The sequence below is a fragment of the Dama dama genome, chromosome 16, assembly GCF_033118175.1.
Source record: "Dama dama isolate Ldn47 chromosome 16, ASM3311817v1, whole genome shotgun sequence".
Classification (NCBI taxonomy): domain Eukaryota; kingdom Metazoa; phylum Chordata; class Mammalia; order Artiodactyla; family Cervidae; genus Dama; species Dama dama.
The window spans coordinates 3,765,634-3,837,722 of NC_083696.1; positions in this window are offsets into that span (position 1 = coordinate 3,765,634).

Consider the following 72,089-nt stretch of genomic DNA (forward strand, 5'->3'; position numbering starts at 1 on the left):
TCAGCTCTAGGTCTTGCTTTTACTTCCATAATACCACCTCTCTAAAAGCCAGTCCTCCTCCTGAAGTGGAAAGAAAGCAAATGAATCATGTGGGCAGCTCATGTGATGACATCTGACAGATGGTTCCAGATTCCTGAATGTCTGTGGTCTCCAGGTCCCCAAACCAGGGCTGGGTAAGCATCAGTTCTGGGAAAGGCAGTGGCCCAGACTCTAGGAACGGCTTCATCCTGACTCCAGGAGATAAGCTGGCTTGCTGACACCTCAAATACACCTTTGTGATATCCTTCATTGTGGGCAGTAATATCTTTGTTATGGTACTTTCATGAGTAGTAAATGACACAATGTCTGTAAAGCAAAAGCTCATCACAGTGCCTGGCACTTAACAATTAATGGGACCCCAATGAGCAAAATTAGTTAGTGCAGAGAAGTGACTGTGTTCTTGGTCTAAATAATGCTGACTTGCTGCGGAGGAATGATTTTGCTCCAAAACCTCCATAAATTCCCCACAAAGTAGAAAGCATGATCTTCCCTCCCCAGGTAAAGAATTTAGGAGCTGGTGTATGTAGGGTACCAAACCTGATGCTCTTATCAGTTTAATCAAGTGACTGAATCTCAGTCTGAAGTCATAGGAAGAGATGTCAGTCTTGAAGAGAAATGGATCATGGCTTTCTCTGAGTGGTCTCCCCCTACCCAAGGCATAACTCTGGAGTCGAGTGGGATTTCACCCTGAAGCTGAGGAGCTTCTATTTCAGGGTTCCTTGAGGCCCAACATGGTACTTCAGGATTCCTGCATGACCCTTCCAGGGCCCAGAATTCTGTATTTACACCTTGGCTTAGTTTTGTTAAATGGGGCTCCCTCTCCAGCTGAACAAGCTTCAGTCCCCACCGCTGGCTGGGGCAAGGATCCTTGATGGGAACATTGGCTCACAGCCGGAGTCCAGGTGAAGCTCAAGAGTTAGTCCAAGCATAAATTTCTTCCCAGGCTCACCGTGCATTCTTTCAGATCTTCTCTTCTTCCATCTATCTTTTCTCTCCTCCCTGCCCCCCTCCCATAACAGAGATGCAGATTGTTCAAATGTAGAAGCATCAAGTTTTACCACCTGCTCACTGGAAGAAAGGAAGGAATTTGCTCAGTGGCTTAGTTAAGCTAGAAATTAGGTTTCCTGTCTTCCAGTTTAAAGCTTTTTCTCATACTGTACCCTTTCTTCGTTCTTTCATCCCTCCTTCCCTCTCTTCCTCTTCCTAGAAATAAAGGAGTTCATCTTTTCTCTAAAAGGAAGTCACTTCGTGAAAGTAACCAACAAGGGGCAAAGAATGTCTGACTTTTTTATTCTTGTTTTGCGTCCAGTTCTGGGATTCAATTGTTTTCACTGGCCTTTTGTACTATTAGTTTATAAAAAAAAATCAATAGTTTAATATAGAAAAGAAGTCCCCTGGCTGTCTATTTAGAGCTGTATTACCTTCATTGCATGGCTCTGGTGCTGCCCGCCTGCCTGCCAGGAGTCCCTAACTCAAATTGTTTAGTTTAACACCAGCCCAGCTCTCTAGAGCTGGTCCACCAGATGCAGGATGATGCTTGTAGTAACATCATTAACAGGACTCAGACGTGTCTAGGGCGGAACACTTCTCAGAGATGTTTATGTATGATGACAATGGTATACATTGTTGATGTTGTCCAGTTGCTAAGTCATGTCCAACTCTTTGTGGCCCCCACGCTAAGTCCACAGGGTTGCAAAGAGTTGGTCATGACTTGGTGACCGAACAACGATGGACTGTATCATGCCAGGCTTCTCTGTCCTCTACTGTCTCCTGGAATTTGCTCAGATTCATGTCCATTGAGTTGGTGATGCTATCTAATCACCTTATCCTCTGCTGCCCCCTTCTCCTTTTGCCTTCAATCTTTCCCAGCATCAGGATCTTTTCCAGTGAGTTTGCTCTTCACATCAGTTGGCCAAAGTATTGGAGTTTCAGCAACAGTCCTTCCAAAGAATGTTCAGGGTTAATTTCTTTTAGAATTGACTGGTTTGATCTCCTTGCTGTCCAAGGGACTCTCAAGAGTCTTCTCTAGCACCACAATTTGAAAGCATCAATTCTTCAGAGCTCAGCCTTCTTTATGGGCCAACTCTCACATCTGTACATGACTATTGGAAAAACCATAGATTTGACTATATGAGCCTTTGCTGGCAAAGGGATGTCTTTACTTTTTAATATGCTGTCTAGGTTTGTCATAGCCTTCTTTTCAAGGAGCAAGCATATTTTAATTTCATGGCTGCAGTCACCATTCACACTGATTTTGGATTGACAATATAAGTGTTTAACCAAACTGATTCAAATTAATAATTGCAATATTCAAATAGGTAGGTTAGGCAGCATTATTTTTACAATGGTAAGGGAAGCAACTATACATTAACTCATATCTCCTCTTCAGCATATTCACATAAGGAAGCAAGTATCCCCATTGTATAGATGAAGAATCTAAAGGCTAGGAGCTCACATGACTTGCCGAGGGTGCTGAGGCAGAGCACAACTGGATAATAGCATCTTCTTCATCTTGATAAGAGCTCCATTAGTGGCTCAGATGGTAAAAAAAAAAAAATCTGCCTGCAATGTGGGAGACCTGGGTTCAGTCCCTGGGTGAGGAAGATTCCCTGGAGAAGGAAATGGCAACCCACTCCAGCATTCTTGCCTGGAGAATCCCATGGACAGATGAGCCTGGTGGGCTACAGTTCATGGGGTCACAGTCAGACATGACTGAGCAGCTAATGCTTTCATCTTGATAGAACCCATAATTTCTGTACTTGACCTTAGGGCCTCTTGGAATGTGGGAAAGTACAATCCAGACAGACTATGTGATGATCTCCCAAACATCCTCATCTTGGCCTTAACCTTCTTCCTTGTTTTTTCACCAACACTAGACAACAGAAGATTGGGGTAAGCCAGGTGGACCCTTGAATGAAAAGCAACACATTCTTAGCTTCACAGTAACCCATGACTCATGCTCTGACTCAAGATGAGGTGGGCCAACTGTACTCTTTCCTTAGAACCTAAAACTTGAGAAGCTCAGAGGGTTAGCCAGTTGGTAGTGATTTCTGGTGTTGGAACGTCTTGCGGATACTGTGGTGGGTGGAGCGCTTATGGGTTATGCTCAAGATGAGACAGCAGATAGTTCACAGGAAATTCTCCCACGGTGCAGTCTGTGGAAAATACTCAAGAAGGGACAAATATAGTCATTGTATTGATTTCCTAGGAGTGCTGTAACAAATTATCCCAAACCAGCTGGCTTAAAACAACAGAAATGGATTATGTTGCAGTTCTGGAGGCTGTGTTCCCGTCCAGGCTCTAGGGGAGAATTGTTCCTTGATTTCTTCCTCGCTTCAAGTGGTCACCGGCAGTCTTTGGTGTTCTTTGGCTTGTAGATCCATCACTTCTGTGTCTGACTGTCTTCACGTAGTGTTTTCTCTTTGTGTTTCTCATTTCATGGAGTATTCTTTTCTCTGTGTGTGTGTCCAGATTTCTGTCTTCTTATAAGGGTACCAGGAATTGGGTTTTGTCTCACCGTAATCCTGTATGGCTTCGTCTTAACTTCATTACTTCTGGAAGATTCATTTTTGCAATGAGATCTGAGATAAGATTCCGAGATTCTAGGGGCTCATGAACCATGGGGAAGAGCGGTATTCAGCCTCGTGCAGTTACTGTCACCATCATCATTGTCGTCACTGTGTAAGAAGTGCAAGGTGCCCGGGAAGATTCTGGTACAGAGTAAGTGCTCAGTAAACGGTAGCCTTAAATGATAATGCCCACAGCACCAGCAATCACAATGGCGCTAATAAATAAGACGTGCTGGTCTGTGCTTAACTCCTCAGTCGTGTCTGACTCTTTGCAACCCCAACGACTGTAGCCCGCCAGGCTTCTCTGTCTATGGGAATTCTCCAGGCAAGAGTACTGGAGTGGGTTGCCATGCCCTCTTCCAGGGGATCTTCCCAACCCAGGGATCTTTACAGGCAGATTATTTACCAGCTGATCCACCAGGGAAGCCCAAGAATCCTGGAGTGGGTAGCCTGTCCCTTCGCCAGGGGATCTTCCTGATCCAGGAATCGAACCGGGGTCTTCTGCATTGCAGGCAGATTCTTTACCAGCTGAGCTACCAGGGAAGGCCCATAAATAAATAAGATGATACGTCTAAAATATCTAGTATCATACTTAGCATATAATGGGACCATTTATTCCCTTCTTCCCCACAGCACCAGCACACAGAGGTACACACAGCGGGGTGCTCAATAAATATTAGTTGAAAAAACAGCACATTTCAGTTTCTTAGAAAAAAACCCACCGTTTATCTCCAAGAAATTGACATCAGACGCAGGATGGAGCAGCCAGTGGGGCTGTCACCTGAGAGGGGGAGGTGTGAGTGGATGACAGGCCAGCTCTCGGCTGCGGGCGCCGGTGGCCACTCCTAATGAGACAGAGTGAGAAATGAGCTCAGTCTGCGAAGCTGTAGTTTAATTCTTCCCGAGCCCGAGGGGCCCAGGACAGAGGCACCCGCTGATTTCAGATTCCTTTCTGGAAAAGGCACACGCTGGTTTTGGTTTAATGGCGCAAAGGTGATCTTCAGGACCCCTCTAACTCTCAGCACAGTTTCCAGCTCCACCTGGCAGAGAGGGGAATGGATGGACTTGGAGTCCAAGCCTGACTCTGCCCTAGGGATCCAAGTGGTTATGGGCTGGTTCTTTGCTTTCCATGATTCCCAGTCTCCTCATCTGGAAAGTGGACATGATATTCTCACCACTGGGCTCTCTTGAGGATTAATGAGATGGTGGGTCTAAAGAGAACTTAGTAACCTGAAAAGAAATGCAAGCATGTTACCTGTCTAGCAGTCCCACTCTACCAGATGGAAACTTCTCCTCCCACCAAACACCTCTGATATGGATTGCTTGTTTTCTATTCATCAAGCCACATACTTAGGAAAACATTTGAGACTGACTTGAATCCTGATATTCATGAGTAATGACAACTTCAAATGTTACTTCCCTAGGAATTTCTTCCCAATAAGGAGCAATACTTTAAGCTATATGAATTTATTTATTAATTCATTCATCCATTTATTCATTCCCCTATGCATTTATTCATTTGTCCTTAGATCCATCATCCACTTGACTGTGATTTATTGAGCGTTTGCTCCATGCCCGTTGTTTCTGAGGTATGAAGATGAATCCAGCAAGAACTGTGGTTTCATGGCACTTGCAGACTCAGAAGGGAAATATTAATATATGAACGCAAATAACTGAGGCAAGGTCATGACTTATGATTAGGGCTTTCCTTCTCTTGGGACCTGAGTTTCCTAGCTATAAAGTTGGACAGCCGGACCAATTGTTCTTAATTCACCCCCTAACAGTCTGAGAAATGACTGTATTATTGGAAGGAACACTGAACTGGGGCTCAGGACGTTCCAGGATTTGGGTCCTAACTCAGAAAGATATGAAGCTCTTTCACCCTGTGCAGCTCAGCCTCCCAGTGTGTGTGTGTGTATGTGCATGATGGGCTAGGGTGCAGTAATCCCTAAGAGCCTTTTACAGCTTTTCACTTTATAAAATCAGTCCACGCCTTGACCGGGGCGGTCTGGGTGGAGTCAGGGGGTGGGCAGTGAGTGACACATCAGTAGTAGCTGAGCAAAGATTCAGAGGAAGACACCAAAAAGAAGGCCAAGAATGGAGCTCCTGGAAGCTTCCGTTGACTGCCAGCAGGTGTTTTCCTGGGATTCTGGCATCCTGTCATGACTGGTCATCTCTGTCTTCTGCTTTATCAGCTGAGCATGGAAATGTCAGGTGCAGAAAACAGACACCCGCTTTTCCTCATTGAGGCCATCTTGCCATAACATGTCTGTATCCTAGCCCAGGTAGTATGATCTCATGGGGCAATGCTGGGACCTCAGCATGGACAGGGCAAGGTCCGGCTGAATCAGCCTTTCAGGAGAAGAGCTTTTATGGCCACCAGCTGCCATTGATTTATGTTTTGTTCTGGCAACTCTTGGTAGCCCTGGGGGCCCAGTCTCAGAGGTGGGGCAGGAGGCTGTGCCGTGGTGGGGGCTGCGAGAGCATCAGCAGACACACAGCTGCCAATAAGCTGGGCTAGAACAGCTCTTCAGCCAGTGGCTGAGAACTTCTGGGATGCAGTTTTAAAGAATTTCAGAGATTCTGTGTGTTCTCCCTGGACTACTGACCCTCTGAGATATTCGGCACACTTGAATTCTGCCTCTCCCACTTCCCTGCTCTGCGCCTTGGGCAGATTTCTTTACCTCTCCCTGCCGAAGTATCCTCATCTGCAAAAATTACAGGAAGTGATTGAAGTTGTGAAGGTCATTAAGTGAGTTGATGCTTAAAAAGCACTTAGAGTGGTGTCTGGTGCTCAGTGAACAACAAGAAAGTGTCATTTCTGTATAAAGTGGAGAGAGAAAATAACAATACGAATACCAACACCGCACCAGCAACAGTAATACCAACTTGCTCTCGGAGCGCCTCAGGGCATAGCAGCCTGGCCAGGGTTTTGGGAAGTGGTCTCACAACACGCAAACTTGATTCACTTTCTTTAAATGAGAGATGCCGATAGCCCCTACCTCATAGGGATTTGTGGGAGTTAAGTAGAATTACAGATGGGTGCACTCTGCATAGATTCTGACACGCAGTTAGTGATCAGTGAAACATAGCAGACGTTGTTGTTGAATTCCTGTCCAAGTGAGGGTTAAAACAGCAGTTGCCTGTGACTTTGGAAGGTGATTTATGGAAGCCAATGGTTCTTTTCAGCAGGCAAGAGAAGGATATCAATCGGTGAAAGTAAGCCGTAAGTGAAAATTGAAACTGTCAGATGGCGTGGACTTCCTGCTCAGTCTCTGGCAGTTTTTTCTCTCTTCTTTTAATTAAAAGTTTTTGTCTTCTGATGTAGAAGTGAAATAAATCACTTCTGACCTTAGCATGTTCAGCGCCTCCCTGGAACGGAAGCCTGTGCCATACGCACAGATGTCTTCCTTCTGGGAAATCCAGTGCTGGGACCTGCTCCTGAAATTCACTCAGTAGCAGCTCAACCAGCCCGATGCTCACAGTGGCTTTGGATCCTGACCTGAGTTTAAAATCCAACCCTGTGACTTCCTAGATATCGGATTTTGGCAAGTTATTCTAAAACACATTTCTATTTTTGTTTAGTGAAATGGTGTTAATAATAATGCCTGTTTTAAAAGTTTTTTTTTTTTTTTCAAGAATTAAATCAGAAAAAGTATTTCTAGCACAGTGACTATACACAGAATCTCCTTGATAAATATGAGTCCTTTTCCCCTTTTCCCTTCGTCTCTCTGGGCTTTGATGCCTTGTTCTCTAGAAACATGTGACTTCCCCAACTCAATTAACCAGCATTCTCCATCTATGGGAACAGTATGGACTCCATGATTAAGAGAGCAGACTCTGGGATCGTACCACCTGGAATCGAGACTTGGTTCCAATGTCTACTGTGTGACCTTGGTCAAAAGTTAACCTTTCCGTTCAGGTTATCTGTTAACATTTTTTTAGAAAAAAAAATCTCTAAACTTAGTGGTTTGTGATAACCATTATATTTTGATAACAATTTAGTGGATTAAGATTCGGGGCTCAGCTGGGCAGTTCATCTTGGATCTATGTGGCATTATCTGAAGGCTCCACTTCTAGAGGGTTTGCTTCACTCCCGTGCTGCATGACGTCCACCCATGGCTTGTGCCTCTCATAACTTAGTTCTCATAGAACCTTCTCACAGGTTCTCAGGGTTGTTGGACTTTTTACAGTTTCTCAGGGCTCTGAGAGAGAGAGAGCATTACAAGAAAAGCTTCTTAGGACCAAGCTTCAGAAGGTTCAGCACATCATTTCTGCTGCGTTCACCTGGTTGAGTGAGTTATTGAGACAGTTTGGATTCAAAGAAAGGGAATTCGACTCTGTTTCTCAGTGGGAAAGTACTACAGCCATTTTTAACACAGTCCATCCTAGGAGCCTCCCCTTTCCACCTCTAGGGGCTTGTGGAGAGTTAAATGAGATAGTGAGCAGATGATTTAGCACAGCACCTGACATACAACAATCACTCAATATAAAGTTAGCTCTTATGACTAGTTGTCTGTTTTCCATCCAGGCCTTCTTCCTCACCACTTTCCTCTTGCATGAGTGCATACACACACACACACACATACACACATCAGTTTTTCCCACTTTGAAAATAAATATGAAGGATGTATTTTTAGGGAGAAATGGGAGAGCCCTGGGGAACCAAATTATGCCCAGGCTTATAATTCAAGCCTGGACTGTGGTAGCAGTGGAGGGTATAGAAAAAATGGGCAAGTTCAACAGCTATTCAGGAGGTGCACTGATCAAAGATCTCAGTGACTGATTAATTCATTACTTGATGGAATGGTATGTAAGGAGAAAGGAGATGACTTGAGGGTTGCACAGGTTGCTGACCAGAGGGACTGATTGGGTGATGTTTTCGTGGATGGCAAACACGACGTTGAGGTTCCGCGGCTGTCTCCTCTTTTACTTACGCACTTGTCTTTCTCACATCTGGGCCTTGTGCAGACATCCTGGGACTTTAGACGTTGCTCTTTCAGCAACAGGGAGCTCTGGAAGCTTGTCGATCAGAGGAGTGACATGAAACAAGTTGTTCCTTAGGCAGATTACATGATTCATAGCAAAGCAAGACAGATAACTACCTTGTATCCATTTTGGTCTGGTCCTTTTTAAGACTTTTCACTGTCTTAACATGGCCTCATCTTTTGCATAGAGAATGGCAGTCCTCTGGTGTAAAGTTGTAACTGTAGAGAAAGTGCAAAAACAAACAAAGCTTCTTTGTTGGCTTCCAACTTAATGAGAACGTAGGCTACTCAGACTCCCCAGGGGAGGGTACTTGTCGTTTGATTATGATTCAGAGCCCCTATCCCTTGTGTCTCCATCAGCCTGAGGCGGCGTCCCACGTGCGTCTGTCCATTGCTGAGCCTCCACACTTCCTCCAGCTTGATCTTTCTTCAGGGTCTTTGGCTGAAGTCACAGCTCACAGCTCTGTGCACAGTTCTGGGCTTCTCCAAATACCGTCTGGCCAGGGAGGGCTCTTCTGTGATATCTCATCTACCTTGTGACTCCAACTGGTGTCAAACAGGTTAGGTTTCTCCCCAGAGAAAGTGCACTGCAGGGAAGCCCTATTAAAAACAAAAGTAAACGTATATCGTGATGACATACCAGGTATCACGTTATATCAAATATAACGTTGTGTCAGAGATAACGTGTGTGTGTGCAGTTGTGAGGATTATGTCCCCACTTTTGCAACCCCATGGACTGTGACTCACCAGACTCCTCTGTCCATGGGATTCTCCAGGTAAGAATACTGGAGTGGGTTGCCATTTCCTCCTCCAGGGGATCTTTCCTGACCCAGGGATCGAACCCATATCTCTTGCACTCCTGTGTTGACAGGCAGAGTTTTTCACTACCCTTCTTCGTAGTAGCCTTACATTGGTTTTCCCTTAAACTCTGCAGTCCTGTGATTCTACACTGTACACAGTTGCATTTTTTGACCCTGTCTGCAGCGTTGTCATGGAGTATCACTGCTGTAACGGTAACAGCGACAATGAAAACCGCGATGAAACTGGAAACAATAACGATTAGAGTAACAACTAGAGCCAGTTCTAACGTATGCTTATTACATCAAGGCGTTGCTCTAAGCGCACCGCACGTATGCTTATCTCATTTAGTCACCGTGAAGCTCCTGTGTCTTGGATGGTTTTTTATGTTCATACTACAGAGAAAATTGTGAGAGGTCCAGTAGTTTGCCCAGACAGGTAACAGGTAGTGAAGCGGACGCTCAGACCTGGGCTCCCTGGTGATCGGGGGTCGTCACGCTACACAGCCCAGGCACGTTTCTCGGATGTTTAGGGTGTGACCTGAGCTTTGTCTTAACGAAGGGGTTGCAGTCTGGCTTCCTTTCCTGAGTGCCGTACAGAGGGCCCTGACATCCTGCTGGATGGAAGACGGTAGAGACATATTAGGCAATCAAAATGCAAACGTTTCCACTTAAAGAACAAACTGTGGAGCACGCAGGGGACTTGAGATCCATCACGTTGGAATTCAGCAGCAAGGGTGAAAGATCCAGGGTATGGTAATAAGTTGCAGAGCAAGAGGATGTCTGAGGAGTGGTGATTTAATTAAAGATACCAGGATAGGGTTCATCCCCACCCCCCCCCCCCCCCCACTGCTGCCAACACAGGCAAGTAGCCAGGGCTCTGGAGGACAGGTGACAACCAGCGCCATGCACGGGGGCTCCCGGGGAGAGCTGCAGAGACTTCTCCTCTGAACTCCCTTCCGGCTGAAAAACCTTAGAGCCGGCTCGTGCATTTACGATGGCACAGGCGCCAGGCTGGACATATACGGAGTGGAGAGGGCCAGGTGCGCGTGCCGGGAGATGCGGCAGCCTGGGAACATAGGCTCCTTCGTGTGGCCTGCATGGAGTACAGTTTCCGCTCATGGTGGCCGAGGCTCTTTTTATCTTTTGAGGGAGGCTGGACCTCAGAAAAGAGGCCGACTTATAAATACTAGGAAAAGTAAAGAAAGATATAAAAAAAAAAAAAAACAATTCTCCGGTCCACATCTGTTGGGCAAATAAATTCTGTATTTCTGTTTGGAAATTCAGCATTTATTCAAATGACACTTACTCTGGGAAGCCTCTGTATTAGTTTGCTAGGGCTGCCAAAACAAGGGGCCACCCACGGGGTGGCTGGAAACAGCAGACATTTTTTCCTGTCGCAGTTTTGGAGGCTAGAAGTCTGGAGTCAAGGGTATTGGAAGAGCCATGCCCCCTCTGAAACCTGCAGAGGAATCCTTCCTTACCTCTTTCTAGATTCTGGTTGTTCTATGGCAATCCGGTGTTAAGACTGAGTTCAAACACTCTAATGGGCTTCCCTGGTGGCTCAGACGGTAAAGAATCCACCTGCAATGCACAAGACCTGGGTTGGGTCCCTGGATTGGGAAGATCTCCTGGAGGAGGGCATGAAAACCCACTCCAGTCTTCTTGCCTGGAGAATCCCAACGGACAGAGGAGCCGGCGGGCTGCAGTCCATGGGGTCACAAAGAGTTGGGCACAACTGAGCGACTGAGCACACAGACACCCAACCACGTGACGGGCTGCCCTGGCATCCAGCCCCCACGTGTGGGTGCTTTCCAGAATCGTGTCATGAGCATAACAAAAGTCCCTTTTACCATTTGAACTATTCCTTAGGAAGTTCCAAAGGTTTAGGAGCTCTGTGCCTTGAAACTACGGATGAAGATTAAATTTCTTGTTACAAGTTAGTGTTAGTAGCTCAGTCGTGCAACCCCATGGACCGCAGCCCACCAGGCTCCTCTGTCCATGAGGTTTTCCAGGCAAGGACACTGGAGTGGGTCTCCGTTTCCTTAGTATCACAAGTACCTTGGGCTTCCTTGGTGACTCAGCGGTTAAAAGGTTACACTTGCAGTGCAGAAGACACAGGAGATGCTGTTTTGACCCTTGGGTCAGGAAGATCCCCTGGAGAAGGGCATGGCTACCCACCCCAGTATTCTTGTGTGGAGGATCCCACGGACAGAGGAGCCTGGTTGTCAACAGTCCATGGGGTCACAGAGAGTCTGACACAAATGAAATGACTGAGCACACACACACACAGGCATCACAAATACCTTAGGAGAAGGGGCTCTGGAAGGCTTCACAGACGAGTCACCTGTGTCGGTGGGGTGTGGTCATAAAGGATAAATAGGATTTAGTAGTTTGGGAGGGAATGTGGGGAAATAGAGAGACCAAGCCAAAGTCTCAGGAAAGAGTTTTAAGGATGGGTGAGAAGTTGATGACACTTGAAGCCATGTTTTCTTCATTGCAAAGAACCTAAGGGGGCTTCCCTGGTGTCTCAGTGGTAGAGGATCTGCCTGCCAACGCAGGAGATGTGGTTTCAATCCCTGGGTTGGGAAGATCCCTTGTGGAAGGAAATGGCAAACCACTCCAGTATTCTTGCCTGGAAAATCCCATGGGCAGAGGAGCCTGCTGAATCCTCCCAACTCCTGCACCACAGCCCTTTCTGAGTGGACTGTCTCTTCACACATCTGTGCTACCACCTGGGAAAGGTTGTCTTGACGTTTCGGTAAACTCTAGGAGACCTTCTCAGTCCTGTCTGCCCAAATGCTGGGGTCTTGCAAAATTCTAGCCTTCTGCCCAAGAAATGGGAGCATATTTACTCTATATTCTCAGATCCCCAAAACCAGTGTTGGGTTTCTCTAATTCCTTGGTTACCCCGGGGGAGACAGATCCAAGGACACCTTTCTCAGACACATCGATAATGCGTAACTCACTTAATTTACTTCACTTCACATCTTTCCTCTTCTTCATTTTGGATCATCGTTTTTTATTTCAACATTAAGAGTGAGGGTAAACTTTTAAAACTGAATTCAGAGATTCTTTACATGGGGCCTAGTAGGATTCTAACATGTATCATTTCCTTCCCTTACCAAGGTAAGAAACAAATCACATTGGTTTTAACAATACCTGTGGCTTTGTAAAATACAGAAATAGTAGATGCTTCCCTAGCACATTATAGTCTTTGTTGACACCCTGAAATAGCGCTGATGCACATGACTCCAAAATTACAGGGGTCCTTACAAAATTGTTAGCTCATGTGACAATAAAGAAGTACATGTATTCACTATTTTAGTGAATGTATGTATTTCTATATGATTGGTTTCTTCTGTGTTTATATCTATTTCATTTGCCAGAAAAAAATTATAAGACAACCTTTGAAATGGCACAAAATGAGTCTTCGTTTCCTATAGAATGTCAGACAGCCTCTCGTGCACCTTCTGGTGATCTGATTCTATAGTTTTCATCTTTCCTTGCCTTTGAGCTGTTTTACAACTCTGAAAGTTGAGAAAAATGAGAGTAACAGACATGATTCTTGTCCACAGAGGTAAAATTTGTCCTATAGAAGATACAGTTGATCCCAACTCTCTCCCTGGTCGCTCTGCTTCCTGACCACCCCAGTTAGGAGCAGGTTTTGGAGGTATTAGCACATTTATTTTAGCAAATGTGCTGGTTGCCCACATATGTTTCTGCTCTTTGAATTCTCTCTTTGAACTGGTGTGTGGCACTTCCTGATTTCATTCATCAATCAGTTAAATGAAAATTTTAAAGCACATTCACTTTATATTTGTCATGATATTATACTGTGAAATTATTTTGCAGTGTGGTTTATGCATGTAAAAATGTTATCCTGAGAAGGTGCGTCTATAGGCATCATGTGGCACAGCGCAACAGAAGGTAAAAACTCCCGATGTAATCCCGCATCCTTGGGCACCTTCTGGCCCTAGACTTTCAGTACTCAAAAGCCTTCTCTTCTGAGGTACTGTGCCACTGTTGAAGCAATGCAATGGAATGGTCATAGCAGCAAGAAAGAGCAGGGTGGATAAATTGTACTCGCGTTTTCTTACGTCAGTCTCCCATGGCAATAGAAATAAAAGCAGAAAATAAACAAGTGGGACTTAATCAAACTTAAAAGCTTTTGTACAGCACCACAGTCGTGTCCTGCTCTTTGCGACCCCGGGGACTGTAGCCCACCAGGCTCCTCTGTCCATGGGGTTCTCCAGGCAAGAGTACTGAAAGGGTTATCCCTCAGTTGTGTCCAATTCTTTGTGACCCCATGGACTGTGTCTGCTAGACTACTCTGTCCATGGAACTCTGCAGGCAAGAATACTGGAGTGGGTAGCCCTTCCCTTCTCCAGGGCATCTTCCTGACCCAGGAAGATCGGGAAAGGCAGTTACAGACAGAGCATCTCTGAGCGCGTGTTTGTTTAGGCTGAGTGGGCATTTGGCTTTTCACTGTAGCTGTCGTTTTACCCGGTAGGGCCGTGGCAGGGAATTGTTAAGCTGGTTCCCTATTGTACACATCGGTGTAGCTGTGTTGTTGCTGGTGTGTATTTTTTTTTTTTTATCACAAGTCTGGGCCTCCTGGTAATAGACTAAACATGAGCTGCTGCTTGCCTTCTTCCCTCTGTGGATGTCGTCAGTGTAATCAGGGAACAGGTGGGTACAGGCGATTAACGGGGTGGCAGGGGAGGAGGAGAGAGGGGATCTACTCAAGGGGGTGGGAGTTAATTTGACCCTGCAGCTCAGCGGCAGCGTCTCCTCCTGCAAGGCTGCCACAGCAGTTATCGGTGGGAACAGCCCTGCTCAGGCCTCTCAGTCTCATTTCCAGTCCGGGCATGCTTGAGAAGCCATTACCATATTTATAGAGCTACCTGGCCCCACGGCACACGCATGAGAGGGTTAGAAAGACCTATCTATTTTTCCAGCTGTGCTGCTGTCCTCGGTGGCGAGGCTGGCTGGGGAGGAGGGCGGGCCGGATCCCAGCATTAGAAGGAGGCAGAGGATTAGGCTGGAGAGAAAGTACAAGCTGGGCCGCTTGCTTGCCTCTTCCAACCGATTGGATGAGCCAATGTGGCCAGCCTTTCATGTGTCAACCCCAAGAAAAGCAGCATGGTGGACCGCTGGTTAGGGAGAGCACTGTGGGGGAGCGCCTCTCAACGCCGGCTCCGTCTTCACCCGCAGCCTGCTTTCTTTACTGAAATTCAAAGCTGCCAGCGGATGTGGGGATGTGGAAGCAGTGAGGGAAAAGTGGACAGAGTATGAACTGAGAGTCAAAGAGATCTTATTTTCTGTATAACCTTGGGCAGATTATCTAATTTCTCTGAGCCTCATTTCAGTCATCTGCACAGAAGGGATAATAATGGATTTTTGGAGGGATTTAATTACAGACATGGTTGACTGTGTCTTAATAAATGCTCCCTTTCCTTCATCAGACCATCCTGTCTCACACTGAAGTTTAGACTTACATCACTGCACTCTATGATGCTTTGTTGTGGCAGTCAGAAATGCCTGTGTGGGTTTACTACCCCCACCCCCCCCGCCCCATCCCCATTAGCACATGTGCAGTCTTGCACTCTCTCTGCTGTGCTTCTGTCTTTCTCTCTCACAGACACACAGAGACATGTATACGTACATACTGGCGTTTTTGATCAACTGTGGCACATCTACCCCATTCTTTATACAACTTAGTGGGTTTTGCAGCCAGAAAAGTCTTTCTGGATCTCAGGATCGCACTCCCAAATAAGGGTACTGTGACATTTCTGACTGTGTATCCCAGCACGTTGTGCCCCCATGACCATCTGGTTATAACACCAAGGTTGCAATGAAAGCAACTGACAGCGTGCTTTACCCCCTGCCTTTAGTCCAGCTGAAAGCCAAGTATACTGGACTGCAATTGGAAAAAAAAAAATTACTGGATGTTCTGATGCACTAATGAGGAAGGGATATCGAGCATCTTGAAGCAAACTCTTAGTTCTACAAAAACTTGAAAACCAAACCACAGAAGGAAGTGTGGACTCACCAGGTTGGGACGATTTTTGAGCACTACTCATAGGCTTCCTTGCTTCTTTTTCTCATAAGGAGAACGGAGTCCAGAAGGGAGACTTTAATTTGCTGATTAAAAATGTTGAGTGAGGAGGCAAAAAGGAGAAGCCAGGCTGAGGGAGGGCTAAATATATTTTCAGAAGGAAAGAACTGGTGGCACCTGGAGAGGAACACACGGGAGGGGAAGGCATCCAGAGAGGGTGTGGGCGAGAGGCTGAGCAGAGAGGCGCTGGTGCTGGTGGAGGCGGGGCTGACACGATAACCGTGGCCGGGAAAGCGGCAGGGAAGGCAGAGACCACAGGGGCTGCTCAGCAAGTCCTGCTGTGCCGCATGCCGTGCTACCGTCTCGTCTCTGTCTCCTCTTATCACTGCAGCCTGTGTTTCTCATCAGTCCTTTGGGAACTGGAAGAGTGTGTGTGTGTGTGTGTGTGTGTGTGTGTGTGTGTGTGTGTGAGCTGCCAAGATTGCACCTGAGGAGGCTGGGATGTAGGTGTTTTAGAGGTACCTGTTACCAGATCAGCAGAGGCCTAGCCTTTCCTGGCTTACCTGGCTGGACTCTAGAAGTGTGATGTCACACCTTACATTCCTAGGAAAAGGAGAGTGATGCCCATTTTAAGGGCAGCAGAGAGTCCTCTGCCTGCAGCTCACAGAACTGTGCGCTATGGCTATAATATTTTTGTTTAGCAGAGTACACTTAGGCTGGCAAGCAGAGGAGACAGAAGCAGCTCTGCTTTGGCTTCTGGAGCTCCAAAGCAGACCTGACCCCGTCCCATCTCTTCGCGGCCAGGCAGGAGTAGGAACAGGAGACCTGTGCTTGAGAGTCTCTCTAATTGCCATGACTCCACCTCCATCCACTCCCATGATCTACATAGGTAGCTGTAACTCCCTGTGTGTCCAAATATTTTGTTTTCTCAGACTCTGTCCAAATCCTCGCTCCCCCGTGAAGGATATCTGGGATACCAAACCCTCACTAGGCTCTTGCTTCTCTGAACAGTAAAGAACAGATGCGCCCCAGCGCCGTGCCCTTGTCTCCTGTGACCTGACGCTCTGCTGCGTCCTCTGTGTCCCAGACGCAGTCTCACTTCTCAGCCTCACGTCCAGTGACTGTACTGCTCACAGGTGAGCATTTTCCCTCAAATCGCTGCTTTCCCCAAAGAGGAATTCTGCTTATCTCTTTGTCTTTACATAGGATTCTCTTGCTAGTTCATTTTGAATAATGAATAATGAATTAGTGTTGGAATAAGACACATTTGTCTAAAATAACCTCAAATAACATTAATTGTGCATGTTTATAGCAGTTTATAGAGGTCATGTGACAGAATTAGTAACAAATGAGGCAAAGACCTTTAGTAGAGATTCGGTGATTATTCATGGGGATGTGGCAATTGCACATTGGATGTCGCTGTAAATGAGTCTTTTAAAGATCACTCCAAAAGGCAGTATAGCAAATTCTGGGAAGATGACATTGATGATACGGTTTTTGCATCTCCCTAAACCCCCCATAAAAATGGAGCTAGGATACGAAAACCGAACACACTGACAACATCTGCGTTTCAAAAACCTAAGGTATCCTTCAAACCTCAAATGATGAGCAGACGTGGACAATCCACTGACGCTCAGAGATCTGCATAGTGTCAGAAACTGTGGGGCAGGGTGCAGAGGGGTGAAACAGACTCTCTGAAAGCTCTAAAAGCAGGACAAGAGCCAGATCTCCACCGGACATTTAATAAAAAGCAGTCAGAAAGATTTGGGACAGCAGCTTTAACTGCTGGGCTTTTGTACTTCGTACTCCTGTACGCAGTGAGGGCTTCCCTGGTGGTTCAGGCAGTGAAGAATCTGCCTGTAGTGCGAGAGACCCGGGTTTGATCCTGGGATGGGGAAGATCCCCTGGAGAAGGGAACAGCAATCCACTCTAGTATTCATGCCTGGAGAATTCTATGGGCACGGGAGCCTGGCAGGCTACAGTCCATGTGGTCTCAAAGAGCCGGACACAACTGAGTGACTAAGACAGGCTTACGCAGTGAAGTGCAGTTATCCGTGGTGTGGCCTATCAGGGCTCATGGAGTGAATTCATTGGTCTCTTACTGGTGTCTCAGACAGTAAGGAATCCGCCTGCCATGCTGGAGACCTGGGTTCGATCGCTGGGTGGGGAAGATCCCCTAGAGGAGGGCATGGCAACCCACTCCAATATTCTTGCCTAGAGAATCCCCATGTACAGAGGAGACCAGCAGGTTACAACTCATGGAGCTGCAGAGTCGGACAGAGCTGAGTGACCAAGCACCACGCAAGCACAGCAACGCAGCTCTGTGCAAGGTTCCCACATGGATGGGAGACTGCCGGGAACAGGATCCAGGTTAAGCTGCACACAGATGATGCAGCAAAAGAAAGAGTGTTAGACAGAAGTAGGAGAGAGCAAGGGGCCTCAGAAAACAGGTCACATCATGAAGCAATAAAAGAGTGCTCCAGATCCATGAAGCTGGAACATCTGTCACGATCCACTTACTCCTCCCCAAAGTTCAGGAAAACTAATTTCACATAACAATTAGCAACAGAAAGGGATCACGTCTGAGTTTGCTACAAATTTACTGATAAAGAATAAGGAGACAAAGGAGGAAAAATTGTATCTCCAATGACAATGAAAACACACCTTAAAATATACCTGCAAAACCGATCAAAACTGTAGCCTAAAATTTCAGTGAAGTTAAATGACACTTGCTCCTTGGAAGGAAAGCTATGTCAAACCTAAACAACGTATTAAAAAGCAGAGACATCACTTTGCCAACCAAGGTCTGTCTAGCCAGAGCTGTGGTTTTTCCAGTAGTCACATATGGATGCGAGAGTTGGACCATAAAGAAGACTGAGTGCCGAAGAATTGATGCTTTTGAACTGTGATGCTGGAGAAGACTCTTGAGAATCTCTTGGTCTGCGAGGAGATCAAACCAGTCAATCCTAAAGCAAATAAACCCTGAAAATTCACTGGAAGGACTGTTGCAGAAGCTCCAATACTTTGGCCACCTGATGAGAAAAGCTGACTCACTGGAAAAGACCTTGGTGCTGAGAAAGATTGAAAATAAAAGGAGAAGGCGGAGACAGATACTGCAATAGTTAGATAGCATCCCTGACTATATGAACATGAATCTGAGCAAACTCCAGAAGATAGTGGGGGACAGAGGAGCTTGGCATGTTACAGTCAGCCCACAGGTCAGAGACAGCTTAGCAACTCAACAGTAATGAAAAAAAATTTTTTCAAAATATACTAAAATAAATGAAAATAATGATGGGGAAATGAAAAAAAAATCAATCTGTAAAAGAAAGACTAAGTAATGAATTTAATAGAACTCAAAAAAGAATTAGAAGAAAAAATTTCTCAAAGATAAAGACTAAACTGAAAAGAACTCAAGTCTGAATAAAAACATCAGAAAATCGTGAAAAATAAAAGTGAAAAGAAGCAAAATTTAAACGTCAAACCAAACGAGAAGAAAGATCAAAATGATTTTTGAGAGTAATTGGCAGAAACAAAAGATAGATAAAGAACAACATATATAATACAAATTCAGAAAAAACACAAAAGTAATGGGATAAAAATAACAGAAAAAACAGTTTAAAACAACTTCGCTAGATTAAAAAAGTAAGATTTGACAGCACACACTGAAAAGGAACACCATGTACCCAAGCAAAATGACCTAGAATGACCAGCACTGAACCATTCTAAAAAATACATTGTGCACCCAGGCAAAAGGACTAAGCCACGTAAGAAGGCAAGAAAATTTGATGGTCATCTGACTTCTTGACAGCAACACTTTATAATCGGAGGCAATAGAGTGACATATTTAAGATACTCAAGGAAAGAAAATATGAGTCATATATTATAAATCCAGCCACACTTACATTCAGGTATAAAGACTGCAGACAATCTCCTATCAACAAGCGAGAACTCAGAAAATATTGTTCCCGGGAGCCTTCACTGAGTAAACTACCAGTGAATGAAAAGGACTGGAGAGGCATTGACGTAAGGCCCGGTGGGGTGTGTTAAATCTACATCCACCTGTAGACCTACATGTAAGTGATGTTATAAGGGAGAAAGCACAGGCTACAACATCTATGGCACTGACATTTTAGGAACAGAGCTGCTACATTTTAAAAGGGGGAAAGCATGTAAAGATGGATTCAGCTTATGATTACTTTAGAGTTATTAACTAGAAATAAAAGGATACTGTTCCAAATCAATCCCTGGGATACAAGGTGGTAAAGATGGGGTTACTAGCAAATTTCAGTATTATTTACAGAAGCAAGCCAATAGGTGGATACTGGGGCTTCCCAGGTGGCTCAGCGGTAAAGACTCGGCCTGCCGGTACAGGAGACACAAGAGATCTGATCTCTTGGGTTTGATCCCTGGGTCAGGGGGATCCCCTGGAGTAGGAAACAGCAACCCGATCCAATATTCTTGCCTGGAGAATCCCATGGACAGAGGACCCCATGGTCCATGGGGTCACAAAGAGTTGGACATGACTGAGCACGCACACACACAAATGTGGATGAAAGTGAAAGTGAAAGTTGTTCAGTCATCCAGCTCTTTGCAACCCCCTGGACTATACAGTCCATGGAATCCTCCAGGCCTGAATACTGGAGTGGTTAGCCTTTCCCTTCTCCAGGGGATCTTCCCAACCCAGGAAATGAACCAGGGTCTCCGGCATTGCAGGTGGATTCTTTCCCAAATGAGGTATCAGATGGATACCGGAAGTCTTATATGAAAGTGTTGATGTAAAGATAGAAATAAAGAGACCACATTATGAGGGACCATTTGTATAAAAAGTAGTTGTATATTTATAAATATAATATAAAACAATATGTCAGAGGGCAAATATAAAAAAGCATATTAATAAATGCAACGAGCTTAATTCGCCTGTTTAAAACAATCAGATTCTCTAAAAAAGAAGTTCTATATACTGCTATAAAAATAATATATCATTATATTATATATATATATGTATATATAGACCCTTAAACTATAAGATAGGTTAAAAATAAAATAAAAGGGTCAGAAAATATATACCAGCAAAATAAAAATAAATCAGAGGACATTTTCCTTATCCCCAAAAGAAACCCATACCCATTAGCAACCAGCTCCCATTTCTTTCAATACTCCTAGTTCAGGCAACCGCTAATCTACTTTCTATTTATAGCTTTTCCTAACCTGTTTCACATCAGTGGAATCAGACAGTGTGTCCTCTTCTGTGACTGCCTTTATTCACTTAACATAATGTTTTCAAAACTCACCCATGCTATAGCATCTACCATCTTCAGTTCTTCTGATTGATAATTCTTTGCCTTGATGGTTGCACAACTCTGTGAAACACACCAGAAACCATTGAATTCTAGAACTTTAAATGGGTAAGTTATTTGGTATGCAAACTGTATCTCAGTAAATAAATAACTCAATAAAATAAATTAAGGTCATAATATTTATATAAGAAAAGGCAGGATCGAGACAGTGTGACCAGGTGTGTCCAGTTTGCTTGGACTTTCTTTTTTTCTGAGCATTGAATGTCTCACATCCTGGGAAACCCCCAGGCAAACTGGGATGTTGGTCACTGTTAATTTACACCAATGATATTTAAAGGAGATAGCAAATATTTATAATGTTAAATTTTATAAAGTCCAATGAAGATAAAGTGATTATTTGTATTCATGCATACAAAGCCACAGCCAAGATAGGAGATATAATAAAGAATAGAATCTCAGGGCAATAGCTAACATTCTTGGCTCAACCCAAGACAATGAAGTGGACAAAATTTGATAGAATTCAGAAGGCCTTAGCATCACAGTGAATAAAATAGATTTTTGAATCTCAATATTTGAGAATACAGATTATTTTCAAATGTGTATACTGAATGGACAACTCATTCAATTGTCCATATTTTGGGATACACATACAAACACACACACATGCCCCTCAATAAAGTCCAAAGAATAGGAATAACAAACATTTATGAGGATATTTAATGAAAGAAGAAATTATAAAAAAATTGTAAAAAAGTTTTCTTTGGTAGAGGAATATTTTTAACTGTTACTAAAAATATCTTGGGGAAAGTAAAACGCAATATAAAATTATTTTAAAATAACAATAGTGAAAATATAGCATGTAAAGTCTATGGAATAAAAGGAACTATCTGTCAGAGAAAAAAGTCATAGCATGAAATACCAATATAAATAAAATGTAAAAGATGAAAACAAATGAATAAAATACCCAAATCAATAAAGCTAGGAAAAACTTGAAGAAAGTAAACTGAAAGAAGTTAGGAGGAAGGTAGGAGTTAATGGAATAGAAACCTTTAATAAGTAAATCCAGAAGTTGGTACTTTGAAAAACTATCAATAAAATAAGCCCCTGGCAAGTCTTATCAAGAAACTGATGGCAGAAAACATAGATGCGTAAAGATAGCAACCCCAGAAACCCCCTCGAAGACCTCCAGCCTTGTGAGGAGCTCCATGGTCTGAAGAACTCCGAGGCCCTCCCCCAGATATCTGCTAATTCAAGGCAGGAGTGAGATGTGCCACAGAGAATGGTGCTCACCTTTGTTGTGTCTCTCTGCCTCTTAGGGACTGCATGGATTTTGCTTCTGTCTCATACTTCTTCACACTTAATGTACAATTTAACCCCTTCTACATAATCAGCAACCACCAGTACCATCATTATGGAAACAATCTATTCCTAGTATATGAATGAATACTATATTTTACAGAAAAATTCAGAGAAATCACATCAGACAGTATCCAGTAGTCTGCTCGCTCTTGTTTTCCAGGACTCCCTTTTCAAACACTCTTCTTTCTACCTTTCCTCCTGCTTTCCTTTTTGTTATCTCGAGAGCTCCAAATTTGTCTCCCTGTGTGATAAAGGTAGCATCAACCTTCCTATTGCATCTTCATGCCCACTTGATAATGCTGACTTGTCAAAATTTACACTTATTTTCTCCAAAAAGATATTATTTCTCTCTAGTAGCTTCTATTACACTTATAAACATTGTTATGCTTTTAAGATACAAGTCACTGAGTGAGTGACAGATAAAACAGGACAAGGTCTAGGCAAGGTACAGTAGGATAAAAATTGCTGATAAGGATATGCTGTGGAAAACAGAAGTTAAACTCAGAATTACCACATAACCTAGCAATTACTTTTCTCAGTATATATCCAAGAGAAATGAAAACATATATCCACATAGAAACTTACTTGCGAGTCAATATTTATAACAACATTATCATAATAGTTAAAAGGCAGAAACAAACTCCCGTCAACAGGGAATAGATTAATAAAACGTGGTATATCCATATAATGAAATATTATTCAGCCCCAGTATGAACAAAATATTGCTACATAAATAGATGAACCTTTAAAACAGAAGCTAGTCACAAAAAGCTCACCTATAATAGGATTCATTTTGCAGGATAATGTGCATGCATGCTCAGCTGCTCAGTCGTGTCCAACTCTTAGCAACCTCATGGACTGTAGCCCACCAGGCTCCTCTGTCCATGGGATTTTCCAGGCAAGAATACTGGAGTGGGTAGCCATTCCCTTCTCCAGGGGATCTTCTCGACCCAAGGATCAAACCCAGGTCTCCTGCATTGCAGGCAGATTCTTTACCATCTTAGCCACTAGGCAAGCCCTTGAATGCTCTTAAAAGCAGGCCTGAGATGACAGCGTGCTTGCAGCAATGACCCCAGTGGTCAGGAATAAGGCATTGGGAAGTCATCAGGAATGTAGAGAAAATCATGCCAGTTGTGGCATTAAGTTGGCTACTGCTTCCAAAACTTGATGCTCCAATTCACCAGGAACTCTTGAAAAATCTTGAAATGAACCTCAGAACTGTCAGACCAAGGACAACAAAGGAGGTGTTTATCCTTCCAGTGGTGAAGGGGCCCTTCAGTCAGTAATTCACCTGCACTTGTAGGCTGCATGTATTTGAGCATCTGTCAGGTTCCCAAGGTTGTCCATTACCTGGTGACAAAGAAGCCCAGGAAATGAGAGATATTAATATATGGCACAGGCCAACAGATCTCATTGTACCTGCATGCAGCTGGAATGAGATGAGACCAGGATGACACTCGTCTCTGTGGCTGACACTGAGGAGGAAGAGGTATGGTGAAAAGGATTTGTTGCCCGAGTGATGCTCAGTTCAATTCAGTTTAGTTGCTCAGTTGTGTCCAACTCTTTGCGGCCCCATGGGCTGCAGCACGCCAGGCCTCCCTGTCCATCACCAACTCCCGGAGTCTACCCAAACTCATGTCCATTGAGTCGGTTAGTATTCAACAAATTATGCTGCCGCCCATTACCATTCCACCTTTCAGAGTACTTTAATGAACATCATCTGTGTATGAATATCCCAAGTTTAGTCTCCTTTGAGACTCTTCACCCTTACAATTAAAGGGACTCCTTAAATGCTTGCATTGAGACCTCTGGCTGTCAGAGCCTGGATTGACTTCACAGTTAGAAGACCAGAGGTTGTCATTTCTTTTGTAAGTGAAAGTGAAAGTTGCTCAGTCGTGTCCAACTCTTTGCGATCCCATGGACTATACAGTCCATGGAATTCTCCAGGTAAAGATCTAGCGATAATCTTTCTCATTTTGAATAATTTCACTAAAAGCATCCATTACTCATATGCATTTACAGATGAATATCATGCTCATTCCTCTACATTTGTATTTTTGTGCTTTTATCAGTTTTAAAGGATATTCACTCTTTCAGTAAATATGTGAGTATCATTCACTGGTCACCAGACACAGAGAAAAGCAATGGCCAGCACGGTAGATAGGAGGGATTTACTTACAGTCCTGAAGGGAACTCAGGCTTGAACACACGGTTCCAAGCACCAGGAAGCCATGGGGCACCTCAGTGAGACCGTACTCAAGTCTGGGAATTCAGGAAATCTGGGGAGACTCTTCTAAGAAAATGATGTATTAGACACATTTTGGAGGCCAAAGTGATGGTCCACCAGAAAGCCTTAAAGGGTATCTGGGCAGCAGAGACTCTCTCTAGCAGGTAAGCAGGACGAATATTATCATTGCCATTTGCAGATGAGGAAACTGAGGCTCAGAGAGGTGAGGTGACTTCCTCAAGATTGTGTTGGTAGAGTGACCCAGTTTAACAGAAACCTCAGAGAATTTTTGCTTTATGAGAGCCTTTCGTGCAAACAGTTGTCCTCAAGATGAAATAGGATTTAATTACGTTTGCATTAGATTCAAGAACCACCTCCCGGCTAACTCAGCCCGGGGCCTGATTATGACATCAACGGCAGGGCACCTGGGTGTGACGCATCATCTGGGACTAAAACTGGTGGGGGAGTCTGTCAAACTTTTGATTGAAATCCTCTTTCCTTGCATTAGTTTCCACTATCTCTCTCCATCGGAAATTCAAGCCATTAGGAAAACCCAATTAAGTCTTCAGAAACTAAAATATCCCTGCTCTGACCTCCAGCAGGCCACAGCTTCACAAAACATTGTCTGCCAGTGATCTTGTAGGTTAGCACATTTACTCGCCTTTAGAAGGCAATGGCACCCCGCTCCAGTCCTCTTGCCTGGCAAATCCCGTGGACGGAGGCGCCTGGCGGGCTGCAGTCCATGGGGTCGCCGAGTCAGACACGACTGAGCGACTTCACTTTCACTTTTCACTCGCATGCATTGGAGAAGGAAATGGCAACCCACTCCAGTGTTCTTGCCTGGAGAATCCCAGGGACGGGGGAGCCTGGTGGGCTGCCGTCTCTGGGGTCGCACAGAGTCGGACACGACTGAAGTGACTCAGCAGCAGCGGCAGTGGTCGTCAATCCGAGAAAGGCCTCCTTGTCGGAGTGCTAGTTCCTGGGTGAGAGAAACTCGTGTTGAGAGTGCCCACAGAGAATAAGACAGGCTCGTGGTTCAAATGTAATTGTACAGGAACTGTGTTCAAATGTCTTTAAAAAAAAAATTACAGCAGTCGGGAGGAAAGGGCTCACTCAGTGGATCTCAGAGGCAGAGGGAGACCAAGGGTCAGAGCTGCTGGGAAGTCAGTTTTGACTCTGTATCTGGGGGCCCGCTGGGCCTTTCTCCTGCCGGGGACACGGGCGCAGTGGGCTCTCTGTTTTGGAAAAAGTGTAGGAGAGAATGGGTTAACAGCTTTCAGATACCTGTGAAGGGAAGTTCTATGCTGGATAGAAAGTGAAGCTAGAAATCCTTTAAGAAAACTTCCACCCTGGTAGTCGTCTTGTCTGTGCAGTGATTGGCCAAAAGACAAAGAAGCTAATGTGCTTTTATCTGGTTTGTTCTCCCTACAGATGCGCTTACTGCACCCTTCAGGCCTTGTGAGTATCCCTGAACCCTTTCTGGAGCATGTCAGAGATGCCTGTACTTCTGGAAATTGCCAGAATATTATACACGTTAAAATGTGTATATCCTATATCACATCATCCTGAAGTCTTTAAAAGTGCCAACATATGACACTTACATATGTGACTAAGTGTGATCTTGCTGTTTGTGTTCCCAGGGACTGTATGCTCACAGAGACCTTTTTCTTTTTCAGAATTTCAAAGCACAAGCTTTTGTTTTTGTCCTCAGATTCTGCTTTTTTGAATTTTTGAAATTTATCTTTTAAATTAATTTTTATTGGAGTGTAGTTGGTTTACAATGTTCTGTTTCTGCTATATAGCAAAGTGAACCATATATATATATATATATCTCCACCCTTTTTTAGAGTCTGTCCCCATATAGATCATTACACAGTACTGAGTAGAGTTCCCTGTGCTAACGAGCAGGTGCTCATTAGTTATCTGTCTCGGCGGTGTGTAAATGTCAATCCCGTCTCCCAGTTTATCCCTCCTCCTCCTTTCCTGTTGGTAACCATAAGTTTTGTTTTTTACATCAGTGACTCTATTACTGTTTTCTAAATAAGTTCATTTGTACCATTTTTTTTTTTAGATTCCACATATAAATGATATCACATGGTATTTATTTTTCACTGTGTGACTTACTTCACTCAGTATGACAATCTCTAGCTTCATCCATGTCACTGGAAGTGGTGTTATTTCAGTATTTTATTTGGCTGAGTAGTATTCCTTTGCATATATATACCACATCTTCTCTATCCATTCCTTTGTCGGTGGACGTTTAGGTCGCTTCCATGTCCTGGCTACTGTAAATAGTGCTGCAGTGAACACTGGGGTATACGTTTCTTTTCAAATTACAATTTTCTTCTGATGTATGTCTGGGAGTGGGATTGCTGGATCGTATAGTAGCTCTGTTTAGTTTTTTAAGGAACTTCCATACTGTTCTCCATTGTGGCTCCACCAATTTACATTCCCACCAACAGTGCAAGAGGGTTCCCTTTTCTCCACACCCTCTCCAGCATTTATTGTTTGAAGATGTTTGGTGATAGGTGTGAGGCGATACTTCATTGTAGTTTTAGTTTGCATTTCTCTAATGATTAGTGATGTTGAGCATCTTCTTATGTGCATCTAACAGATATCTTTAATGCCTTCATCCCCAAAGGGAGGAGTACAGACTTAGGGATCAAAACAGCTCAATGCTCTTAGAGAACATATATGGGAAAAATATTAAGTGAATAATCACGGGGAGTAGATGTTAGGTGTCGGCATACCGGGGTTTCAGCTCTAGAACTCCACCTTAGGAAATGTGTGATAATGTGAAAAGATCAGCTGTGCCAGAGAAAGAGAAGAGGACAGGCCAAGTGGCAAGAACAGTGCTTGTTAGGAGTGAGAACTTCTTCCAGTTTGGATGGAGAAGAAGGAATGTCATGAGGACTTGGTGGAAATTAGATTTGAGAGGTGGGTTAGAGTCAAAATATGAAATGTGAACATCTACTACTGTGGGCAAGAGTCCCTTAGAAGAAATGGAATAGCCATCATATTCAACAAGAGAGTCCGAAATGCACTACTTGGATGCAATCTCAAAAAACAACACAATGATCTCTGTTCATTTCCAAGGAAAACCATCTGATATCACAGTAATCCAAGTCTATGCCCCAACCAGTAATGCTGAAGAAGCTGAAGTTGAACAGGTCTATGAAGACCTACAAGACCTTCTAGAACTAACACCCAAAAAAGATGTCCTTTTCATTATAGGGGACTGCAATGCAAAAGTAGGAAATCAAGAAACACCTGGAGTAACAGGCAAATTTGGCCTTTGAGTACAGAATGAAGCAGGGCAAAGGCTAATGGAGTTTTGCTAAGAGAACGCACTGGTCATAGCAAACACCCTCTTCCAACAACACAAGAGAAGACTCTACACATGGACATCACCAGGTGGTCAGTACTGAGATCAGACTGATTATATTCTTTGCAGCCAAAGATGGAGAAGCTCTATACAGTCAGCAAAAATAAGACCGGGAGCTGACTGTGACTCAGACCATGAACTCCTTATTGCCAAATTCAGGCTTAAATTAAAGAAAGTAGGGAAAACCACTAGACCATTCAGGTATGACCAAATTAAATCCCTTGTGATTATACAGTGAAAGTGAGAAGTAGATTCAAGGGATTAGATCTGATATTCAGAGTGCCTGAAGAACTAAGGACAGAGGTTTGTGACATTGTACAGGAGGCAGGGATCAAAACCATCCCCAAGAAAAAGAAATGCAAAAAGGCAAAATGGCTGTCTGAGGAGGCCTTACAAATAGCTGTGAAAAGAAGAGAAGCAAAAAGCAAAGGAGAAAAGGAAAGATATACCCATCTGAATGCAGAGTTCCAAAGAATAGCAAGGAGAGATAAGAAAGCCTTCCTCAGTGATCAGTGCAAAGAAATAGAGGAAAACAATAGAATGGGAAAGACTAGGGATCTCTTTAATAAAATTAGAGATACCAAGGAAACATTTCATGCAAAGATGGGCTCAATAAAGGACAGAAATGGTATGGACCTAACAGAAGCAGAAGATATTAAGAAGAGGTGGCAAGTATACACAGAAAAACTGTACAGAAAAGATCTTCATGACCCAGATAATCATGATGGTGTGAGCACTCACCTAGAGCCTGACCTCCTGGAATGCGAAGTCAAGTGGGCCTTAGGAAGCATCACTACGAACAAAGCTAGTGGAGATGAAGGAATTCCAGTTGAGTTATTTCAAATCCTGGAAGATGATGCTGTGAAAGTGCTGCACTCAGTATGCCAGCAAACATGGAAAACTCAACATTGGCCACAGGACTGGAAAAGATCAGTTTTCATTCCAATCCCAAAGAAGGGCAATGCCAAAGAATGTTCAAACTACAGCACAGTTGCACTCATCTCACATGCTAGCAAAGTAATGCTCAAAATTCTCCAAGCCAGGCTTCAACAGTTTGTGAACCATGAACTTCCAGATGTCCAAGCTGGATTTAGAAAAGGCAGAAGAACCAGAGATTAAATTGCTAACATCCACTGGATCTTCGAAAAAGGAAGAAAGTTCCAGAAAAACATCTATTTCTCCTTTATTGACTATGCCAAAGCCTTTGATTGTGTGGATCACAGCAAACTGTGGAAAATTCTGAAAGAGATGGGAATACCAGACTACCTGATCTGCCTCCTGAGAAATCTGTATGCAGGTCAGGAAGCAATAGTTAGAACTGGACATGGAACAACAGACTGGCTCCAAATCGGGGAAGGAGTGCATCAAGGCTGTATATTGTCACCCTACTTACTTAACTTATATGCAGAGCACATCATGAGAAATGCTGGGCTGGAGGGAACACAAGCTGGGATCCAGATTGCTGGGAGAAATATCAATAACCTCAGATATGCAGATGACACCACCCTTATGGCTGAAAGCGAAGAAGAACTAAAGAGCCTCTTGATGAAAGTGAAAGAGGAGTGAAAAAGTTGACTTAAATCTCAACGTTCAGAAAACTAAGATCATGGCATCTGGTCCCATCACTTCATGGCAAATAGATGGGAAAACAGTGGAAGCAGTGTCAGACTTTATTTCTTTGGGCTTCAAAATCACTGCAGATGGTGATTGTAGCCATGAAATTAAAAGACACATACTCCTTGGAAGAAAAGTTATGACCAACCTAGACAACATATTAAAAAGCAGAGACATTTCTTTGCCAATAAAGGTCCGTCTAGTCAAAGCTATGGTTTTTTTTTTTTTTTCCCCCCCAGTGGTCATGTATGGATGTGAGAGTTGGACTGTAAAGAAGACTGAGTGCCAAAGAATTGATGCTTTTGAACTGTGGTGTTGGACAAGACTCTTGAGAGTCCCTTAGACTGCAAGGAGATCCAACCAGTCCATCCTAAAGGAAATTAATCCTGAATATTCTTTGGAAGAACTGATGCTGAAGCTAAAACTCCAATACTTTGGCCACCTGATGCGAATAACTGACTCATTTGAAAAGACCCTGATGCTGGGAAAGATTGAAGGTGGAAGGAGAAGGGGACGACAGAGGATGAGATGGTTGGATGGCATCACCGATTCAATGGAGACGAGTTTGAGTAAACTCCAGGAGTTGGTGATGAACAGGGAAGCCTGGCGTGCTGCAGTCCATGGGGTCGCAAAGAGTTGGACATGACTGAGTGACTGAACTGAACTGAACTGATGAAAAATACTGATTGTCTCAGGAAGTAATTTAATTTTGGTCTGTTATAAAAGGTATTTTCACTGAGGATTTTCTACAAGGGAGCAGCACAATTAGAGTACACTTAACGAAACGAGAACTTACCATGTGGAGGACAGATTTTCTTGGACAGAGATTGAGATCTGAGAGATCAATGAGGTGGCCCCACCCCAGGTGAGGGGTGGTAAAGACCCAAGCTAGGACAGGGAAAGCATTAGAGACAGTGACTATGTATTTGGGAGTGAGAGTTCACAGTACTTGGAGTAACTAACCGCTCAAGGGAGGCAAGACCCAGATGACAGTTAAATGCCACTCTGGGATGGTCAGTCTAGATTTTCAGGAGCATTTTTGGGAGGGGGTAGAGTAGACTGGCTAAGATCACAGCATTGGCATCAAACTCTCCTTAGTTGGCCTCTAACCCTGCCATTTAATAAACACAAGAAATCAGCTTTGTCCCCTTTCAGAATCTCCATTGCTTCATCTGTAAAATGGAAATGGCAATACTTGCAACTTCATAAGATTACTCTGAGGAGTCAATGAAAAAACTCCTTAAGGAATTTAGCAAAGTATCCAGTTCATGGGAAAATGATCAATAAACCTTACATGTAATTATTAATTATTCCATGATTGATGAAGGATGAAAGGTAAAATGGGTTGGAAGGTGATATTTTCTGGAAGTCAGATTTGCTTAAGTAAAATTTGGGAGTTTTTTCTTTTCTTTTTTCCTGTTTTTTGCAACTAAAGTAATGTTTTTGTTGCTCCCATGGGATGATAAAGCCAAGGATTTGAACCTCATAAGGTGTTTTTATCTTTGCTTCAGCTTTTCTCTTTGTGCAGGTTTTGTTCTCTTGGAAGGCTTTATCCTTATCAGCGAAGCAGGGTTGGACATGGTTTGTGACCAAGCAACTCCGCTTTATCAACAAAGGCAGACTGGCTCCCTGGAGCACTGTGTAAGCTTTTTCAAGAAAAGTTTCTGATTGGCTTTGTTTGGCCAGGTCACTCCTGGAACCGTCAGCTGTAGCCAGGAGCTGGGTAGTGGGTTCAAACGCTCGTTCCTACTACTTGGCTGGAGTCGGGGAAGCAGCATTACAACAATGATGAGTCTGTTTGCACACCTATTGAGTTTGCTGAGCTGGCTACATAATTTTGCCTAAGGGCTTTTCTCATGCCTTAAGGACACAGTTGTCCATACTTTTTGCTTGGCACAGAAATTGGGAAATGTGGAGTACTCCCTCCCCTACCCCTTCCTTCTGCCCCCGACAGTGCTCCCACTGTAGGCTCAGCTGGCCAGATAACATCGCACATACTTGAGTGCTGAGGAGCTGTGCTACTTGGGGCATACTGTCTTTGCCTGGGCTAGCCACCCTGCCACCACTTGAGATTCTGGGCAGAGCTATGAATGAACACATTTCAAATGCTATCAATATTTTATGAATTTCCATCCACTTGCTTTAATGGGGAACTGTAAAAGCATTTAGCCATATTATACCCCATCTCTCAGGCACTGCATTATTCCAACAGAGCTGTTTTATTAGCGTCAACCACCAGGGTTATTGGGATGGCTTTATCCGTCCTTCCCCAGGTTTGTTCATCTGCATTTATGTAAGTCTGTTTGCCTGTCTACCAAGCTTTCTTAGTCTATTAAATAAGATCAATCACTAGCAAAGAGAACAGTTTTGGTCATGAAGCTTGTGTACATGTACCTGCATGTGCACACAGTCATACGCACACACACTAGTACACTAAGAAATTTCATCGCCTGGCCCTGCATGTCTAGACTTGGGCTTTAAAAGGACTCTTGGTTTCATGGACTCCCCTGGGTTCTCTTCTGTAGCATGCACTCCTTTGTCTTCTGGGGAAAACATTGCTTGGGGAAGTGTCTAACCTGAAGTTTAAATATTTGAATTTAATGGTGAAGTGTCCAAGCATCAAAGTCAGAGGAACAATTGGTTTCACAGCTCAGCTCCACCACTTACCTTTATGATCTTGGGCCAATCATTTGACTTGGCAGAGCCCTGTCTGTAAAAGGGAGATTTCAGGAGTCACCTTTCATGAAGGGGTGAAGATCAAGTGAGGGAGCTGTGAATGTGCTCCGTGACAAACCTGCGTGGCAAACACAGGAAACTGGGGGGCCTGGGGCTTTCTCTGTTTCCACTTCCTGGATATTGAGAGTTTCTGGGCTAGAACATGCATTTGTTTCCGGAGAGGGCATCTGCCTGCGGGATATTCCTGAGCTCAGCCTCCCTCCCATCACAGTTTATGCCCCCGTAAAAATCCTGCTCTTCCTGGACCTCACCCCAGCGCCATCCACTCTGAGAACCCTTCCTTGGGCCCCTCAGACGAGGTTAGGGACCTTTCTTTGGGCTTTTCCGTCACCACCCACCCTGTTTCCATATTACAGCATTTATTTCACTCTATTTTAATGGTCTTTTCCCTTCCCGATGACCAGCTCTTTGTGGTCAGAGTGCAGGCATTATTTCTCATCAGAACTAACAAAGCCCCTGGAGATCTGAGCTCTGCCACCCTCATCTCCCAGAAGGCTTCTAACCACTCCTGTCTTCTTCTCTGTCCATCGAGTCTAGGCACCATTTTGTTCAACGCCTTCTCTATGCCAGAGAGGGTTCTAACCACGGTGTCTGCAATAACTCGTTCAATCCTTACATCATCCTCATGAGGCAGGGACTGCTCTGGTCCCCATTGTACACATGAGGAAGCTGAGGCTCAGAGAAGATAGGAACCTGCAGCACAGCCCCAGGGAGGAAGGAACAGAGGCGGGCTTCACCCTCTGGTGGTCTCGTTCTGGAGACTGCACGCACCTCTGTGCTCTAGTCCATGTTCACGCCCCGTGTTCATGCCCCGTGTTCACGCCCCGTGTTCATCCTCCGTGTTCACGCCCCGTGTTCACGCCCCATTCTATCCCATCGCATCAACAAGACTGACCTCCACGTAGTCCTCCTGTCTGCCACATTCACTGTCGGCTCTTTGCCTTTGCATGTGCTACCCGCTTCTCACTGGACTTCCTGTCTGCCTCCCTAACATTTCTTCCACTTGCCCTTGAGGAGTCAAATATACCTGCCTTAACGCCATGGCTGTGTGTGTACCTAAGTGGCACTTGTGGCAGATCAGGTTCTGTTTGCTCACCTATTTTGCATTAGACTGGAGGCTTGTTGGAGCAGGGGCTGTCTGTGCCTTGTTCACGCTGAGTTCTGGTCCCTGATATAGTTCTTGGTCCTTAATAGAAAATTAGTCACTCTTTATTGAATAAATTTTTTGACATTTCTGGAATCTGAAGAGACTCTCCCAGTATTGTCATCTCTTTCAACCCCAACTTCTACATAAATTGTAAACCTCTGTCTTTGATAGTATGGTTATCTGCATGCGTAACTAACCAAAATGCCAGATAAAATGAAATAATTGCACGGTAAATTTCCACGTCCTGTGGGTCTGTCTGAATTGCTTAAGGATCAGCCAAATGAATCCTAGGGCTCCAAAGCTAGGTTGGTACATCTGCAGAGTGTTGAGGGTAGGGGCTGAAGGTCTCATGCTAATCTCTCTGGGACTCTTTGAAGAGGGAACTGTGCTCATAAGAGAAATGAAGAAACAAAATCCAGACTTTATGCCTAAACATCTGGGCCCATATGGCTCTCCCCAAATGCCAAGCATCTTCAGTAAGTGGTACTGGTATGCAAGGTTACTGTCATAAACTCAAGTATTTCCTACACTTATGAACATAGATGGTAGGGTCTACAGAACAGACTTTGAGTCTGCTTACCCAAATGGGCTCTTGGGTGAAGAAGGCTGCCCCCTAATTCACTCAGAAAGGTGGGGATCCATAGTACAGAATGGGCATAAATTCAGATGTACCTCATCTTTTAAAACCATGACCCTACCCACCAGAGAAATGAGGCCCAAAGAATGTCAGATTCTACCATCCAGATTAGCATATTTTCTGCAGAGTGTTTGTGGGGTGTATCCCTTCTAAGCTAAGGTACTAGATGTGGGCAGAAAAGTAGTTCCTCTGCATAAAGTATCCGGCATAAAATGTGTAGGAGCAGAGGGTGCCGGAGAATGGGTCTGAGACAAAGTTCGTAGATGGGCAGTGTCCAGTGTCACTGAAGGGAAGCCCAAAGTAAGACCTCAAGCCACAGAGTCGGGACACGTAGACTTGGAATGAAATGGTGGCAGACCATGGTGAAAGAGGAAGGTTCGAGGTGTTTCCCGCAATCAGAGAGAGAACTTCCTTTGTCACACTTCTGTCCAGCAGGTCAGGGTCGTCAGCAAGCATCGGGCTCACCAGAGTGTACTAGGAAAGTCATTATCTTCTGAGTGACTGGTCAGGGGGGATCGTGGCTGGAGCTAATCTTCTCCTCATCCATCTCAGCAGGTCTGGTGGTGCCACTGGGTGAGATGGCCATGCTTCTTTCCCTTCGCCAGCTCCCTAAGTTCTTCCATCTTTAGCATAAGAATTAAGATCATTTCAAGCAAATGCGTGAAATCAACTGTGTTCCTCTCCTCCCTACTTCTAGCGAAATCTTTCTCCCAAGCAGACAGAAAACATTTCAGCCTCATGACAGCCTCCTGTCACTCGGGTGCCCCATGCCTCTCTGCTGACATGATAGCTGAGCATGTGAGACAGCCCGTGTTTGTGTAATGCTGGCGGCTTTGTAGTGACTGGGGTGAGGGGGCAAGTTGGGGCTGGGAGATCCAGGAAGCTGGGTCTTTTCTCCTTCTGTCCATCTCCTGTCCAGCAGGTTGATGAGACAGCAACAAGCCTTCTCGGTCTAGAAGCCCAGTCCACTGTCTCGAGCTACAAAACTCCATCTCCAGATCTGATGGTTTTAGTACAAACCAATTCGACTCAACATACAGTTACTGAGATCCTATTTTGTGCCATGCAAAGATGTTTGATGCTGAAGGACTACAAAGATGAAGAAGAAGAAAAATTAGAAGGACAGCTCCCATTGAGAACATGCTAAGTGCCAGGTTTTGTGGTTACTGTTGTATATAAATTTACATTTTAACATCTCAGTAACACTATGATTAAGATATTAAAAGCCCCATATTCCAGATGAAGAAACTAAGAACTCAGGGTAAATAACTTGCTAAGGTTTTATCAGTGATGCGTAATGGATCTAGAACTCTGATTTAGGTCTCTGGTTCCTAAACTTATACTGTTAACTTTTATCTTCTATTTTCTTCAGTGAGTACTTTTAGCAGGCTCAGAAGTTAAATGTGTGTGTATAATGGCTATCAATAAGGCAAAAATTTTATTGTAACCAAAAGAAGAAAGTGTGCTATATAGCATTCATAGGATTTTTACATCAGACATAACTAGGCTTGAACTTCTCTATTTCCTAATAGCTGTGTGATACTGTTGACATCTCTGGACCTCAGCATTTTTATCTGTAATAATAATAATACTTATCAATATTATGTCTGGAATTATGAAGAGGGTTAAGTAAGAAAATGTGTGTGAAATCTACATAGTAACAAGTGTTGTCTTACTCTGTACAAAGCCTTCTGATGTAATCCCGTTTGACCCTAATGACCTTGACCAAGATATTATTATTCTCTTTTTGCAATTGAGAAAACCTAGGCTTAAAGAAGTTAAAAAAAACTTGCCAGTGAAGTTAATAAGTGGCAATGTGGGACTTGAGCTCAATCTCTGTCTGACCTCAAAAACTACTTCTGGGCTGACAAATTGAGCTCTGTTGGTAGACAGAGTGGTGTAAGATCTGTCTGAAGACCATTCAGAACTCCAGAACATGTTCTTTCCCCATATCAGGCTGCCTTTTGTTGGTAGGATGAACTATGGGGAACCTGTATCATTCTGTTGATTCTAAAGCATGTTATTATACATAGAATGTTGTTTGGAATTTACCCCAGTATTCTCTTTTGAATGACTGATGTATGTCAATTGCATGTATGTCAAAAGAAAATAGAGCTTTCTTTTTGATATTCATGCATGTTTCTGTAACTCATGCCTCAGAGTCGGGCAAGCTCAATGACCAAAGACGTTTTTTCTAAAAGAAGTAGGTTAATACCAATTAACAGGCTGAGGTAGGAGTGGAGACCTTAGCTTGTTCAAAATGAGCTGTGACTTCATGTCACCTGACACGTGCATAATTACGCACACCAGGAAGCATCCGCCAGTGCACACACCACAATAAATGTGCGCTTAATTATTAGTCACCATGCATATATGCTTAATTACACATCCTGCTACCTGCAGGATTAATAGCATGTAGTGTTACATGCACACAATCAGAAGAGGTGACATTTGATGACATTAAAAGAGCTGGGAGAACATAAAGGAGCGATTTTTAAACAGTTGCATAATGTGGGTGCTTTTTTTCCTCCCCATAGAAGACATCAGACACTAATTTCTATTCAATCAATCAAGAAGCACTTATTGAACAAGTCCTGTCAATTTTGCTTGTATAATATCTTTTGCATCTCTCCTTTCCTTTCCATTTTCATGATTGCTAATGTCATCCTCTCTCATCTGACAGCCTAAGGTAACCGAGAGGACACTGCATTCAGCTCTCCCTCTCTGACCCTTGGTCAGCGCCTTGGCCCAGAGCACCATCATTTCTTCCCTGCTTGGCTGTGTGTGCGTGCTCAGTCGGTCAGTGGTGTCTGACTCTTTACGACCCCGTGGACTATTGCCCACCAGGCTCCTCTGTCCATGGGAGTTTCCAGGCAAGAATACTGGCATGGCTTCCCATTTCCTCCTCCAGGGGATCTTTCTAGGCCAGGGGTCAAACCTGCACCTCCCGCGTCTCTTGCCTTGGCAGGCAGACGCTTTACCACTGCGCCGCCTGGGAAGCCTGCACGGCTATAGAGGTCCCCAACAGGTCTCTGCCTGCCAGCGCAGGAGACGCCGTTTGGATCCCTGATCCGTGAAGGTCCCAGCACTAAGCCTTTGCACCGCAACTATTGGGTTTGTGCTCTTGGAGCCGCAGCTGCTGAGCCCACGCACCCTCGAGCCCGTGCTCTGCCCTGAGAAGCCCCTGAAGTGAGGGTCCCTCACACCACAACCCGAGCGTAGCCCCTGCTCACCAGAGCTAGAGGAAAGGCTTCACAGCAAGGAGGACCCAGCCTGCACCGCAAGGACCCAGCACTGATAAATAAAATTACTTAAAAAATGTATTAGTGTCAAATGTATAGCAGAGTGATTCAGCTTTATATTTATATATATGTGTGTGTATATACATACATATATATATATATTTATATATATTCTTTTTCAGATTCTTTTCCAGTTTAGGTTATTAGAAGATACTGAATATAGCTCTCTGTGCTATGTAGTAGGTCCTTCTTGGTTATCTGTGTTACGTATAGTATCATGTACTCTAAGTCCTAAACTTATTTACCCCTCACTCCCTGTTTCCTTTGGGAATCATAAATTTCTTTTCTCTATCTGTGAGTCTGTTTCTCTTTGTCAGTAAGCGCACTTGTATCATGTTTTTTTAGGTTTCACATGTAAGTGATACCATGTGATAGCTGTCTTTCTCTGTCTGACTTATTTATCTTCGTATGATAATCTCTGTTGTTGTTCAGTCGCTGAGTCATGTCTGACTCTTTGTGACCCCATGGACAGCGCACACCAGGCCTCCCTGTCCATCACTGTCTCCCCGAGTTCCCTCAAACTCAAGTCCATTGAATCTATGATGCCATCCAACCATCTCATCCTCTGTCTCCCCCTTCTCCTCTTACCCTCAGTCTTTCCCAGCATCAGGATCTTTTCCAATGAGTATGGTCTTTGCATCAGGTGGTCAAAGTATTGGAGCTTAATCATCATCATCAGTCCCTCCAATGAATATTCAGGGTTGATTTCCTTCAGGATGGACTGGTTTGATCTCCTTGTTGTCCAAGGGACCCTCAAGAGTCTTCTCCAGCACCACAGTTAGAAAGCATCAATTCTGTGGCACTCAGCCTTCTTTATGGTCCAACTCTCACATCCATACATGACTACTGGAAAAACCATAGCTTTGACTGTACAGACCTTTGTAGGAAAAGTGATGTCTCTGCTTTTTAAAACACTGTCTAGGTTTGACATGGCTATTCTTCCAAGGAGCAGATGTCTTTTAATTTCATGGCTGTAGTCACCATCTGCAGTGATTTTGGAGCCCAAGAAAATGAAATCTGACACTGTTTTCCACATTTTGTCCATCTATTTGCCATTAAGTGATAGGACCGAATGCCATGATCTTCGTATTTTGAATGTTGAGTTTTAAACTAGCTTTTTCACTCTCCTCTTTCACCTTTATCAAGAGGCTCTTTAGTTCCTCTTCACTTTCTGCCTTGAGGGTGGTATCATCTGCATATCTGAGGTTGTTGATATTTCTCCCGTCAATCTTGATTCCAGCTTGTGATTTATCTAGTCCAGTATTTCACATGATGCACTCTACATGTAAATTAAACAAGCAGGATGAGAAGATACAGCCTTGACATACTCCTTTCCCAGTTTTGAACCAGTCCACTGTTTCATGTCTGGTTCTAACTGTTGCTTCTTGACTTGCATACAGTTTTCTTAGGAGGCAGGTAAGGTGGTCTGGTGTTCCTGTCCCTTTAAGATTTTCCCACAGTTTGTTACAATCCACACAGTCAAAGGCTTTAGCATAGTCCATGAAGCAGAAGTAGATTTTTTTTCTTTTTTTGTAATTCCCTTGGTTTTTCTGTGATCCAACACGTGTTGGCAATCTGATCTCTGGTTCCTCTGCCTTTTCTGAATCCAGCTTGTGCATCTGTTCTTATGATAATTTCTAGGTCCATCTAAGTCACTGCAAATGGGCATTATTTCATTCTTTTTATGGCTGAGTAGTATTCCACTGTATATATATATACACAAATCCTTTATCCATTCGTCTGTCAGTGAACACTCAGGTTGCTTCCATATCTTGCTGAATAGTACTGCTGTGAACACTGGGGTCCATGTATGTTTTCAAATTATGGCTCTCTCTGGATATATGCTCTGTTCAGTTCATTTCAGTCACTCAGTCGTGTCTGACTCTTTGAGACCCCATGGACTGCAGCATAGCAGGCTTCCCTGTCCATCACCAACTCCTGGAGATTGCTCAAACTCATGTCCATTGCGTTGGTGATGCCATCCAACCATCTCATCCTCTGTCATCCCCTTCTCCTCCTGCCCTCAAGCTTTCCCAGCATCAGGGTCTTTTCAAATGAGTCAGTTCTTTGCATCAGGTGGCCAAAGTATTGGAGTTTCAGCTTCAACATCACGATAAATGCTCAGGAAAACTCAATTCTAATCATCAGTCTTTTGCTTAAAACTCCCCAGTGATTGCATTATCCACAGAAAGCTTGGCCTTCTGAGCTTGCACTCCCGGGCCCTGTTCGTCCTGGCCCCTCCGCACCAACTCAGCCTCTAGCCACAGTCACCCCCTGCCTCTGAGGTCCAGCAACGCTGCTTTCTCTCCCTTCTTTTAGCAAACCTCCTTCTTCAAGATCCTTTCACACATACTGATTCTTTCCCCCCTAGAGTTTTTCTCCAGTTCTGTTTATCTAGTTAAATTCTACCTAACCCTGAGATCTCAGCTCACATATATCTTTCTTAGAAAAGCTTTGACTAGTGCCCCCGTTTAGGTTAGGTCTCATGGTCAAACACTATAATTTTCCTTCATAAAAAATTGTCACAATACACTATCTTGGGTCATCTGTGCAGTAGTTTGATTAATACTTGCCTCAGTCACTGTAAGTTCCGCAAGGATGACATTTGAGTGTATTTCATTTTCATTATGTCTTCCGCTCCTGGTATATATAGTTTCTGGAACACAGTAGCCTTTTAGTGGGGTTATCAGATTTAATGAATGAAAATGTAAGATACTCAGTTAATTTTGAATTTCAGACACATTTCCCATCTTTTTTTAGTTTAAGTTTGCCCCGTGCAATATTTAGGACATACTTAAACTAAAAATTAAGTTTTACCTGAAATTCAAATTTAACTGGACACTCAGTATTTTATCCGGCAACCCTACTTCAAAGCACTTAATATTTGATTTACTGAATGAATAAATTAATGATTAAATGAAGATTCAGAAAACCCTGGTTCTATTTCAGCCACTGTTTACAGTTTCTGTTCACCAGTCACTTGATTCTTTCTCACATATACAGTGAAGGGCAATGATATGTAACTACGACTCCCAGAGTAATGGCATGAAATAGTGAAAAATTATGGCAAAAGCCAAATAATGATCTCTCCTTACCACAGTCATCTCAGACCAGTTCTTTATTTTGAGAATTATCTGACAGGCTAAATTATTCCATCCTCCTCCTCCAAATTCTAACTCTCTCTAATGGCCAAAAAGAATCTCAAATACACCTGTTTTGCATGCTCTTCTAGGCCTTTTGTAATTTGACACTGTCACATTTTTTTAGATCTCACAGACAGGGCTAGAACTTATATTTAATATTAATAGTTAAGAAAAATAAAAATCAATGGAAAAAATCCATAATGAAGAAAACATCAAAAATTTAAATAAAAACTGAATCGGTATTAGTGATTTTTCCTTTTGCCTCAGGCTACAATATGGCTTTGCACAGCACTTTTTATTTAAACTTTTGCTATTTGCTCATTGTGGATTTATTTAACTGTGATTTTTAAAAAATTTTGAATTAAAGTACTTGTTATCATGATTATTGAACATTTTGAAGTCCCCTTCTGTTTTGTGCCTCTTCCTAACCCCAGCCCTGATGAGAGGAGACAGCCTTTGGGAAAGAAGATACAGGGAGGAGCTAGTCAGGAGCAGATAGAGCGGGATCTTAACTGCCGTGCTGAATTTATCTTGTGGGCCATGGGGGTTAGAAAGGTTTAGGGCAAGAGAGGGACAGATTCTGACTTGAGTTTTTGAGACTCTTTTTTCATTTAAGTATAGGTGCTGTATGATATATAAGCTACGGGTTTCCCAGATGGTGCTAGTTGTAAAGAACCCACCTGCCAATGCAAGAGACATAAGAGACGTGAGTTTTGATCCCTGAGTCGGGAAGATCCCATGGACCGAGGAGCCTGGTGGGCTACAGTCCATGGGGTCACAAAGAGTCAGACATGACTGTAGCAACTTAGCACGCATACAGGGTACGGGGTGCAGTGTGGTGATTCAGATACAAATTATGCTACATTTGTAGTTATAAAATATTGGCTATATTCCATTTTGTACAATATACCCTTGTAGTTTACTTATACGTAATAGTTTGTACCTCTTAAGCCCCTAACGCTATACTACCCTCACCCCTTCCCTGTTCCCACTGGTGACCACTAATTTGTTCTTCATGTCTGTGAGTCTGCGTCTTTTTTGTCACATGTAATAGTTCATGTAATTGTATTTTTAAAACTCATATGTAAATGGTATCGAACAGTGTTTGATTATCTTTATCGTTCTAACTTATTTCACTTAGCAAAATGCCTTCCAAGTCCATTTGTGTTGCTGCAAATGGCAAAATCTTATTCTTTTTATGGGTGAGTAATATTCCATTGTGTGTGTGTATACCATGTCTTTATGCATTCATGTATTGATAAACACTTAGGTTGCTTCACTGTTTTGGCAACTGTAATGCTGCTGTGGACATTGGGGTACATGGATCTTTTTGAGTTGCTTCTTTTGTTTTTTTGTTCATGTACATATGCCAAGAATAGAATAGCTGTGTTGTATGGAAGTTGTAGGCTTCCAAGGTGGCTCAGTGGGCAAAGAGTCTGCCTGCAGTGCAAGAGATGCAGGAGAAACCGGTTCAATCCCTGGTTTGGAAAGATCCCATGGAGAAAGGCATGGCAACCCACTCCAGTATTCTTGCCTGAGAGTCTCATGGGCAGAGGAGCCTAGCAGGCTACAGTCCATAGGGTCACAAAGAGTTGGACATGCACTGACATGCAAAGACTGAATACGTGGTAGTTCTATTTTTCCTTTTTTTTTTTTTTTTTTTTTAAAGAAACCTCCATACTGTTTTTCACGGTGTCTGCACCAGGTTCCTACCTTTTACTCCATACACTCGCCAACATTTGTTATTTGTATTCTTTTTGAAGATAGCCATTCTGCCAGGTATGAGGTGAGATCTCTTTGTGGTTTTGTTGTGCACTTCCCTGATGATTAGCTTTATTCTGGCTGCTGGTCTGGTCAAGAGAGCTGATGGGAGGGATGGTGACTATAGCAGGAATACCAGGGAGGAGGGCAGTGCAGTGAGCGACGTGTGAGATAAGGAGGTGGAGGGTGTCATGAGGACCAGGGAAACGGCAGCCAGCATAGTGAACATGGACCAACTCGATGTGCCTAGAAGGAACACCCTCTCTTTTACCTCTGTTTCCTGGCTTTTCTTCCCTCCTGTCTGTCCTGCGGTCAGCTTAGCGTGTCTTGTTGGAGTAGATAAGGAAGGGAGGGAGCACAGAGGCCTGGCTCATTAGCCTCAGTGACCAGAACTCAGACTACATGGATGCTGCCTGATTTATTTGCAGATCTTCTGGGCATTTCCCCAGCCCCTACATAAATTAGTTCCCCAGAGATCCACACATTGAACGTCATACTCATTGTTCCCTGCCTATATGTTCCCAGAGGTGGGCCAACAAATTCCCTTTCTGAAATGATATGGAAAGGGACCATGTTTTTGATACTCTCTCCCCCTGGTGTTTGTACTTCAAAAAGCAGTGTACTCAGGGTCTCATCACTTCAATTAAAACTCATCTAGCCCTCCTGGGTAAAAAGAAATATCAATATCGCAGAGACCCCAGTGCCACCATGTACCTGCTACGTGGTCCTGAGTACCCTGCGTGATGTTTCTGTGCTTTCAGCCTCGCCTTTGGGAAGCAGCTTGCAGTAGGTAAATGAGCCTGAGCTATGGGATTTCCGTCCTGATGCTCCTGCTTACCAGTTTGTGTGCCTTTGGCCGAATGTTTTGTCCCTTCCGAACACTTGCCTTCTCCTTCTGCCAAAGAGAGAGACTGGTGCCCTGACTTGTAGGGTTGTGATTGAGAGAGTTATTTCCTAGGCAGGTTGATAAGAAGTCTAGGGGTCCCCAAGGAGAGAGAGGTCTGGGATATTCAAGGAGGAAGAAAGGACAAACTTTTTTACTTTTTTTCCTCTACATTCCTTAGGATTATATAACAATAATGTATCCTGCCTGGGGACAGTCTTTGGATTAAACCCTCTGGCTAATTCTGTTATCTTAAAACATAAATTATGGGAGTAGGTCTGGTCTTTACAAGGATGTATCCTGCCTGAAGACAATTTTTGGATTAAACCTTCTGGCCAACTCTGTTATCTTAAAATGTAAATTATGGGAGTAGGTCTGGTGAGGTCTTTGCAACCTCCAGACATTCTTTGGATTCATTGGAGAGTATATAACTCCATTGCTAACACTAGCAAAGGGGGTACTCTTTTGCCCCTTTCTGATGCCTGTATCAGAAGCTTTCTCTGTCTCCTCTATACTTTAATAAAGCTTTATTACACAAAAACTCTGAGCGATCCAGCCTTGTCTCTGGCCCCGGATTGAATTTGTCTCCTCCGGAGGCCAAGAATCCCGCGTCTTATCGTTCAGCAACAACCTTTCATGATCAGGACCAAAGGTGTCCATGCTGGCCCAGGGCTTAGCACCGAGCACTTAGCACTGAGTAAGTGTTAGCCATCGCCTTCCTGCAGCGGTTAATGGAGACAGGTAGTAAGGCAGAATGCGCCCCAAAGGCTGGCGTGTCAGTTTTCTCAGTCTGGCAAGAAACTAAAGCACACTTACATGCCAAGATTTGCTGATACAGTGAATAATTTCAGAATAATTTTTACAGCTGTGTATACCGAATGCCAAAATGCAATATGAGAGTGGGTTTTGGTGAAGTGGAGTCATTCAAGCTATTTGTAGTGTCATATAGGGAAATGCTGCCACACTTGAGCCTTAGTAATATTTTTTAAGTATACTTAAAAATTAAATTTTCCATCACTGATCTCTTTTGATAATCTCCGAGAAAAACGAGGCATATGTATACTTACAGCCACCATCCTAAATTAGTTCATTAAAAACAGGCGCACAGTGGCTTTTTCTTTGGGTATTCAGCTTAGTTATTCCTTTATATATTTGTAAGTTGAATCTCAAATCAAAATAAATGTGGTCTCACCCCCAGAGTGCCATATAACATTTACAGTTTACGTATTATTTTTCTCCATCTGTAAGATGGACCCCAAACCTGCTTCCAAGGTGCAGTGTAAAGACTAATAATATATAAAAAGAGCTTTGCCGAGGGTCAGATACAGAGCAAAGATTCAAAGGCTAGTTATTGGGATTACCATCACTGTTATAGTAGTTATGGATACATAAAATGTTTCCTAGATTTTTTCAAATCTTTTCTGATTTTATATTGAAATGGTTTGTCCAGCAATGTAAGTGGGCCTCCTTTTTTCCTTAACATTGTGGCCTTTTCTTGTTAATTCTGTTTCACTTTCCTTTAAAAAATATGCTATAGAATAATTTTTACTTATAAAAATGAATAAAATCATCTTTTATCTTATTAGAAATGTACTTTTCTATAGTAAAGTGAGGTTCATAAGACTCCCACAACCTGGTTTCTTATAAAAAGTTTATTGATTTATTCAAAGTCACCAAGCGAGATCTGTGATCCAGAACATTTTCCACTATCCTCCCATATTTTGAATTTAACATTATCTTTGTGGTCTTTCTTCCAGAATATTTAAATTTTAATTTGACTTTATATCCTTTGGAATATTGTTAGGATACTCCCTTGCTTTACCCTCCTTTTCATTCTGCCATTAGTTGGCATGTTCTCAGTGAATGCAAATTCACTTTTACATCAGCAAAAGCAAAATTGAATAAGGAAGGCCATCTGATATGTAGTAAATCAAACAAAACCACAATGAAGTGGTTTAGCCAAGTATAAATTTAAGACAGAGCGTGATGTAAAGGAAAGAGAAAGGAGCTCAAATCGGGCCATTTGGGTAGAGTTTAGACTCTGCACTGACTCACTTCATGACCTTGGGAAGGTCACCTAGCTTCTCTTAGGTTTCTTATTTTCCCTTAGTAAAATTAAGTGTAGTGCTAGATAATCATTTTTTATTGAAATTACTGATTTCAGTTAAACGTATTATAATTCCCATTGGTTAATCTATAAAAAATTAGGCCTGAACTCCATCAAGTATTGTAAAATAATTTGAGTTTTTACCAAAATTAAGTTATATATTAAAGTAACCTAATTTTCTCTTATTATGGAGTCTCAGATTATAGAACTCCAAATATGACATGTCTTGATTTCTGCAAAGAATTTGGTCAAGATTCTCCTTACACCTTCTGGATAAGTTAGAAAACTGTGGATGAGATCAGTGGTAAATAAACCCGAGAGATGACTGGAATCTCCGGAGGAGTTACATCAATGTATTAACACAAAATACTGAGTCCTGTCCTCAGATACTCTGCGAGGTTTTGGGTGAAATCTGGTGATCACAGTGATCTCCAATTGATTCTCAAGGTCATCATGGTTTGGAAACTGCTAGACTAGACTGTAGCTATGTGTATTAGTGACTGAAATGCCAGTGTAACCTGCCAGGGTAAGTCACACATTTCCATCCTTGACCTGGTGCTTGTCAATTCATATGTACATGGTTTGGTTGACGACACAGAAGGGATGCCGGCCAGATGCATAAATACTGCAGACACACTTGATGACAAAATAATGACTTAAAATTATTTCAGCCAGTGGGATAATCAGTTGTTGTTCAGTCACTAAGTTGTGTCCACCTCTTTGCAACCCCATTGCCTGCAGCATGCCAGGCTTCCCTGTCCTTCACCATCTCCTGGAGTTTGCTCAAACTCATGTCCATTGAGTCGGTGGTGCCATCCAGCCATTTCATCCTCTGTTGTCCCCTTCTCCTCCTGCCCTCAATCTTTCCTAGCATCAAGGTCTTTTCCAATGAGTCAGCTCTTTGCACCCAGTGGCCAAAGTATTGGAGTTTCAGCGTCAGCATCAGTCCTTCCAGTGCATATTCAGGATTGATTTTCTTTTAGGATTAACTGGTTTGATCTCCTTGCTGTCCAAGGGACTCTCAAGAATCTTTCCAGCACCACAGTTTGAAACCGTCAGTTCTTTACTCAGCTTTCTTTATGGATCAACTCTTAACAAAGTGAGATTTAAAGGGTGCATAAATTTCTATCTTCTATTTACAAATTTTTAAGTTAAAAATGTAGTATCAAACGAGGTGTACCTGATTTGTGAGCATCTCATGTAGAATAGACATTGAGGTTTTAGAGGGCTAGAGGTATAACATCTTTTTGAGAATAAAATCATTTTTATGTGAAAACGTTTTGTATTTGGTGTTCTGTTTAATTATTTGAGGAACCTCTGTGCTGTTTTCCACAACAGCTGCTCCATTTTGCATTCCCCCCAACCGTGTATGAGTTCCCTTTTCTCCATATCCTCACAAACACTTGTCTTTTATTTTTCTGTTAATAGCATTCTGACAGGTGTGAGGTAAAATCTCATTTTGGTTTTGATTTGCATTTCCTTGATTGTTACTTACCACATGATCCAACAGATCCACTTCTGAGTATTTATCCAAAATGGTTGAAATCAGGATCTTGAAGATATATTAGCACTCTGTCTTTATTACAGAACTATTCACCATAGCCAAGGTGTGGAAACAATCTAAATGTCCATTGACAAACAGATGACTCAAGAAAACATGATTCATACATATGAAGGAATACTACTCAACCTTTAAAAAGAAGGACATTCTGTAATGTGTATTAATATGATTGCACTTTGAGGGCACTGTGTTAAGTGAAGTCAGTCAGTCATAGAGAGAAAAATACTATGTGATTCCACTTATATGAGGTATCTACAATAGTAACATTCATAAAACCAATCAGTGGGATGCCGGTCACCAGGAATTGGAAGAAAGGGGATATGGGAGTTGTTAATCAATGGGCATAAAATTTCAGTTGAGGAAGGTAAACAAATTCAAGAGATCTACTGCACAACATTGTATGTGGGAGCAACAATATTGTATTGTTCACTTAAAATTTTATTAAAAGGGTACATATCATATTAAGTGTTCCTTCCACAAAAAATTAAGAAAAAACACTTGTATAAAGTGTAAAGCATTATAAACATCACAGAATGACAGCAGTTGACCTCAGACAAGGGCAGACTGGATTGGTAGCTAAAAAGGAGTCCTAGATTCAAATCCTACTTTAAAGACAGTGGTTTAGTCTCAGAAAAATTATTTAATTATTCCATATCTTGGCTTCCTCACCTATAATATGAGGATAATACCTTCCTAACCAGGGTAGCACGGATGTGAGAGTTGGACTATAAAGAAAGCTGAGCGCCGGAGAATTGATGCTTTTGAACTGTGGTGTTGGAGACAACTCTTGAGAGTCCCTTGGACTGCAAGGAGATCCAACCAGGCCATCCTAAAGGAGATCAGTCCTGAATATTTGTTGGAAGGACTGATGTTGAAGCTGAAACTCCAGTACTTTGGCCACCTGATGCGAAGAACTGACTCTGAAAAGACCCCGATGCCGGGAAGGATCGAAGGCAGGGGGAGAAGGGGACGACAGAGGATGAAATGGTTGGATGGCATCACCGACTCAATGGACATGGGTTTGAGTAAACTCTGGGAGTTGGTGATGGACAGGGAAGCCTGGCGTGTTGCAGTCCATGGGGTCGCAAAGAGTCGGACACGACTGAGCGACTGAACTGACCTGAACTGAACCAGAGTCGTCTTAAGAACTGAAACATGTCGCATATACAGTCTAGCACGCGGTGTCACTCAGGAAGTGGTATATGAGGAATAATCGTATAATGTCCAGAATGGAGGAAGAACAAGGCCAGCTGTTTTCTGTGATTTCCAGGTGACCCCTGAGTTCCCAATCAGGGGAACCATACTTTAGGAGACTTCTAAAAGGAGAGTGTTCGAAGCAGGTGGTGGCACATAGGACCAGAAGGATAGGTGGCCGTTAGGTACAATCAAATAAATTGGAACGTGTTGAGAGTGTTTTCTCTCAAGAAGCCAGAGGACAATATCAAAGTAGGTAAAGGGAAAATACTAGAAAGCTGTTCTGGTTTTTGACTCATCACAGAGCTTCACTTGGGGATGACCCTACTGGTCTGTGTAGTATGTCTCAGGAGATACTGTCTGTGATCAGAAGAGCATGAGTTTCTTGGGGCGGGAGTGAGGGGGCCTTCCTACGCCTGTTGTGAGCTCAAGCCACACGGTCAAAGTCTTTGGGAAGGGGGCCCTTTCCTATGGTTAAGAGTTTGCGTAACTGAAGACGTCTGAGGCCCTCGTGAATGTTTGGATTGCGTGGTGGGAGGGGAGGCAGCAGTCCCGTACCTTCCTGAAGGCTCTCGTGTTGTGGGGAGTGTACCTAGAGATGGGGGAGGTTGTCAGTGGCTTGCTGCTCCAAAGATGGAAGGTGATCTGTGTTTCCATCTAGTTTAATGCATCTGCCTTTGCTCGCGGGGCATCAGCCAAGTGCCTACATATTGGACCCATCCGTCTTTCCTGAACTGCAGAGTTGGGGGTTGTGTTTGGCTAATGGACCTCTTCAGAAAAACATACTTCCCCAAATTAGGTTCTAATTGCATTGGGAAGCAGCAATTGCCTGCAACGTGTTAATATTTCAGGAGGTTGCATCCACCTGAGTGATCAGAGAGCCTTGTAGAGCCCTGTAGGGGGTGGGACAGATAGAATTCTGGACTGACCCCTACTTCACCAGCCTTCCCCATTTTCCCACCTTCAGCCTCCCTCTGGGTCATCAAAACTGGACACTGATGAAATCTTGATTTCAAAAGATCTTAAAATTAAGTGGGATTAGATTCATGGAACCAGAGTATTTCGATTCTCAACTGGAACAGACCCATGGACCCCAGTGCGTGTGTACATGCTAAATTGCTTCAGTCATGTCTGACTTTGTGTGACCCTGTGGACTGCTGCCCGCCAGGCTTCTCTGTCCATGGGATTCTCCAGGCAAGAATACAGGAGTGGGTTGCCATGCCCTCCAGGGGATCTTCCAGACCCAGGGATCGAATCCGCGTCTCATGTTCTCCTGCGCTGGCAGGCAGGTTCTTTACCACTAGCACCACCTGGGAAGCCCCTATGTACCCCTGCCCCTCATTTAATCAATTAGTCCACTTGGCAATATCCCTGGGAAGTAGCCTTGAACCCCTCCTTAAACATCTCCCAGATTGGGCAACTCGCCACCATCAGATATCCCAGTCTATTTTTATATAGCCTTGGGAGCTAGAAACGTCTTATTGAGGTCAACCCAGTATGAATTACTTAGTTCCTTTGGGGAATAATACTAATGAGGATGATCATAACAGTCTACATTACTGAGAAGTTACTACCAATTAAACACTCTAGTAAGTACATTTTCTGGTTTAATCCTGATGCTTTAGGATACATGTTATGTACCCTACTCTGTGGATTAAGAAACTGAGGCTGAGAAGGTGCTTATGATTAGTCCAGGGACCAGAAGTACGTTTCAGTCCCACATTCCTAAGACTGAGGTCGCTCATTCTCTCAGCCTCTTCCCTGCATTCCAAGTACAGGTCTGTGGGCTCTGTCCAGAGTGAGGCCTCTTTAGAGGTACCCCCCGTACCCTACCCCCCTCCAAAAAGAGAAGGCATGTTAGCTCTGCAGCGCCTCTCAAACCTGTTCCCACATTTGGCTCCAGTCAGTATGAGTCCTACTGCCCCAGAGCAGAGGTTTTCAAACTATGCTCAGGGAAGCTCTGCACTTTAGATAAAGGGACCGGGGATCTAGTGTGGGGCCTGAGAGGGGCTGGGATGGGAGGGCCCTGACCCTCATCTTCAGCCAGGGTCCTTTCGCATCTTTTTATGTACTGGACTTCTGGATAAGCTATTAGAGAAAAGATTCCATGGCTCATAAACATTTGAAAACTGTGCACTGGACTAGAATACAGACATAATATCTAAATGTTAATGGTCTATCTTAGGCCAGCCTCATGTGTTATAACACCAGCCTCTCCTCACATCCGGCTCTGAGAGCTCACATGGCCAATGCTTGTTGAGTAAAGGAAGGATTTCCATGTCGGACAGGAAATCTTCCCAAGTGTTTCTCGTCTGTTCTTTCTCAGATGCTCCACTCCTGCACGGCTACGCGTCTGCCTCTGTCTCTCTTTATCTCGCTTATTTCCTTGAATGGAGAAGGACATGGCAACCCGCTCCAGTGTTCTTGCCTAGAGGATCCCGTGGACAGAGGAGCCTGGTGGGCTGCTGTCCATGGGGTCGCACAGAGTCGGACACAACTGAAGCGACTTAGCATGCATGCTTGCATTGGAGAAGGAAATGGCAACCCGCTCCAGTACTCTTGCCTGGAGAATCCCAGGATGGAGGGGCCTGGTGGGCTGCCGTCTATGGGGTCGCATAGAGTCCGACACGACTGAAGCGGCTTAGCAGCAGCAGCAGCTTTCCTTGACACACAGATACCCCCACTCACAGGCGTATCCGTCTCCCCGGGTCTGTGTCTTCTCGGCCTACCCAGGTCTGCATCTTTGCTTCTTCCCCACCCCCGCCCCAGCTAGACTCTCACCCTTAGGAACTGGATGTCTGTACTGATAACACCTTTTTAGTATTTTTGATGCTTTGACATTTTGAGGCTTTGCTGACTCTGGAAGGGCTGCCTTTAATTCCCAGAGATAGTAAAGAGCCTGCCTGTAAGTGCATCTTTCATATGCGACTGTCCAACACGGAGCCCCCCCTGCCCCCCGCCCCCAGCCACTGCCTTTATTTGACCCTTGCATTGTGGGCCACTGTTTTCCTGCCGTAATCATCCAAAGGACAGGTCCCAGGTAGCAAGGGACAGCTCCGCTGCCTTAGAGCCTGCTGGGATATGGAAACTGGACAGCCCTAAACGTGGTGTTCCTGCCTCACCCATTCCTGCCCACGGAAACCACAGTAAAGGCTCTTGTCCCTGTTTGTGTCAAGTCCGTCCGCCTCCCGACTGAACCTGGGGCTTCCCGGCAGCCACCGAGGTGCGCCCCTTCCTCTTGGACTGACTTTCTTCTCAGTGGCCGTCAGCTCTTGCTCTGTTAGTTTCACCGTGTCGGAGTCATGGTCAAGCCTGTGCTTTAAAGCATTTTTTTCTCGGATTTTGGCCCTGTTGCTCTCTGCTTCTCTGATCTTCATTTTCAACAGTTGTTGCTCTCCATGAATCCAGATCTGCTTCCCAAGAATCTTCCTTCTAGGAAAGTCTGAGGACGGGCATCTACACCTGGTTTCTGAATAGCTAACACTTTTTCCCAACAAACACGTATATGTACTATGTGCCTGGATACGTCTAGCTCTGCCCTTACTGGCTTCCCTCATAACTCAGTCGGTAAAGAATCTGCCTGCAATGCAGGAGACCTGGGTTTGATCCCTGGCTCGGGAAGATCCCCTGGAGAAGGAAATGGCAGCCCACTCTAGTGTTCTTGCCTGGAGAATCCCATGGATGGAGGAGCCTGGAGGGCTGCAGTCCACGGGGTCACAAGCGTTGGACACGACTTAGCGACGAAACCACCCACCCCACCCAGCCCTGGGCCCTTCATGTCCCTCCTGTGTCTACGGCCAGGAAGCCTTCTTGAATTTCACCCTCCTCTTTTCTCCTTGCACAGAGCTTTCCACGTGACCTTTTTGCCCTGAACTGCTTCAGCCATTCTAAGAAATAATACCAAGACCACTGCCTTTGCTGTGTGTTCGTCCCCTTCTCTGCTCTTGTGACCCCACCCACAACATCCTGGCAGCTGACCGCTCCTGGACCAGACCCGGCAGTCCCTGAGGGCGTTACTAGCAGGGCACCCGGTGGGCCGCGAGCTGACAGCCAGCATTTCCTGAAGGAGGGGGTGAATGCGACATGTGCTCTCTCTGCCTTTTTCCCCTCTTTTCTCTGAGGAGCCGCCAGACACACACACATGACACGCACGTGCACACACACACACACACTCACACACACACCACACATACCACACACTCACACACACAGTCACACACACTCGCACACTCACACACACTTTCACACACACTCAGTCACACACACTCGTACACACACACCACACATACCACTCACACTCACACACACACTCACACACACACACTCACACACTGTCACACTCACACACACACCACACATACCAGACACACACACACACACTGACACACACTCACACCCCCCCACACACTTACACACACACTCACACACACACACAGTCACACACACTCGCACACTCACACACTCACACACACTCACATACACACACACACAGTCACACACACACTCACACACTCACACACACTCTTCTACCTTAAAGTGATGCCTCTGTTTACCTATGGGCAAACATACACTCAACAGCCCAAAGGAAGCCATTCAGTTTCTTTTAGAACAGTGGTAGGCAGTGTGTCTGGAGCTGAGTGGTAAAGGCAGAATTCGGTTTTGTTAATGCAGGAAAAAGATCTGAACACGTGGATTCAGATTCAGGGAAAGGCAAGAGAAAGAGGCAGAGAAAAAGAAGAGGAAGCAATGAGTTGAGTGAAACAATAGAAGGAAGGAAGGAGAAAAGAATCAGTTGACCGATAGCTCTTGTCCAGATTGATTCCTTGGTTGGTCTACTCTGGGAGGCTGGGCTATGGGCCCTCATTTCCTCAAGCCTTATTTCCCTATCAACACTGTCTATAGATAATTGTGTTATTCCTGGGACCCTGTCTGCATTTAAGGCTTATCCAGTGGCTGCCAGTTGCACTTGGATGCAAATGCCTGGAAAGACCCGAAAGGTGGAAGGTGATGATCTAACCCCTTTTGGAGCCACTAAGATGGGCCCCATCGTCTGTGCGGTGCCCCCACCCCCTGCCTGGTTCTGCACACTCAAGGGCAGATGCAGGTCTGGGAGACTTACTGCCTTCCACTTCTTTCTCCTCATCCAGAGAAACACGAAGGATAAGCACAAGCTCAAGATTAAAGTGATTAGTGTGACCTATCCCAGCTCCAGGAAGCAGCTAGCATTGGGACAGTTTGTGAGTTCTGAACGTGCCAAATCGGGGTGGGGGAGCTAGTCCATTCAGGAGAATCATAAGACGTTCCAGACGCTTCTCCCAACTGCTGCTGCTCACGCATGCAGAGATTTCTGTCCCCTGTTCCCTGATGATCCACTGGTGATTGCTACCTCGGGAAAGATGTGGCTGGCTCCAGCCTGGAGGGGATAAGGAGATCTGGGTCTCTCAGCCTGTCTGCCTCCTAGAACGGCGCCATCACTCCCCGTCTCTTTCTGACCCTTGTTTATCTCATCTTCCCTTGTTCTCTGCTCTATTTTGTTGTAATTTCAGCCATGGGGGAGGAAAAAAAAAAAGCCTGATATGGAGATATCACTGGAGTAAATGACATTTACTGCTAATGTGGCGGCAAATGGGCTCCTCCCTGACTTGGGATGTTTTAGCTCTCTTAAGGAAGGAAGGGGCACTGGTCTCTGCTCCAGGCCCCAAGGCCAGGGGGGAGTTTTTCATCTGTCTCATTAACTCTGAGGCATGATTTTAGCCATCACACCGTTCTGTGGAGAGGGTGCCCCGAGGGGAAATCGTGGCAGCCCAGCACTTGGCCGGCAGAGCCCAGGGCTGAGCTTCAGGGCCTTGGTTCCTCTCCACACCCACGGCTCGTGAGCGGCTCAGGGTCCCCGAGTCAACTTGCCTGAGCATCAGTGTTCTCATCTGTCAAATGGAAACAGCAGCCTGGTCCTCGGCCGCTTCAAATGATGATGACACTATCATGAGATGAATGTCTTTGAAAGCTAACACACTATTAAGTGTTAGTTATAATGAGGGCTGTTTTTGTTTGTTTCAGTGACTGCAGAGTGCAGATTTTTTTTTCCGTTCCCAATATCAACTGCACAACACACTTCCATGTCTAGCTCTCCTCGGATCAAATCTTCCTTTCTCAGAAAAGTTTCTAATATAGGTCATTTTAATGTCGCCGCACTTGGTCTCCTTACCCCAGGTTCTCTGGTCCAAACCATTCTCCACCATGCCAGGAGAGCTGTCTTTCTGAAACACACGCCTGATCCTACACACACACACACACACACACACACACCTGATCCTACACACATACACACACACACACACCTGATCCTACACACACACACACACACCTGATCCTACACACACACACACACACACACACACCTGATCCTACACACATACACACACACACACACCTGATCCTACACACACACACACGCACATGCACGCACACACACACACACACACACCCCTTATCCTACACACACACACACACACACCTGATCCTACACACACGCACACGCACATGCACACACACACACACACACACACCCCTTATCCTACACACACACACACACACACCTGATCCTACACACACACACACACACCTGGTCCTACACACACACACACCCCTTATCCTACACACACACACACACACACACACACCTGGTCCTACACACACACACACACCCCTTATCCTACACACACACACACACACACACACCCCTGATCCTACACACACACACACACACCTGGTCCTACACACACACACACCCCTTATCCTACACACACACACACGCGCACACACACCTGGTCCTACACACACACACCCCCCTTATCCTACACACAGACACACCCCTTATCCTACACACACACACACACACAAACACACACACACACACACACGCACACACACCTGGTCCTACACACACGCACACCCCTTATCCTACACACACACACACACACACACACACACACGCACACACGCACACCCTCCCAGGAGCCCCCGCTGCCCGTGAGATGACCTAGCACTCCAATCAGCCAGAGTTTACCCGCCTCCTGCTGCACACTGCAGGCGCTGTTATTGGGGGGACGATAGCAGGAAAGGAGACAGGAAAGGTTGTTTTGCCCTCCTGAGTTTTTATGTTCAAGAAGGGGAGACAGAAAGTGAACAGGAAGATAGCAAAGAAGACCGTTTAGATAGTGATTAAGTTATGTGAAGACAGTAAAACCAGGGGATGAGCTGAGATAAGATGAGGGATAGGAGCGTGAGGGACATTGGATATCTGCACTCCGACCCCAGTAACCGAAGGAAGCAGCTGTGTGGAGCGCTGGGGGCAGAGGGCCCACAGGACCAGAAACAGCAGTCACGGAGGCCTGGCGATGGGACGGGCTTGGCAGCGCTGAAGAAAGGAGTGGGGGTTGGTATGGTGAGCAAGGGAAGGATGGCGGATGGTACCCTGAGTGGGAAGGGCAGGACCCTGCAGGGTATTACAGGATTCTCAGCTGTCCTCTAAAGGCCAGGGGAAGCCTTTGCAGAGGGCAAGGCAGAGGAGTGGCATGATCAGATGTGCCTCTTGTGAAGATCACTCTGGCTGCACCGTGGAAGATGGAGCTTCCGTGGGTGAAACTCCAGAATTGGCTTTCAAAGCCCTTTACCAGTCGGGTCCAGCTTCCACTTGCAGCCACAGGTTCTGTTGAGGTTTCACACGCCCGTGCTGTTGGTAAACTCAGCGAGCTGCTGTTTCCTCCGTGCCGTGTTCTTCCGCTCTTTGGTTCGGTGGGGGCTCTCCTTTGTCTGGGAACGCTCCCCCTGCTGTCCTCAGCGGCCTCACACCTGTCTTCACCCATCCGGCGTGCTCGGATGTGGGGCCAGAACCGGAGCGTATTCTCAGGGAGACGGCTGGGCACTGCAGTGCTCACCCGCGATGCGCTGGCACCGTGCTGGGCTCCCAGGATTCAGGGGGAGTGAGACAGACACGGCCCTGCCCTCACGGAGCTTACAACCTGGAGGGTGAGGGCGGATAAGGGCCAAGTGAAACCCTGTGGAGCCTGGGCCTCGGGAGGTAATCCGGCTTGTACACGGTCATTGTGGAGGCGCGGAATCACAGCTTCATGGGCCCGTGGCATCTCAGGCTTATAGAATCACGTCATACTAGGAGAAAAAAACATCAGGAATTAGAAATGAATATTTATCAAGTCTCTGGGGGACAGGGTGGCTGTCTAAGCTTAGAAGTGACAGAGGAAACGACAAAGGAAAAGACATAAAGCAAACTGGGGAAAAATACCCACAGCAAATATGACAAAGGATTACTATCTTTATTAAGTAAAGAGCGCATGCAAATCAATTAAATTCGCTAAGACCCCAGCAGATAAGTGAGCACAGGGCACAGAGACAGTTCTCAAAAGAGGAAACACAACAGTGGGTGAACACACACAAGCAAAACGTGCTCCTTCTCTCTAATAATCAAAGATACGCTTGTTAAAACCAAGAGATAACACTTTTTGCCTACTGAATTAACAACGTTTCAACAAAGAAAGAGGAGGCCGGCCAGTGCTTTGGAGAGAGGGCTGACAGAGGCCCGCTCATGCGTTGCTGGTAGCTGTGTAAACTAGGGCAGCCGTTTTGGAAAACAGTTTGGCAACGTACACGATGAGTCTCAAAATATGATTTCATTTTAGTAATTTAATTTTGGCATTTTTTTTTTGTAAAGGAAGATTCCCCAAAATAGAGAAAAGTTCTATGCACGAAGGTTCCCCCCACCCCCCGAGCATTATTTATAGTAGCCCAAAGGAGGGGTGGGCGGGGGGGTGGGGAGGACCAAATAGCAACAGAAGGGTACAGATATCCATGTAAGGAAACATTCTGTGGCCCTTTAAAGAGATGTTTATGAGATGCTTATTCTCTGTGCTAAAGTTAAGTGGCAAAGGAGGACGGAACAAGGAATTACTTATGTAGCAAGATTGTACTCATAGGGAGAAAAGATTGACTTAAAAGTTTCCCACACTGCTGGATAGATGAGACCATCCCTGGGGTGTTGGTCTGGCGGCAGGGATGTGGACTGGGTCACCTCGTTTGCCTCCTCTAAGGTTGGAGACTTGGTAAAAGACATGGGGGTGGGGGTGGGGACAGTTCCAGTCTTCCTTGGGGAACTTGATCTAGTCCCCCCAACTTCTGAGTGAGCTTCCAAACTGTATGGTTTCCATAACCCGGCTAGGGTCCATTTCACAAAGGAGGCAACAGGGTTCAGAATGGCTTATCCCTTGCTCAAGGTTGCACGGATTTGTGGTAAGGCTGGTACTGGAATTCAGGCCATCTGAATTCACACCAGCGCAGCCGCCCACCTCACTCCGCATCTGCGTCAGTGGAGACGCATATTCTTATTTACTTGGTGTGTGTGTGTGCCTCACCCATGCACGTTTTGAGCGTACACACCTCGTATGTATATTCAGTGCACAAATAACCTAACCCACCACAGCTACCTGAATTGTTCCAGCTTTATATCTTACAGTCGGGAGCAGCTGTTGGTCTCCCTAAACGTTTCCCCCTGATTTGTAAACACACACTTGATGCATCCCTGTGTATCTCTTGGCACGTCTGGGTTGGCTTTTCTGCCGTAAACTGTCTGCTCCTTTGGCTCCAGCCACCCAGTCAGCTTCACAACATCTCTAGCCCTGGGCCAGATTCTTCTTGTCCTGTCCGAGAGAGGAGGGGCTTGAGGGAAGCCCCCAAGTCTGGTTCCCAGGAGCCAGTGTTCCGTCGCAGGCAGCCAGCATGGCACCATCTAGCTGGCTTCTTGGAAGCCGGCAAACGTCCCTCCCGCAGATATCCCTGCTCTGCTCAGCCCAGGAGTAGATCTGTTTGCTTTCATCAGGCAGAAATGCACTTGCCTCTTGCCTCTCGCGGCTTAATTAGCTCTAATGCGGGCGGAGGCTGTCCTTGGACGGCTTCCCGCAGCTGCCCTCTGCTGGCCGGCAGCCGCATTGGCGGCTGGACCCAGGGAACCAGACGCTGCGGTTTCCGCCTGAGTCTGCAGCCAAGAGGTTTGTTTCCCAGAGAGACCCTGAGATGGAGAGGCAGTTACAACAAAAAACGTTATGGCCAGTCTTGGCACACAGAACAGCCCAGATCTCTCCCTCCTAAAATAAATATGTGCGAAAATGCTTCCCCGTGTCCATGAGGAAGGCTGGGTCATTAAAATCAACCTGTGTTTGAAAGCACAGTTCTAAAATTGATGCTTTTGAACTGTGGTGTTGGAGAAGACCCTTGAGAGTCCCTTGGACTGCAAGGAGATCCAACCAGTCCATCATCCTAAAGGAGATCAGTCCTGGGTGTTCATTGGAAGGACTGATGCTGAAGCTGAAACTCCAATACTTTGGCCACCTGATGCGAGGAGCTGACTCATTGGAAAAGACCCTGATGCTGGGACGGATTGGGGGCAGGAGGAGAAGGGGACGACAGAGGATGAGATGGTTGGATGGCATCACCGACTCGATGGACATGGGTTTGAGTAAACTCCAGGAGTTGGTGATGGACAGGGAGGCCTGGCGTGCTGCGATTCATGGGGTCGCAAAGAGTAGGACACGACTGAGCGACTGAACTGAACTGAACTGAGCCTTGATGAATTTGTGCAAGCAGCTGCCTTTTTCTGAACCTTGATTTTCTTGTCTTATCTGTAAAATGGGCACCACCGTAAGATTTATCACTAGGTTCTTGAGAGCCTTAATTGAGAATGTCTGCAAAGTCCTGACCAGTGTCTACCACGGGGAATACTGATAAATGGTGAGTATTATTATTAATGATGCTGCTAATTGCAATTGCGGCTAGCAGTGGGACTGTTGTGTCTTCTCTGCAGTGATAGGAGAAGGCTGTGCCGATCAAATGCTTTTCGAATTGGCTCTTGACACATTGTTAAGATTTGACAAACATCTTTTGATTATTACTATGTCCCAAGTGTTGTCCAAGAGTTGAAGCGGGTATAGAAATAAATAACTCACTGGACCAAAGGCAGAGTAACTGCACTAAATCTGAAATAAAGTAGAGAATTCTTTTATTCAGTTGAAGTGTGTTTGTAACATAATAATGATAATAATACAATCTTATGTTTGTCTAGCATTTTTCAGTTTTCATAGTCCTTTCCCAGGCCCCTCAGAGAGATAATGGATGTGAGCGCTGTAGAAAATAGACAGCTTTCTGCAAAATTAAGGTGATTTGTATTGAAGAGTGAAGTTTGTCTATATCCTTCATTGACTAAACAAATTGTTCTCTCCTGTTAGATTGATAAAGACGATCTCAGAAGCATAGAGTCATGGACTCTTAGGGTGAGGAGAGACTTTATCTGCTGCTGTCTCCATCATTGCTGTTTACAGAACAGCTGTCAGGCAGGAATCTATCCTCTGTTTGAATGCTTCTGGGGATGGGGTACTTGCTTCCTCTCTAAGTAGAGGTTGATCTGTCATTGAATGCACAGACACATTGAGTGTTCTGCCTCTCTTTTCCTCTTACCACCAAAAGTAGACAACCAGTTACGTTCATGTTGCTCCTAAATAGCTCAGCATCTTTATCACCACAGCCCCTGCACAAATTTCACTTCCATTGCAATCACAGTAATTTTCTAATTGGACTGTCAACTTAAACTTCCCTCTTCGCCCTAATCCATTCTCTTCACTGCGTTGCCACATGCAAATATTATCTTGAAGTCCCTTGTTTAAACCCTTTGCCTCTCCCCTGCCTGGAGAAACCCAGGCTCCTTAGCCAGACCCATGAGAGCCTTGCAAGCCTGGCCTCTGGCCTTCTCCTGGAGCAGAGGTTGGCAAACCACAGCCCATAGGCCAAAGGCAGCCCGCAGCCTGTGTCTACCGTGAGCAAAGAATGGCTTTTACCTTTTCAGAAGTAACATGTGGCACTGTTAGCCTTTTTCCTTGCAAAGGTTGCTTGAAGAATTGAGGACACTGTCTCTTGTGCTACAAACCTTGAAATACTTGCTCTCTGACCCTTCATTGAAAAAGTTAGGTCAACTCCTTATAACCCCACACACTGACTTTCCCACCAGGGATAACTTGCCAGGCTCCAAGCATAGCATGTGTCCTTCCCTCTGACTGTAACATCCTCCCCCGCTTGTCTCTCCACACTCACATTAACCCTTCAGTGTTGATGCTCTTGGTAACAGCTAATGGGCTTGGCTGCTTTGTGTCAAGGACCAATTACAAGCACTTTACATGGATTAACTCACTTAAGCCACACAACAAACCTGTGGGGGAGATAGTTGTCCCGGTTTACAGAGGGGGAAACGGACATGCCAGAGACCGCTTGCCCAGGTTCCAGACCTGTGAAGGGGTCAAGCTGACTGAAGACTCAGATCCCGTGTCCTCTGGGAAGCAAGCCCTCTCAGAACTCCTGGGGGCAATTTGTTGTTCCCTTTCCTCAGATAACTTTGTGCCGACCTGGGTTACAGCGTATTCTCTGGAAGATTGCCACTGCTTGTTTCTGAGGCTTCCTTTTGCCCATATGGGGACCTGCTAGGTGCCATGGTGCATGTATTTTACATTTCTGATCTTATCTCCCATGATGTCTCCAGACTGACCCACCACTGGTGCTGGAAACACTGTTCAAGTGAATCAGACGGCAGGATTTCCCACAGGCAAGCCCAGTGGCCTGTTTCAGGAGTGCATTGACAGTGTGGGTCCCACTGACCTGCTTCAGGAAGAGGGCTCGTTGACTTAAGGGTCAAGGGACGCATCAGCTCCTCAGAACTTGAAAGTCTTACGTGAAGGCTTGAGATCAACCTGGGGGTGGGGATAGGACAGATTCTTCCAGGGTCAGTCTCCCTAAAGAAGATGGAGATTTAAACCAGGAAGGACCAGCACATGTTTAAACGTCTATAAAAATGGCAAAAAGAATAATGCCTCCAAATGGGGGTCTGATAAGTCTCCTCTATGGTAAAGAGGTGTATTATTTACGCTCTTAAGTTTAAGATCAGAAGCTCAGTCAAAGGGAGGTGGCTATAAAAGGTTGATTAGAAATTCCTCATCTCGGGGTTATCATCTCTGTTTTTATTATTATTATTATTATTATTATTATTATTATTATTATTATTTATTGGAGTACAGTTTCCCAGGTGGCTCACTAGTAAAAAATCTGCCTCCCAATGCAAGAGACAGGAGATGCTGGTTGGATCCCTGGGTCAGGAAGATCCCCTGGAAGAGGACATGGCAGCCCACTCCAGTGTTCTTGCTGGAGAATCCCATGGACAGACAAGCCTAGTGAGCTGCAGCTCATAGGGTCACAAAGATCTGGACATGACTGAGTGACTGGGTGTGCACGCACAGGCATAGTTGAATATCTGGGAATCTTGAGAGGCTCCTTTGTCCTTAGTTCTTGGAGTTGTAGGTATTCAGTCCATATTCAAGAATCACAACTGGTTAAGGACTGAGGAAGCCTTAACCATCACCCAGTTCAATCCCGTGGGCAGAAATACTTGGGCAAGTGATTGATTCACCTGGAAGGACACAGGGGCATCTGGCAAGCCTCGGGTGAGGGGTGTGTTTGGGTCACAAGCATGCCTGGAAGGTGGCTGCACATCGCCTCTCTCCTCATGACTCTCCTATTGGTCCCTTCTGTTCTCCCCGGCCTCCCCTCTGAGGCACGGAACACAGCAGCTTCTTGTGGTTCTCACCACTCGTGTTCCATGACCCCCGCCAGAGACAAGAGGCTGGTGTGAAAGTCCTGGGGAAACCTCCGACTGACCTGACGCATCTGCAGTGCTCAGCTCTGGGCCGGTTAGCTACGACATGGGGCCCAGACGAAACAGCAAGGAATGGTCGCCAGGGCCCCTCTCTGGGACATTCCCGGAGTTGGGGAGGAGCAGGTTGTGAGCTCTGTTGCTACCAGTTGGCAGCCACTACTATAGATGTGAGTAGAGATCTAGCACGACTATTACATATTCTCTCTCTCTTTTTTTTAACAAAACCTGGGACTAAGGAATACTGTTTGGAGCCTTGAGTCCTTCCTTTAGCAAGAAAAGTTGTGGAAGATCTCCTACGTGCTAGGCTGCTGTATATTCAGTCCTCAGAGCAGCCATATGAAGAGGTTGTTTTACTCCCGTCACACACAGGAGTAAATAGAGGTGTTGCGGTTTCAATGCTCTGCCTGAGGATGCTCGGCTGGTACAGGTCCAGCCCGGGAGGGGAATCTGGACCTTCGGGTACCCTAAGGCCTTGCCCTTGACTTTGCACAACTTTATACCTTCCGCCAGCTGGAACCTCATTTTACTCTTCTGTGCTTTGGTTTCTTCTTCTACAAAAGGTGATCCTTTCTAATTTAAAGCTTCATCTTTTCTATTTAATTTTCACACCTTTTGTGTGTGTGTGCCTTTTTTTTCTTCCCATTCTCAACAGACATCTGTGTCTCTAACTCTCTGATAACTGACACATCACCTCTAATTACAGAAGAAAGACTCTCTCGCCCTGTGAATTTCTGGGCAGTAAAGTAGTGGGCTTGTTAATATCTCACTCCAGTTTTATGGGGGAGGGAAGGTGTATGGGGTTAAAGTAGATGAAATCCATGATCGAAAGACTAGGCTCTAAGTTTAGCTTCCAAGCTAACTTGTGTGAATGCCAGTGTGACGCGTTTTCTCCAGAACTTCAGTTTTCTCATCTGTAAAAAAGAGATTCCACCTGTATCCCCTAGACCCAGGGAGGATTTGTGTGTGTGCATGCTAAAGTCACTTTAGTTGTGTCCAGCTCTTTGTGACCCAATGGACTGTAGCCCGCCAGGCTCTTCTTCCATGGGATTCTTCAGGCAAGAACACCGGCGTGGGTTGCCATGTCCTCCTCCAGGGGATCTTCCCGACGTGCGATGGAACCCACGTCACTTACGTCTTCTGCATTGGCAGGCAGGTTCTTTACCACTAGCGCCCCCTGGGAAGCCCCCAGGGAGAAGAACATGGTTGGGCGACTAAGGAAACTTTTTTAAAACCAGTTCATGTGGGTGGACTTTCAGTACTATAAACTTCCTCTGTCCCTGTTCCTACAAGTTTTCTCATCTGTAAAATGCTGGAAGTTGGACAAAATGCTTTGCCTTCTTCCAACTCTCAAATTCAAAACCTCTGGCTTCTGAAAGGCGCAGCCCACCCGTGTGTCTGCCCGCCTCACCCCACACCTCACCCCTGCAGGGGTTCCTGTCCGCGCACAGACACCTGAGCTGGTTCCCGGCCCCTCCCCTGCCTCCCCTCCCCGTCATCCCCGTGACTCACTCACCCCCAGAGCTCCCAGAGAGAACTCGCAGTGGCAGGCCCTCTCCACTCATCTCTGAAGGTGGGCACACACTGGGCTAGATAAGCTTCTTACCAGCATGTGAAGGGATGGCGTTCAAGTGCCACATTTCTTTTTAGCTCTGCTTTAGAGGGAGGCTGATTTGAGAATACATTTGGAAGACGTCCCTCTAATTTCGTGCTTGGGGCTTTGTGAAGTTGGGGACCCAGGGAGAGAAGTTCTTCCATGTCTCTTCTGGTGCCTCCTGATGGTTCAAAGACCAGTGGTGTTTTTCTCACCGCCCAAGGCCCTCAGAAATCATTTGGCTCCACCTGAAGCTGACTGTGTCTGTGGTGGCAAGGCTTTAAAGCTCTGGACATGGAATTAGAAAGTCTGATTGGTTTTGTGACCTTTGGGAAGTCATTTCACTTCTCAGTTTTGATTTCCTCACCCATAAAGTATTAACATCATTAACTGCAGTTAATAAGACACACAGTAAAAACAATCAGAGCCAATATTTACAGAGTTCTTGCTACCTACTGGGCAGTGAGATATTTCATACACCATCACGTGTAATCCTCAGAGTAGTCCTTGAATTGAAATATTATCACTATTACTATTTTTCAGGTAAGAGAAGTAAAACTCAAGGGAGTGCAGTAACTTACCTAGTCTAGAAAATGGCACAGCCTAGAATTCAAACCCAGTTCTATGTGGTTTCGGAGCCAGCACACTTAACTATCATACCACACTCCTGGGCTCGGCCCTGAGATGGTGTTCCAGTCATCCACTGCTGTGTGACATGCCAGCCCGAAACCTAGCAACATAAAGCAACAGCCGTTGTATTATGTTTGTGGATTCTTTGGATAAGGAAGTTGGCAGGGCACAGTGAAGATGCCTTTTCTTTGCTTCACGATGTCCAGTTTCTCACCTGAGAAGATTTTTGAAGTCTGAAGATTTTTGTTTAGCACCTGGGCTGGGATGACTTGAAGGCTGGGCTCCTTCTGAAACTGTTGGCCAGAGTGCTTGCATTTAACCGTCTGTGTAGGTTGGGCACAACCTGATGGCCTCTAGGTATTTGAACTTACGTGTTCCCTCGGGGCTCCACGAATGAATGAAGCTGTGTGCCTTTTTATGATCTAACCTCAGAAATCACATGGCAACACGTCTTCCTACTGTCTTTGTCAAAGTAGTCATAAGCCTACTCAGATTCAAGGGGTCAGAACATAGATCTGCCTGTCAGTGGTTGGAGTTTTAAAGATTTTTGTTACAAAACCACCATCGATCGGGTCAGCGGTGAGCTGTGCTGGGGCATTAGACCCGGTTGATGGGGAGACTGAGGAAGCTGATGGGATCGGGGCCAAGGGGCACTCATTAGTTGTATGGGCGGCCTGAAAATGAACTTCCTGAGAGCCTGAAGGATAAAGAGAGGCCAGCATGGTGGAGAAAGCCCAGTCTTGCTCTGAGTCAGCGCTGTTACTCAAGACAACTCATCTAGCGTACCCTGTAGTGCTGCAGAGTTCTCCAGGCAGTGGTGATGGGCGAAACCGATCAGGGAGCAGAGTATGATCATATAATCCTGTTTCCCGATAATAGTTCATGGTCAAGAACTTGAGTTTTGGAATGAGACAGACACGGGTTCAAATGCAAACTTGACTATTTCCTAGCTTTGTGAACCTGAGCAAATAACTTGACCTTTCCAAGTTTCAGTTCACTCTTATGTGAAATAGCGTAATAAAAAATAGCACCTCTCTCATAGGACTGTTGTGAGAATTAAATTTAAAAAGTGCCTAACGTGACATCGGGAACATAGTAAGCACTTATCAAACATTAGTTATAATTATTCGCTCATTCAACCCCTTATGAAACAAATGTTTATTGGGTGCTTGTGCATGCATGCCTGCTAAGTTGCTTTAGTCATGTTCAACTGCATGCGATCCTATGCAGCCTGCCAGGCTCCTCTGTTCATGGGATTCTCCAGGCAAGAATACTGGAATGGGTTGCCACGCGCTCCTCCAGGGGATCTTACCAACCCAGGGGTTGAGTCCTTGTGTCTCCTGCATTGGCAGGCAAGTTCTTTACCACTAGCAGCACCTGGGAAGCCCTTTCTGAGTGCTTACTCTGTGGCGACCACCGTCCTGTTTATTCTTAGTGTTTTTACTGTTACTGTTGGCAGACATCGTCTATCTGCTGTTTGTTCAGGGGAAGGGTTGAGCCAGTGGGGAAGCAGATGAAGCCACCTGGGCTTCAGGGAACCGGTACCAACAGCCGGGTGTACGGGTTGGGTAAGCCAGGGGAGTAAAGAAAGCCCAAAGGTCCACTTGGGCACGTAGGTACTCAAGGGTCTCCCCGAGTTTGTCAGTGAGACTTTCTCCCAATTCTAGGGCAGATGTACAGCTGAGGGACTTGGGGAAGGAGTTGGAAGTTCCCGAGACTGTACCTCTGCTTGGCTGGGGTACAGAGGAAGAAGGAGGCACCACACTGCCCTTCTTGGAGTTTTGAACCTCAGAAGAGACAGAGGATGAGACTGTGCTTTGCAAGCATGGAAGGTTTGACAACACTGGGCATAATGAAGATGATGCCCCTATGTAGCAGGCATCTGTTTGCAGTTTTCACTAATTTTCAATGTGCTACGTTGGAACAGAGCAGGTTTTGAAGGCAGCCTCTACTTCTTATCAGCGGTGATGACTTCAGCAAATTTCTCTTTTCTTTGAACCTCAGTCTTCCCATCTATTAAGTGTGGGTAATAATAACAATAACCATCTTAATTGGTGTGAGTATTAAATGAAATCCCCATCTAAATATTTTGACATAGAGTAAGCCTATGTTTTTCAGTGTCCACTAGATTCCCAGATTAGAACTCCCCAAAGTATCTGTTTAAAGTACAGACCCTCCATCTCCTCCTATTAGAGTCTCTTCACCCCTTGTTTTGCTCCATATTTCCCTAAAACTTTTACCACCTGATGTATAGTATACTTACAAATTTTCTTGTCTGTTCTCTCCATTTCCTTTCTGCTAAACTCCATAAGGGTAGGGGCTTTTTGCGGCTATACCTCCAGCTACTAGAACAGTGCTTGATGAGTAGAAATGAAAGAACATAGGAATAAATGGGAATCTCTGGAAGAGTCTTCAGGTTAGCCTTTTTCAAAGTCACCCCAGGGGCTTCTTATACACACTCAGGTTTGAGAACCACCACAGAAGGTTGTTCTGTGTACCGATGTAATCAACATGGGTTGTTTTTTCCCCTTCTTTCCTCTCTAAGTGACTTAAATTTGTTTAACTTGCTTAAAGAATCAAATTACCAGGAAGAGATAACAAAGTGAGTAGCTCTGGGATGGATGGGGTTATCTGATTAACCCAGGAGCCCCCCATCCTCTGCGCAGAGATATAAAAAACTTTAAGGGGAGAGGCTCTGACTTGGTGTATTGTGGCGGGAGAAAGGTAGAATCCCTTAGGCATTTCCCCTTGCAGATGGATGCCTGGGGATGTAAAGATTCTAGGAGTTCTGGAGAACACAGTCTGCCTACTGACCCCACCTTCTGTTCAGTTTGACTCAGGGCCTTGCTCGCTCGGCTCTTACCACAGTAGACTTGGGAGTTAGCCTAACTACTGACCAAATGGTGCATGGCCTCAACCCCAGCAAGATGGACCAGGGCTCAAAACTGGACCCTGCCTCCTGGGATGAGCTGGCTCGAGCTCAGAATGACAGATCAGCTTGCAGTCCTGGGAGAGAACCCAGATGGCAGGCTGACCGGAATCCAAAGGCCCTGGGAGTAGATGGGAGTTTGAGGTCTCACAGGGCACACGAGGGACTGAGGATGGTGGGGAAGAGAGCTGGCATCCCTGGCCTCCCTGCTGCCCAGTCGTTCATAGTGGCATCTCCTGTGACTTTCAGGTTTGGCAGTTAGTGACTGTGTGATGCTGGGCTCTTAGCCTTGGTTGTTCATCCATAAACTGGGAGTGGTAGTAACACCATCCCCTGGGGGCAGTCACGAAGATGTAATGAAGATCAGAGAACTCCATCAGGAGTAGGCCCAAGACATTTGTCCTCTTTCTTTTCTAACTTCTGAAATTCCAAGTCATTTAAGGGAAAACAAAGGAGAACCTCAGGTTAAGGAGGGTGGCTGCTACATGAAGCAGAAGGCGCCGTTCTGAGGGCAGGAGCTGAGGGCAGGGAGGTGCACACCGGGGGGGATTTTGGAGCCCCTTGATTTAAGAAGCTGGAGCTAATCAGCCCTTCTTAGCTCATCACAGGCCTTGCAATCAGGTCTCCACCTGCTCACCTGCTGCTCTTCCCCTGGGGAAGCAGCCAGAGCCAATTAACCACATTGTTCTCTCAGCCCTCCTCCTTGAAGGAGCACTCTGAGCTGAGCCAGGAGAGGGTGGGAGGACTCAGAGTCCAGGCCTGGGCTTCAGATCCAGGCTGCCTAGTGTGGGGCCTTCACCTCTCTCGTGAGGCTTAGGAGGTGATGTGACTTGGCCAGGGTCACAGAGAAAGCCAGGTCTGGAGAAAAGAAGGGCTTTCACGTTCATGTCCATGGACACTCATTCACTCATCCATTTCCCATTATGGGTGCTGGACCTCCCAGGCCACAGAAGGCCACATTGCATTCCTAATGGTGCATTCTTTCCAGTGCTTCATGCTTTCTTCTCTAAGGGCCAAAAGCATTCATTTCAGTTGTAACTTGACTCAGACTTGGATGGGGGCCGTGGACAAACTTCGGCCTACCCTTCCACACCCCTCGTCTCAGTCCTAGGTTTTGAAGCCTTAGAAATTGCTAAGGACACCAGGAAATCATGGATCCAGTTGGAGTCAGTGGAATTTAGTTTACTTGAATTGACTGTAACTGAATGAAATAGAATTACTAAACTAAATGGAAATAATTGAATTGAAATATAACAAATTGGATTGAGTTGAGATTGATTGAAATGAAATCAATGGACAATGTATTGAATCACGGTACTGGAGGAGGTCTGGACATCACCTCCTTGACCCTGGTCATTGTGTAGTGAGGGGATTGAAGCTCAGGAGAGGGGACGACAGAGTGTGATGGTAGGTCAATGACTTTGACAAGGTCAAGAAAGTGGCAGAACCAGGCTTCCAAACTAGGTTATAAGACTCCCAGGCCAGCGTCCATCCCACTAGGACATGTTTCCAGGATTGGTAGGGTCCAAGACTAGATTTCAGAAAGCAGACAAGGAGTAAGTGGCAGTCAGGAAGTGAAGATGACTTTGGGAAATAATTAGGCATCCTAATTTTAATAGCCTTCTTGACCTAATGAATAACCAAGCTTGTCCTCTCTCCTCTGAGGCTGACTTTTCAGATCTTCCTATCTGAACTAGGGTGGGTAATGAAAAAAGAAAAACCTGAGATTCTGAGCCTAGTGGCAGAAAGTATGGCAGGAAAGTTTTTTGGAGGGTTGTTGTCAATGAAATTGTGTTTACTTTGAGGAGTAAAGATATTATACTTGCAGATTCCCAATCATAGATCATTGTGCTTGAAAATCAAAGTTTAATACCATTCTTTGGGTAATGTTAAAAAATTCTATGAAAATACACATGTGCTAAGTGAAGACAGCATATTTAATATCCATGCATTCGTGTAATAACCTTATCCTATCAGCTATCTAACACAAGAATGAAGGCTTGTGTAAAGCGTAAAAAGAAATTTGGTTTGAAAGAGGGAAGCTGGATCAGTGGTCAATGCTTTTATTAACAACTGGTATAAATTGCTTTGAATTTAAATCTGAAAGTGTCTGTAATGAGGAGGCATTATTCTTAAGAGGAAAGTGTTATGTAATAAGTTTGGATTCCTAAGGAAAGACAAATAGCAGCCCACTGACCTCCCTTGCCCCTATCCTTCTGCAAATAACCACAAATGATAATCAACAGAATAAACGAAGTTTCACGAGTAGTCTTCATAACAACTTGGGGAGGTAAGGCAGGCACCCTTGGCCTCACTTAATGGAGGAGAAAGCAAGCACAGAAATCTTCAATAACTCACCTTAGGTCACACAGGCCATCCCAGGCAGAGGAAGGGCCAGATCTCAAATCTTGGCCCCCTAAATCCAGAGCTGTTTCAGACACAGTGCTTGTTGGTGATTTTACAGCCGAAATCCATTTTCATATAGTTGTCCCTCTGTTGTGTGGGATCAGGGTGGTGGAAGTCCTGGAGTGGAGACCTCAGACAGCCAAGGGTGGCTCCAGTCTATCTCCCAGACTCGAGCCACCACGGGGCCACCTCTGGAGTGTGTAATCCTCCTAATGAGCCGTGGCACTTGTCGAGGTATGTGGTCCGGATGCTCGTTGCTGTGATATGGAGATAATTGGGCCTGCCACAGGAACAGCAAACTGGCCGACAGGCTCTTAGCAGACCGCAGGCTGCGGGCAGGATGACGCACGGAGGGATGCTGCCAGCTACCCTGGCTTCTGTGCCTCTGATGTTTATGATCACAGTCATCTCACATCACCAAGCTCTGAAACCAGAAGGAAGAGCTCTGCAGGAGATGATTTGGACACTGGAGGTAGATTTTGGCACCAGCCCCTAACGGTTTCAGATGAAAGTGAATTGAGTTCAAGAAGGTCTACACAGTGAAAATCCTGGTCATCTACCTTAGACCCACACGTCTCCAATTCAGGGCACTCTCGGGCCCCTCTCAGGGCTTGGCCCGACCCCGAGCTTCATGTAAAATCTGCAGAAGGTGCCTCAGCTAGACACAAAGTGACGTTCCGTCCCTTTGACTTAATTTCAGTTTCTGTTTTTACCCCCATGTCAGTACTTGGGTTGTCTTTATGTTCCCTTATGATCAAGCCCCTGCACTTATCCGTTTCTGCCACTTGATTCTAACCATCATTTATTGTGCAAATACGTAATGAACACTGTTTATGTGATAGATACTGTTCTAAATCTTTATGATATAATAGTTAAAAATCGAGGCAGTGGCTTCCCTGGTAGCTCAGCTGGTAAAGAATCCTCCTGCAATGCAGGGGACCCTGATTCAATTCCTGGGCCAAGAAGTTCCTCTGGAGAAGGGATAGGCTACCCACTCCCGTATTCTTGGGCTTCCCTGGTGGCTCAGTCGGTAAAGAATCTGCTTGCAATGTGGGAGACCTGGGTTCAGTCCTTGGGTTGGGAAGATCCCCCAGAGGAGGGCATGGCAAACCAATCCAGTATTCTCGCCTGGAGAATCCCCATGGACAAAAGAGCCTGGTGGGCTACAGTCCACGGGGTCACAAAGAGTCAGACACAACTGAGCAAGTAAGCACAGCAAGTGTCTTCATCAAGATTGTATCCCATCGGGAGGCAAACAGGAAAATAAAGACTCACGCTAATATCAAGCAGCGGTAAGTATTATGAAGATAGTAAACTAAGGAGCAGCATCAGAGGTGCTAATTTAGGTGGAAGAGGAAGCCAAGGACAAAGGCACTGAGAAGGGATGCCTGGGAAATGTCGAGGAGTCATAAGAAGGCCAGCAAGGGTGCAGTGCAGTAAAGGCTGGGGAGTGCGGTGGGAAATATTGTCAGATTATGAGCTGGATGCAATTTCCTGCAGAGTCTTGGAGACCAGAGTAAGCTTGTTCAGTTCAGTTCAGTTCAGTCGCTCAGTTGTGTCCGACTCTATGCGACCTCATGAACCGCAGCACACCAGGCCTCCCTGTCCATCACCAACTCCCAGAGTTTACTCAAACTCATGCCCATCGAGTTGGTGATGCCATCCAGCCATCTCATCCTCTGTCGTCCCCTTCTCCTCCTGCCCCCAGTGCCTCCCAGCATCAGGGTCTTTTCCAGTGAGTCAGCTCTTCGCATGAGGTCGCCAAGGTACTGGAGTTTCAGCTTCAGCATCAGTCCTTCCAATGAACACCCAGGACTGATCTCCTTCAGGATGGACTGGTTGGATCTCCTTGCAGTTCAAGGGACTCTCAAGAGTCTTCTCCAACACCACAGTTCAAAAGCATCAGTTCTTCAGCGCTCAGCTTTCTTCACAGTCCAACTCTCACATCCATATATGACCGCTGGAAAAAACCATAACCTTGACTAAATGGACCTTTGTTGGCAAAGTAATGTCTCTGCTTTTTAATATGCTCTCTAGGTTGGTCCTAACTTTCCTTCCAAGGAGTAAGCGTCTTTTAATTTCATGGCTGCAATCACCATCTGCAGTGATTTTGGAGCCCAGAAAAATAAAATCTGACACTGTTTCCCCATCTATTTCCCATTCTGGGGTCAAACTGGGGACCTTTAGATTTTTGGTCTAACGCTCTCCTAACCGAGCTGTTCCGGCTCCTTGTAAGCTTGTTAGGGTCCCTGTATTGTGCCGGATTCCTCTGATGGCGGTGGCATCTGCTTGTGGTCCAAGATGGTCCCCCTTTGCTCTTGTCCAGGTATCCCCCAAGTTGGATGATTACACTATGGGTTTCTTTCACAGTCTCACTGTAGAAGCCAGAAGCAATAGCTAATAAGGCTGAAGGACACGGAGTGGGCTCACACGGTCTTGTGTGTTACTTCTGGGTTGTTTGCTTTCCCCTCAAGACAAAGTCAAGTTCTCTTCCAGCCCCTGCTTCCTTCTCGTTGCCCCAGTGGATCTGTGTTACTGTTTACACCGCAAGTCTCCAGAAATACTCTGGAAGCTGGCTTTGCTGCAGTAAAAGTTTTTGCTATAGTGAAAAGGAGCACTCTGTGATAGAGATTGTAATCAGAAAGAAGTCTGAATAATTGATGAGTTTCTTCATTATTATTGGTGAATAAAACGGACCCCAGATCCAATCCTTGCCACACCCTGTCTGTATCACTTTCTCTCCAGCTGCGTTTCAAGGCTGTGATCATTTGCACATGCTGTTCGCTCCACTAAGAAAGTGTATATCCCCGACTCCCTCTCCACCTGACTGCCATGCACTCACAGTCAACCTGCTCTTTTGAGACATCTCTCGACAACCCCGCGTGGCTATGCAGTCCTCATGGGCTCCTTTGTCACCTGCCCGTGTACCCACCTCCCCAGTTTAGGTCATACTCTAGCTGGCTA